Source organism: Salvelinus fontinalis, chromosome 3 (assembly GCF_029448725.1).
Source record: "Salvelinus fontinalis isolate EN_2023a chromosome 3, ASM2944872v1, whole genome shotgun sequence".
In the NCBI taxonomy this organism is placed as follows: domain Eukaryota; kingdom Metazoa; phylum Chordata; class Actinopteri; order Salmoniformes; family Salmonidae; genus Salvelinus; species Salvelinus fontinalis.
The window spans coordinates 50,672,582-50,744,670 of NC_074667.1; the positions used below are offsets into that span (position 1 = coordinate 50,672,582).

Below are 72,089 nucleotides of genomic sequence, written 5' to 3' on the forward strand. Positions count from 1 at the left end.
CCCTCACTAGCTTTAAGCACCAGCTGTCAGAGCAGCTCATAGATTACTGCACCTGTACATAGCCCATCTATAATTTAGCCCAAACAACTACCTCTTTACCTACTGTATTTATTTATTTTGCTCCTTTGCACCCCATTATTTCTATCTCTACTTTGCACCTTCTTCCACTGCAAACCAACCATTCCAGTGTTATTTTTTTTACTTGCTATATTGTATTTACTTCGCCACCATGGCCTTTTTATATATATTTTTTTATTTTATTTATATATATTTATTTTGTTTGCCTTCACCTCCCTTATCTCACCTCACTTGCTCATATTGTATATAGACTTATTTTCACTGTATTATTGACTGTATGTTTGTTTTACTCCATGTGTAACTATGTGTTGTTGTATGTGTCGAACTGCTTTGCTTTATCTTGGCCAGGTCGCAATTGTAAATGAGAACGTGTTCTCAATTTGCCTACCTGGTTAAATAAAGGTGAAAAAAAATAAAAAAAAATAAAATAAAAATATGGAATTTCTCGTGGAAGAATGGTATCACATCCCTCCAACAGAGTTCCAGATGTGTACAATCTTTGGCAAGGTGCATTAAAAAAAGAAAAAAAGAACAATTGTGCTTATGCTTAATAGCCTACTGAGGTATAGAATGCAATAGTTCGAACCTATCGTCCATGTCCTTTGTGCATAGCATGAAGTTTGTAGGCTACACCTGACAAAGACGTTCATCGGCGAAGCAGCAGCAGCACCTGCATGCGCACATGAGCAGAAATCTATCTTTAGCCACGGCAAGTAGGTTTCCAGAAAGTCCGGAACCGCAGCCACTCCAAACAAAAAAATAGGGATAGAGAGAAGAGCCGCTGGAGAGAAAGTCCTCAGGAAGAGGGAAATTAGCTGTCCACCTCGGAAGGAAGAGAGGAAGACAAGCCTCTCTCGTTTCCTTTGTGACCTCTAGCCCATCAAGACATTATCCTCATCTGACTAATGATAACCATGGTCTTACTTACACAAGGAACTGGACCCTGAGGGCCACAGAGACAAGGCCCTGCCTCAGTCAGTGACCCCTGTATGGGGGTCATGTACACATCATACACTGTAGTCAGATAAGTGGAGGCGATACATAAGCTAGCCCCTAGTCTCTGTACCTACAGAAAGGGACAGCCTGAAATAGAGACGACTTGAACCTAATTCTAACACCCAGAAAGAATATCTTGAGTTCCACCAGCAGACCTAGTCATAGATCAGCGGTTCCCAACCTAAATGTAGTCAATTTTATCAGTGACTATAACAGATTAAAGGTGTTTTATTATTATTAATTTTAATAATAAACTATAGTATTTGCATTGTGAAAAGGAAGGTAAAATTGCTTACACCGTTAATACACTGCTCAAAAAAATAAAGGGAACACTTAAACAACACAATGTAACTCCAAGTCAATCACACTTCTGTGAAATCAAACTGTCCACTTAGGAAGCAACACTGATTGACAATAAATTTCACATGCTGTTGTGCAAATGGAATAGACAAAAGGTGGAAATTATAGGCAATTAGCAAGACACCCCCAAAAAAGGAGTGATTCTGCAGGTGGTGACCACAGACCACTTCTCAGTTCCTATGCGTCCTGGCTGATGTTTTGGTCACTTTTGAATGCTGGCGGTGCTCTCACTTTAGTGGTAGCATGAGACGGAGTCTACAACCCACACAAGTGGCTCAGGTAGTGCAGTTCATCCAGGATGGCACATCAATGCGAGCTGTGGCAAAAAGGTTTGCTGTGTCTGTCAGCGTAGTGTCCAGAGCATGGAGGCGCTACCAGGAGACAGGCCAGTACATCAGGAGACGTGGAGGAGGCCGTAGGAGGGCAACAACCCAGCAGCAGGACCACTACCTCCGCCTTTGTGCAAGGAGGTGCACAGCCAGAGCCCTGCAAAATGACCTCCAGCAGGCCACAAATGTGCATGTGTCTGCTCAAACGGTCAGAAACAGACTCCATGAGGGTGGTATGAGGGCCCGACGTCCACAGGTGGGGGTTGTGCTTACAGCCCAACACCGTGCAGGACGTTTGGCATTTGCCAGAGAACACCAAGATTGGCAAATTCGCCACTGGCGCCCTGTGCTCTTCACAGATGAAAGCAGGTTCACACTGAGTACATGAGCACATGTGACAGACGTGACAGAGTCTGGAGACGCTGTGGAGAACGTTCTGCTGCCTGCAACATCCTCCAGCATGACCGGTTTGGCGATGGGTCAGTCATGGTGTGGGGTGGCATTTCTTTGTGGGGCCGCACAGCCGTCCATGTGCTCGCCAGAGGTAGCCTGACTGCCAATAGGTACCGAGATGAGATCCTCAGACCCCTTGTGAGACCATATGCTGACACATGCACATTTGTGGCCTGCTGGAGGTCATTTTGCAGGGCTCTGGCAGTGCACCTCCTTGCACAAAGGCGGAGGTAGCGGTCCTGCTGCTGGGTTGTTGCCCTCCTACGGCCTCCTCCACGTCTCCTGATGTACTGGCCTGTCTCCTGGTAGCGCCTCCATGCTCTGGACACTACGCTGACAGACACAGCAAACCTTTTAGCCACAGCTCGCATTGATGTGCCATTCTGGATGAACTGCACTACCTGAGCCACTTGTGTGGGTTGTAGACTCCGTCTCATGCTACCACTAGAGTGAGAGCACCGCCAGCATTCAAAAGTGACTAAAACATCAGCCAGGAAGCATAGGAACTGAGAAGTGGTCTGTGGTCACCACCTGCAGAATCACTCCTTTTTTGGGGGTGTCTTGCTAATTGCCTATAATTTCCACCTTTTGTCCATTCCATTTGCACAACAGCATGTGAAATTTATTGTCAATCAGTGTCACGTTCCTGACCTATTTATGTTAGTTTTTGTGTGTTAGTTGGTCAGGACGTGAGGTTGGGTGGGCATTCTATGTTATCTGTTTCTATGTTGGTTTTGGTTTGCCTGGTATGGCTCTTGATTAGAGGCAGGTGGTTTGCGTTTGCCTCTAATTAAGAGTCATATTTAGGTAGGGCATTCTCACTGTTTGTTTGTGGGTGATTGTCTCCTGTGATGTCTTCGTTGTGTTCGATGTTATTCACTTCGGGGCTGTTTGGCTGTTCGTACGTTTCGATGTAACGTTCCTGTTCGTGAGTTTACGTTTGTCGATGTAAGTTTATGTTCAGGTTCCGTTCGTTACGTTTTGTTATTTTGTGTAAGTTTTGAAAGTGTTTTGTTTTGTTTAGTGGCCGTCGTATTTGTAATAAAGATGGCTTATTTCCCTGACTCCGCATTTTGGTCTGAAGATCCTTCTCTCCTCACCTCTTCCGAGGATGAGGAGAGCACAAGCCGTAACAGAATCACCCACCACGCTAAGACCAAGCGGCAAGGGAAAACGAAACGGAGTAAGGGACAGGAGAGAAAGGAGCAATGGACATGGGACGATGTTTTGGACGGAAAGGGTTGCTACACTTGGGAGGAGATCCTGGCTGGGAGGGATCGCCTCCCATGGGAACAGGTGGAGGCATTGAGGAGAGCAGAGGCTACATGGGAGAGGAACCGGAGCTATGAGGGAACGCGTCTGGCACGGAAGCCGAAAAAGCCCGTAAGTAATTCCCAAAAATTTCTTGGGGGGGGGCTAGGAGGTAGTGGGCCAAGGGCAGGTAGGAGACCTGCGCCCACTTCCCAGGCTTACCGTGGAGAGCGGGAGTACGGGCAGGCGCCGTGTTACGCAGTAGAGCGCACGGTGTCTCCTGTACGAGTGCATAGCCCAGTGCGGGTTATTCCACCTCCCCGCACTGGTAGGGCTAGATTGGGTATTGAGCCAGGTGTCATGAGGCCGGCTCAACGCGTCTGGTCTCCAGTGCGTCTCCTCGGGCCGGCATACATGGCACCTGCCTTACGCATGGTTTCCCCGGTTCGCCTACATAGCCCGGTGCGGGTTATTCCACCTCCCCGCACTGGTCGGGCAACCGGGAGTATTCAACCAGGTAAGGTTGGGCAAGCTCAATGCTCAAGAGTGCCAGTACGCCTCCACGGTCCGGTATTTCCGGCACCACCTCCCCGCCCCAGCCTAGTACCTACAGTGTATACACTACGCACTAGGCTACCAGTGCGTATCCTGAGCCCTGTTCCTCCTCCACGCACTCTCCCTGTAGTGCGTGTATCTAGCCCGGTGCCTCCAGTTCCGGCACCACGCACTAAGCTACCAGTGCGTCTCCAGAGCCCTGTACAAACTGTATCTTCTCCCCCTACTAATCCTGATGTGCTTGTCCTCAGCCCGGCGTCACCAGTGCCGGTACCACGCATCAGGGATAGAGTAGGCTTTGAGAATACAGTGTGCCCTGTTCCTGCTCCCCGCACTAGTAGGAAGGTGCTTGTCATTAGCACGGTGCCTCCAGTTCCGGCACCACGCACCAGGTCTACAGTGTGCCGTATCCGGCCAGAGCCATCCGTCTCACCAGCGCCATCTGAGCCATCCGTCTCACCAGCGCCATCTGAGCCATCCGTCTCCCCAGCGCCATCTGAGCCATCCGTCTCCCCAGCGCCATCTGAGCCATCCGTCTCCCCAGCGCCATCTGAGTCATCCGTCTGCCAGGAGCCTGCAAAGCCGCCCGTCTGCCATGAGCCTGCAAAGCCGCCCGTCTGCCATGAGCCTACAGAGCCGTCAGCCAGACAGGAGCCGCTAGAGCCGTCAGCCAGACAGGAGCCGCTAGAGTCGCCAACCAGACAGGATCTGCCAGAGTCGCCAACCAGACAGGATCTGCCAGAGCCGCCAACCAGACAGGATCTGCCAGAGCCGCCAACCAGACAGGATCTGCCAGAGCCGCCAACCAGACAGGATCTGCCAGAGCCGCAAACCAGACAGGATCTGCCAGAGCCGCCAGCGAGCCATGAGCAGCCAGAGCCGTCAGAGCGCCATGAGCAGCCAGAGCCGTCAGAGCGCCATGAGCAGCCAGAGCCGTCAGAGCGCCATGAGCAGCCAGAACCGTCAGAGCGCCATGAGCGTCGAGAGCCGTCAGAGCGCCATGAGCGTCGAGAGCCGTCAGCCTGCCATGAGCGTCGAGAGCCGTCAGCCTGCCATGAGCGTCGAGAGCCGTCAGCCTGCCATGAGCGTCGAGAGCCGTCAGCCTGCCATGAGCGTCGAGAGCCGTCAGCCTGCCATGAGCGTCGAGAGTCGTCAGTCAGCCATGAGCTGCCCTTCAGCCTGAAAAGGCTAGATACCCAGAACTGCCCATCAGTCCAGAGCTGTCTCTCTGTCCGGAGCTGCCTTTCAGTCCGGAGTTGCCCCTCTATCCTGATCTCCCTCTCTATCTTTATCTACCTCTATATTCTTATCTATCCCTCTGTCTTGGGTTATCTCTCTGTCCCGGTGTTGTCATTATTAGAGATGTTATTAAGAGGATTTTGTGGGGGAAGTAAGAGGGTGGACATTCTTGGAGGGAGGAGGCTAGGATGGATTATGGTGGGGTGGGAACCGCGCCCGGAGCCTGAGCCACCACCGTGGTTAGATGCCCACCCAGACCCTCCCCTAGACTTTGTGCTGGTGCGTCCGGAGTTCGCACCTTGTGGGGGGGGTACTGTCACGTTCCTGACCTATTTATGTTAGTTTTTGTGTGTTAGTTGGTCAGGACGTGAGGTTGGGTGGGCATTCTATGTTATCTGTTTCTATGTTGGTTTTGGTTTGCCTGGTATGGCTCTTGATTAGAGGCAGGTGGTTTGCGTTTGCCTCTAATTAAGAGTCATATTTAGGTAGGGCATTCTCACTGTTTGTTTGTGGGTGATTGTCTCCTGTGATGTCTTCGTTGTGTTCGATGTTATTCACTTCGGGGCTGTTTGGCTGTTCGTACGTTTCGATGTAACGTTCCTGTTCGTGAGTTTACGTTTGTCGATGTAAGTTTATGTTCAGGTTCCGTTCGTTACGTTTTGTTATTTTGTGTAAGTTTTGAAAGTGTTTTGTTTTGTTTAGTGGCCGTCGTATTTGTAATAAAGATGGCTTATTTCCCTGACTCCGCATTTTGGTCTGAAGATCCTTCTCTCCTCACCTCATCTGAGGATGAGGAAAGCGACAGCCTTAACAATCAGTGTTGCTTCCTAAGTGGACAGTTTGATTTCACAGAAGTGTGATTGACTTGGAGTTACATTGTGTTGTTTAAGTGTTCCCTTTATTTTTTTGAGCAGTGTATATTGAATTTGCAAAGCACCCCCACAACATGATTCTGCCCACCCCCGTGCATCACGGTTAGGATGGTGTTCTTCAGCTTGCAAGCCACCCCCTTTTTCCTCCAAACATAACGACGGTCATTATGGCCAAACGGTAAAATTTTTGTTTCATCAGACCAGAGGACTGTGGATATAGATACTTTTGTACCTGTTTCCTCCAGCATCTTCACAAGGTCCTTTTCTGTTGTTCTGGGATTGATTTGCACTTTTCGCACCAAAATACGTTAATCTCTAAGAGACAGAACGCGTCTCCTTCCTGAGCGGTATGACGGCTGCGTGGTCCCATGGTGTTTATATTTGCATACTATTGTTTGTACAGATGAACGTGGTACCTTCAGGCATTTGGAAATTGCTCCCAAGGATGAACCAGACTTGTGGACGTCTACAATTTTTTTTCTGAGGTCTTGGCTGATCTCTTTTGATTTTCCCATGATGTCAAGCAAAGAGGTACTGAGTTTGAAGGTAGGCCTTGAAATACATCCACAGGCACACCTCCAATTTACTCAAATTATGTCAATTAGTCAATCAGAAGCTTCTAAAGCCATGACATAATTTTCTGGAATTTTCCAAGCTGATTAAAAGCACAGTCAACTTAGTGTATGTAAACTTCTGACCCGCTGGAATTGTAATACAGTGAATTATAAGTGAAATAATGTGTCTGTAAACAATTGTTGGAAAAAATACTTGTGTCGTGCACAAAGTAGAAGTGCTAACCGAGATGCCAAAACTATAGTTTGTTCACAAGACATTTGTGGAGTGGTTGAAAAACAAGTTTTAATGACTCCAACCTAACTGTATGTAAACTGCCAACAAGTTTGGACACACCTACTCATTCAAAGGTTTTTCTTTATTTGTATTATTTTCTACATTATAGAATAATACTGAAGACATCAAAACTATGAAATAACACATATGGAATCATGTTGTAACCAAAAAAATGTTTTTAGATTCTTCAAAGTAGCCACCCTTTGCCTTGATGACAGCTTTGCACACTCTTGGCATTCTCTCACCCAGCTTTATGAGGTAGTCACCTGCAATGCATTTCAATTAACAGGTGTGCCTTGTTAAAAGTTCATTTGTGGAATTTATTTTCTTCTTAATGTTTGAGCCAATCGATCAATGGACATTGGTGGAAATCTGTCCTTCGGACTGATGAGTTCAAATTTGAGATTTTTGGTTCCAACCGCTCTGTCTTTGTGAGACGCAGAGTAGGTGAACAGATTAACTCTGCATGTGTGGTTTACACGGTGAAGCATGGAGGAGGAGGCATGATGGTGTGGGCGTGCTTTGCTGGTGACACCGTCTGTGATGTATTTAGAATTCAAGGCACACTTAACCAGCATTTCTACCGCAGCAATATGCCATCCCATCTGGTTTGCGCTTAGGGGGACTATCATTTGTTTTTCAACAAGACAATGACCAAAAACACACCTCCAGGCGGTGTAAGGGCTATTTGACCAAAGACAGTGATGGAGTGCTGCATGAGATGACCTGGCCTCCACAATCACCCAACCTCAACCTAATTGAGATGGTTTGGGATGAGTTGGACCGCAGAGTGAAGGAAAATCAGCCAACAAGTGCTCAGCATATGTGGGAACTCCTTCAAGTCTGTTGGAAAAATAATTCTTCGTGAAGCTGGTTGAGAGAATGCCAAGAGTATGCAAAGCTGTCATCAAGGCAAATGGTGGCTACTTTGAAGAATCTAAAATATATTTTGATATGTTTAACACTTCTTTGGTTACTACATTATTCCATATGTGTTATTTCATAGTTTTGATGTCTTCACTATTATTCTACAATGTAGAAAATAGTAAAAATATAGAAAAACCTTGGAATGTGTAGGTGTGTCCAAACTTTTGACCGGCACTGAATATATATGTATAATTTTTCATATTTTTTAATATCTATCTCTCGCTTCTCCATTTTTTTGCCTCTAGACCAACTGTAAGTGCTGTTATTTTTAAGTGGAAACGTCTAGGTGCAACAACTGCTCAGCAGCGAAGTTGTAGGCCACACAAGTTCAATGAACTGGACCACCGAGTGCTGAAGCGCATACCACGTGAAAATCGTCTGTCCTATGTTGCAACACTCACTACCGAGTTCCAAACTGCCTCTGGAAGCAACATCAGGACAAGAACTGTGAGCAGCCAGACAGAGGCCTAAGATCACCATGCACAATGCCAAGCGTTGGCTGGAATGGTCTAAATCTCGCCTCCATGTTACTCTAGAGCAGTAAGAACATGTTCTCTGGAGTGATGAATCAGGCTTCACCATCTTGCAGTCCGACGGACAAATCTGGGTTTAGCGGATGCCAGGAGAATGTTACTTGTCCTAATTCATAGTGCGAACTGTAAAGTTTGGTGGAGAAGGAGTAATGGTCTGGGGCTGTTTTTCATGGTTCGGGCTAGGCCCCTTAGTTCCAGTGAATGGGAAATCTTAATGCTACAGCATACAATGACATTCTAGACGATTCTGTGCCAACACCTTTGGGATGAATTGGAACGTCAACTGCGAGCCAGGCCTAATCACCCAACATCAGTGCCCGATCTCACTAATGTTCTTGTGGCTGAATGGAAGCAAGTCCCTGCAGGACTTGGCTGTTATAGCAGCAAAGAGAGGGACCAACTCCATATGCCCATGATTTTGGAATGAGATGTTCAATGAGCAGGTCCACATATTCATTTTGTAAAATGTTGTAATATAATAAAAACTGAAATCACATTTACATAAGTATTCAGACCCTTTACTCAGTACTTTGTTGAAGCACCTTTGGCAGCGATTACAGCCTTGATTCTTCTTGGGTATAACGCTACAAGCTTGGCACACCTGTATTTGGGGAGTTTCTCCCATTCTTTTCTGCAGATCTTCTCAAGCTCTGGCAGTTTGGATGGGGAGCGTCGCTGCACAGCTATTTTCAGGTCTCTCCAGAGATGTTAGATCGGGTTCAAGTCCAGGCTCTGGCTGGGGCACTCGGACATTCAGAGACTTGTCCCGAAGCCACTCCTGCGGTGCCAGGTTTCCTCCAGATGTCACTCTTGGCATTCGGGCCAAAGAGTTCAATCTTGGTTTCATCAGACCAGAGGAGCTTGTTTCTCATGATCTGAGAGCCCTTTAGGTGCCTTTTGGCAATCTCCAAACGGGCTGTCATGTGCCTTTTACTGAGGAGTGGCTTCCGTCTGGCCACTCTACCATAAAGGCCTGATTGGTGGAGTGCTGCAGAGGTGGTTGTCCTTCTGGTAGATTCTCCCATCTCCGCAGAGGAACTCTGGAGCTCCAGAGTGACCATCAGGTTCTTGGTCAATTTAATACATTCTAGAATAAGGCTGTAACGTAACAAAATGTGAAAAAGGCAAAGGGTATGAATACTTTCCTAAGGCACTGTATGGAGGTAGTTTTGCACGTACCGACAAAAAAGAGGTTAAATGTGTGTAAATATATAAACTCAGCAAAAAAACCATCCCTTTATTAGGACCCGGTCTTTCAAAGATAATTTGTAAAAATCCAAATAACTTCACAGATCTTCATTGTAAAGGGTTTAAACACTGTTCCCCATGCTTGTCCAATGAACCATAAACAATTAATGAACATGCACCTGTGGAACGGTCGTTAAGACACTAACAGCTACAGACGGTAGACAATTATGGTCACAGTTATGAAAACTTAGGACACTAAAGAGGCCTTTCTACTGACTCTGAAAAACACCAAAAGAAAGATGCTCAGGGTCCCTGCTCATCTGTGTGAACGTGCCTTAGGCATGCTGCAAGGAGGCATGAGGACTGCAGATGTGGCCAAGGCAATAAATTGCAATGTCCGTACTGTGAGACAGAGCTACAGGGAGACAGGATGGACAGCTGATCGTCCTCACCGTGGCAGACCACGTGTAACACCTGCACAGGATCGGTACATCCAAACATCATACCTGCGGGACAGATACAGGATGGCAAATATAACTGCCCGGGTTACACCAGGAACGCACAATCCCTCCATCAGTGCTCAGACTGTCCGCAAAAGGCTGAGAGAGGCTGGACTGAGGGCTTGTAAGCCTGTTGTAAGGCAGGCTTACAAGACATCACCGGCAACGACGTCGCCAATGGGCACAAACCTACCGTCGCTGGACCAGACAGGACTGGCAAAAAGTGCTCTTCACTGACGAGTTGTGGTTTTGTCCCACCAGGGATGATAGTCGGATTTGCGTTTATCGTCGAAGGAATGAGAGTTACGCCGAGGTCTGTACTCTAGAGGGGGATCGATTTGGAAGTGGAGGGTCCGTCATGGTCGGGGGCAGTGTGTCACAGCATCATCGGACTGAGCTTGTTGTCATTACAGGCAATCTCCTCCATCATTACAGGCAATCTCAACGCTGTGTGTTACAGGGAAGACATCCTCCTCCCTCATGTGGTACCCTTCCTGCAGGCTCATCCTGACATGACCCTTCAGCATGACAATGCCACCAGCCATACTGCTCGTTCTATGTGTGATTTCCTGCAAGACAGGAATGTCAGTGTTCTGCCATGGCCAGCAAAGAACTCGGATCTCAATCGCATTGAGCACGTCTTGGACCTGTTGGATCAGAGGGTCAGGGCTAAGACCATTCCCCCCAGAAATGTCTGGGAACTTGCAGGTGCCTTGATAGAAGAGTGGGGTAACATCTCACAGCAAGAACTGGCAAATCAGGTGCAGTCCATGAGGAGATGCACAGCAGTACTTAATGCAGCTGGTGGCCACACCAGATAGATAGTTTTGATTTTGATCCCTCCCCCTTTGTTCAGGGACACATTCCAATTATTTTAGTCACATGTCTGTGGAACTTGTTAAGTTTGTCTCTCAGTTGTTGAATCTTTTGTTCATACAAATATGTACATGTTAAGTTTGCTGAAAATAAACACAGTTGAGGATTTTTTTTTTGCTGAGTTTATATTTCCTGAGCTTTCAGTCACTTAATCAAAAAATAAATAGTATTTTCTTTGCAATTCATAAATGTTATTCAATGCGTTTGTGGGATTTGGTACAAAAGGCCAATTTCAATATTGTATCAAATGTTTATCTTTTTTACACCAAAAGGGGCCCTAAAATTGAAAATCAAATAGCTAAATGATGCATGGTTTGACAATCTGAAAGCAATACTGTCAGCTTATAACCCCTTCCCCCCAATTTTAAATGTAATGTTCCAAAGTGGGGCATTGGTGGCTTGGAGGCCTGGAGGATAAGGATAGATCATAACATATTAAGTCTTACTAATCTAATTCTGTGTGTGGGACAATGACTCAAAAACAAAGTGTTTTACAATGTTTTATTTTAATTTGTCGGAATGAGAGCTTCTGTTATGTACAATAGGACAGAAACAAAATACTACATCAATTCATAAATACTTTTGCTCTACATTAACTGGTTGTACAGTGCCCTGATTTTGCTGTATATGTATTTATCACTGAATGTCTTCAGGTGTTCCCCTCTCTTCCCCAGAACAGTACCAGGTGCATGAAAAGGCTCAGTTACATTAACAAAAATCTTCAGTATTACAATCTTTCTCAAGAGGTAATTATTGATAATTACAGGGAAACAGAACACTCAGAACTTATTCACCCCCTCAACAGTGGTTCTCTCCCTCATAACCAACTAAAACTAACATAGCAGGAATAGAGCGAGAGATGGAGGAGAGGGACCTTTGATGGAGCCGATGCAGATCTGTGCTGATGAGCTGAGGCAGTCCTCAGAGTGAAAGGAACACGCAGAGAGCAACACTATTGGGTTCTTAGAAGCGGAGCCAGTACATGGCACTGCGCATTCTGTTGTAGTCAGGCAGCTGCTCAACGGGGCCTGTGGAACAGAGAGAAAGACAGTAAGACGAGATGAGAGAAGAATTGAGGAATCAGAACATTACCAAGCTAGGTAGCCACTAGCTGGACTTTTAGACTATGTGCTATCTTTATCCTGGACAAGAGGACTAAGGTGCAAAGGCTGCTTGGAAGGAATACTGATGTGTGGTAACTTACCAACAGCAGACACAGCGGGACACTTGTCATAGATATATTTGGAGCAGACGTCACGCACCATCCTGGGCGTCACAGCCTGAGGTGAGAAATGTGGAGTGAATGCAGTAAGGGGTGGGGGGGGGGAAACTCAGAGTGAGATCAGAGAGATACAGAAAGAGCACCCTCTAGATCAGTGGTATTCAAAGTCGGGTCTGGGGGAACTGTCTGTAATAAAGCCCTTTTATTGGGGGAAAACGTATTCTTATTGGCTGTGCCTGGCTCCCCAGTGGCTGCGCCCCTGTCCAGTCATGTGAAATCCATAGATTAGGGCCTCATTTTTTTTCTTCAATTGATTGATTTCCTTCTATGAACTCTAACTCAGTAAAATCTTTGAAATGGTTGCATGTTGCATATATATTTTTGTTCAGAATATATGTTTTAATATAAAAATTAACAGTACAGATTATTGTATGGGACAATATACAAATGTTGAGAAAGATGATTAGAAAAATTGCATTTTACTGAATATAAGTATTTATTGGTAAAAAAAAAATGTAAGAGATGAAAATGTAATGAATTAAAGGTTGACTGTTGTTAATTGGGAGGGTTGAATACCTCTGCTCTAGGTGGTAGAGGAGGGTGTAACAGCTGTATGTGTGGTGCATGGAAGGCGGTTGTACTCACATCGATGCGGGCGTCCCACTCAGCCAGGGGGATACGGCGGCCATAGTTCAGGACGTGCCTGCCGATGTCATCACATATCGGTGTCGTTCCTACACAAGAGCAGTACGGCAGTGTTAGTGTTGAACAGGGAGAGGTATTTGTGTGTGTGTGTTTAAGTGTCTGACAGGCTACATGAGGAGATAGAGATCTTACCGTCGAGCTGTCCCACCAGGCTGGCCTTGAGGGCGTTTTTGGCTCTGGCAACATCACTCTCTGTCACTGTGGTACACAAGTTCATCCTTCAGGGAAAGAGAAAGAAAACGAGGGAGGTCAATACTACCAAATGAAATATGTAAAATTACACAGGCTGAGGATAAGTGTTGGACTAGGAGTGTGTCCATGTTTTGTGTTTGTGAGTGTATATATTGGAAATCACAACTAACCATGCGTTCTGTGACCAGTGCATCATGTCATCGATGTGGTGTTTGTCAGTGACAAAGTAGATGCCCAGCAGACCAGTGTCGCTGTAGGATGAGTGGAAGGCCTGAAAGCTGTGGCACAGACTCTCCTCTGAGGCTAGACGAGCCAGGCGGCTGCTCAGGTGCTTTCCACCACCAAAAGTGATGTCATAGCTGCCAATGATGGAGTTGGCCACCATTAGAGGCACAATGTCTGGGCTGGCGGCACTGGCCCCCTCCACAGCGATAGCAATATGTGCAAGGGGCATATCATCATCACGCATGCGGATCTACAGCGGGCGAGAGGAGGAGACAACACAGGGTTAACCATATTAACATTCCAAATAAAAAGAAGAAAAGCTCTGATGGGATACCTGTGCCCTTGTTCAAACATCTGTCAATTCGGACACACACAAACAGGGGCGCTCTCACCTCGCTGCCAGAGAAGCGGCAGGGGGACAGAACAGGCACGGCATCATCCTCGTACTCAAAGGAAATCCCGCTAAAGTGCTGTTTGGCCAACCCAACCAGTTCCTCATGAGTCACACCTACACAGGAAACAGGCAGTGAGCCATTACAAACAGAAAACCATTACACTCAAATAAAATAAAAAAACAATCAGGGCCAGTTGGTATTGGCATGTAATACCTCTATATACAGCCTAAACATGCCAGTGTTAATGTATGGGAGACATACCTCCAGCAGCTGCCAGCACCATGCGGGGGGCCTTGTAGTGGCTCCTGATGAAATCTACCAGATCCTGTCGACTCAAAGTCCTGAAGGGAAGAGACAGACCTTTACTGCTCAACTAACTGGGAGTGCTGTGAAATGTAACAGGATTCTATAACATGTGCGAGTTTCCCTGGTGTTTTGGTTTGGCCTAGCATGCTCTGACCCAATAGGATTCCCTGGTAGGCTCTGTGTGTGTGTGTGTACCTGGCGTTTTGGGACGGTCCCAGCACACTGTGTCCCAGGGGGGTACCCTGAAAAGCTGTGGCATGCAGCAGGTCCAAACAGACGTCCTGTAGACTGCCCTCCACCTCCTCCAGCTCTCTCAGCACCACACTCCTCTGCTGCTCTATGTCAGCCTCGTTCAGGGCATTGCTCTGCACTACCTCTGACAACAGCTCCACCGCTGGAGAGCGTGAGAGGGGCACTTCAGTATACATAGCAATTGACAAGGACTACTGGAGACCATGGGAATGGAAGTTCAACACAGGCATGAGAAACTAATTCACCAAAAGGAAACAGGAGCTTTACAACTATATACATGAACACTCACTCAACCTCTGTGGAACTAGAAGGGCTTATAAGAACCCAACCCATTGTACACACTATTGAATTGTCATATCACCTTATAAACAGTCTCCATGCCTTATTCCTGCCTCATTGAAGTGTCTGCTATGCTGGGTAGGTGGTCTGGTTGGCTCACCTTTTGGCAGGTCTTTGGCCAGGGTCTTCATGTAGTAGGCAGTGTGCTCCCGGGAAGTGTAGGCACTCAGGTGAGCACCCATGGACTCCACCTGCTGCTCCAGGGCCATCTGGGTGTGCTTCTTTGTCCCCTGGGGAAAAGAAACATGGGAAAAAAGGGGGGGGGAAGAGAAACCATCTTGGGCCAGTCTGGTGCAGTAGTAAAGTAAGTGTGAAGTCCCTTATGAGACGGAAGGTAGGTTGCATTGATGTCGGGGCTGTTGTGTACCTTGAAAGCCATGTGCTCCAGGAAGAACCCAGCTCCATTGTTCTTCTCAGTCTCATAGCGACTTCCACAGCCGATCCACAGCCCAACCTGAGAGACAGAGGTGGAACGTAGCTAGATACCATGACGCGCCAACAAATAGTCAGGATCATCATAAAATGTGACTAAGTGATTGTCTGCACTAGGCAATGTTTCCCAAATCCATCAAGATGACTGCTTGGATTGTATGATCAATGACAGCAGGTACTTACAGTGCATGTGCTGTGTCCGGTCTCCTCCGATGCGATCCTCAGGCCATTGTCCAGGGCAGTGAGACGGGTCTCAGGAGCTCCCAGAAGGCTCTGGGCGTAGGTCACCGTAGCCTGACCACGCCGCAGAGACAGCAGGATGGGCTGGAGAGAGAGGGAAAGGATAGTTAGCCTACAACACTGACTGTGACAAGAGATTTTATTATTTGACCATGCTGGTCATTTATGAACATTTGAACATCTTAGCCATGTTCTGTTATGATCTCCACCCGGCACAGCCAGAAGAGGACTGGCCACCCCTCATAGCCTGGTTCCTCTCTAGGTTTCTTCCTAGGTTTTGGCCTTTCTAGGGAGTTTTTCCTAGCCACCGTGCTTCTACACCTGCATTGCTTGCTGTTTGGGGTTTTAGGCTGGGTTTCTGTACAGCACTTTGAGATATCAGCTGATGTACGAAGGGCTATATAAATACATTTGATTTGATTTGATATTCTTCAGCAAATAAACTCAGCAAAAAAAGAAACGTCCCTTTTTCAGGAGCCTGTCTTTTAAAGATAATTCGTAAAAATCCAAATAACTTCACAGATCTTCATTGTAAAGGGCTTAAACACTGTTTCCCATGCTTGGTCAATGAACCATAAACAATTCATGAACATGCACTTGTGGAACAGCGTTAAAGACAGTAACAGCTTACAGACGGTAGGCAATTAAGGTCACAGTTATGAAAACTTAGGACACTAAAGAGGCCTTTCTACTGACTCTGAAAAATACCAAAAGAAAGATGCCCAGGGTCCCTGCTCATCTGCGTGAACGTGCCTTAGGCATGCTGCAAGGAGGCATGAGGACTGCAGATGTGGCCAGGGCAATAAATTGCAATGTCCGTACTGTGAGACAGAGCTACAGGGAGACAGGACGGACAGCTGATCGTCCTCGCTGTGGCAGACCTCGCTGTGGCAACAACACCGGCACAGGATCGGTACATCCAAACATCCCACCTGCGGGACAGATACAGGATGGTAACTACAACTGCCCGAGTTACACTAGAAACGCACAATCCCTCCATCAGTGTTCAGACTGTCCGCAATAGGCTGAGAGAGGCTGGACTGAGGGCTTGTAAGCCTGTTGTAAGGCAGGTCATCACCAGACAACACCGGCAACAACGTCGCCAATGGGCACAAACCCACCATCGCTGGACCAGACAGGACTGGCAAAAAGTGCTCTTCACTGACGAGTAGCGGTTTTGTCTCACCAGGGGTGATAGTCGGATTTGCGTTTATCGTCGAAGGAGACAACACAGGGTGTTGAGCGTTACACCGAGGCCTGTACTCTGGAGGGGGATCGATTTGGAGGTGGAGAGTCCGTCATGGTCTGGGGCGGTGTGTCACAGCATCATCGGACTGAGCTTGTTGTCATTACAGGCAATCTCAACGCTGTGCTTTACAGGGAAGACATCCTCCTCCCTCATGTGGTACCCTTCCTGCAGGTTCATCCTGACATGACCCTCCAGCATGACAATGCCACCAGCCATACTGCTCGTTCTGTGTGTGTTTTCCTGCAAGACAGGAATGTCAGTGTTTTGCCATGGCCAGCGAAGAGCCCGGATCTCAATCCCATTGAGCACGTCTGGGACCTGTTGGATCAGAGGGTGAGGGCAAGGGCCATTCCCCCCAGAAATGTCCGGGAACTTGCAGGTGCCTTGGTGGAAGAGTAGGGTAACATCTCACAGCAAGAACTGGCAAATCTGGTGCAGTCCATGAGGAGGAGATGACTGCAGTATTTAATGCAGCTTGTGGCCACACCAGATACTGACTGTTACTTTAGATTTTGACCCCCCCTTTGTTCAGGGACTCATTATTCCATTTCTGTTAGTCACATGTCTGTGGAACTTGTTCAGTTTATGTCTGTTGTTGAATCTTATGTTCATACAAATATTTACACATGTTAAGTTTGCTGAAAATAAACGTAGTTGACAGTGAGAGGACGTTTCTTTTTCCCCCCGAGTTTAGTTGATTTTGTTGTGTTGATAGTACTGGTGTAAGGATATGTATGAAATTGCTAAAATAATCTGTAGTAATGGAATGAAGAGACAATTAGCAAAATATTATGCATTTTAGAAATGTATGATCGCCTCAATGTCATTGTTAGGAGCTAGTAACATAAGCATTTCACTGCATCCACTATATCATCTGTTAAACTGTGTATGTGGAAGCGAAAGAAAAGCACACCCGTTTAGACGAGGTGCTGGCTAGCAGAGTAAAATACTTCAAAAAGAAAAAGGAGAGCCGCACACTAGGAGCTCAGATACATTAATTTAATAACCTCATAACCAACGTTTTGACAGACAAGCTGTCTTCATCAGGGTATAATGACAAACACTGCGGGTCACTAGTTTATATACTGTCAAAGGACACACACAGGTGTCTATAATCATGGCCAGGTGTGGCCTGATATCATTGGTTTTAATTATCAGATATAAACACAACACACAAAAAAACATGAATGGATAGCATATCATCATACAGTCGTATGAAAAAGTTTGGGCACCCCTGACAATTTCCATGATTTCCATTTATAAATAATTGGGTGTTTGGATCAGCAATTTCATTTTGATCTATCAAATAACTGATGGACACAGTACTATTTCAGTAGTGAAATGAGGTTTATTGGATTAACAGAAAATGTGCAATATGCATCAAAACACAATTAGACAGGTGCATAAATTTGGGCACCCCAATAGAAAAATCACATCAATATTTAGTAGAGCCTCCCTTTGCTAAAATAACAGCCTCTAGACGCTTCCCATAGCCTCTAATGAGTGTCTGGATTCTGGATGAAGGTATTTTGGACCATTCCTCCTTACAAAACATCTCCAGTTCAGTTAGGTTTGATGGTTGCCGAGCATGGACAGCCCGCTTCAAATCATCCCACAGATTCTCAATGATATTCAGGTCTGGGGACTGGGATGGCCATTCCAGAACATTGTACTTGTTCCTCTGCATAAATGCCCGGGTAGATTTTGAGCAGTGTTTTGGGTCGTTGTCTTGTTGAAATATCCAGCGCCGGCATAACTTCAACTTTGTGACTGATTCTTCAACAATATTCCCAAGAATCTGCTGATATTGAGTGGAATCCATGCGACCCTCAACTTTAACAATATTCCCAGTACTGGCACTGGCCACACAGCCCTACAGCATGACGGAACCGCCACCAAATTTTACTGTGGGCAGCAAGTGTTTTTCTTGGAACGCTGTGTTCTTTGCCGCCATGCATAACGTCCCTTGTTATGACCAAATAACTCAATATTTCATCAGTCCACAGCACCTTATTCCAAAATGAAGCTGGATTGTCCAAATGTGCGTTTGCATACCTCAAGCAACTCTGTTGGTGGCATGTGTGCAGAAAAGGCTTCTTCCGCATCACTCTCCCATACAGCTTCTCCTTGTGCAAAGTGCCCTGAATTGTTGAACGATGCACAGTGACACCATCTGCAGCAAGAGGATGTTGTAGGTCTTTGGAGGTGGTCTGTGGGCTGTTTTTGACCGTTCTCACCATCCTTCGCCTTTGCCTCTCCGATATTTTACTTGGCCTGCCACTTCTGGCCTGAACAAGAACTGTGCCTGTGGTCTTCCATTTCCTCACTATGTTCCTCACAGTGGACACTGACAGCTTAAATCTCTGCGATAGCTTTTTGTAGCCTTCCTCTAAACCATAATGTTGAACAATCTTTGTTTTCAGGTCATTTGAGAGTTGTTTTGAGGCCCCCATGTTGCCACTCTTCAGAGGAGAGTCAAAGAGAACAACAACTTGCAATTGGCCACCTTAATTAAATAACTTTTCTCATGATTGGATGCACTTGTCTATGAAGTTCAAAGCTTAATGAGCTCACCAAACCAATTGTGTGTTCCAGTTATTCAGTGCTAAGTAGTTACAGGTATTCAAATCAACAGAATGACAAGGGTGCCCACATTTTTGCATAGCCTATTTTTCACTTCTGATTTAATTTCATACAACTTAATATTGCTAAACTAAAAATCTTTGTCTGGACAATACCCCAGTACTCAGCTTTTATTAGAAAATGAATGGCATGCCACTGTGATCATTTTCTGTGACGACAGAGTAAATTATAATGCAGCCCCAGAGGGGTGCCCAAACTTTTTCATACGACTGTAGATACAATTTGGCTACATAGGTCTACAAACATCATGAGTGTTGCAAGCCGTCCAAGGCAGAGCTAGTGTCGTCACTACAGACCCGGGTTCGAACCCGGGCTGTATCACAACCGGCCATGATCGGGAGTCCCATAGGGCAGTGCACAATTGGGCCAGCATCGTCCGGGTTAGGCCGTCATTGTAAATAAGAATTTGTTCTTAACTTCTTGCGAATATAGGGGGTGCTGTTTCGACTTAGCATAAATCGGTCTCCAGATTAAACTGCCTAGTACTCAATTCTTGCTCGTACAATATGCATATTATTATTGGATAGAAAACACTCTCTAGTTTCTATAGCCGTTGGAATTATGTCTCTGAGTGAAACAGAACTCCTTCTACAGCACTTTTCATGACAGAAAGTGAGATTTCAGAAATCTTGGCCCCTGTTCCCAGGTCAGTTTTAATGTCCCTGTAAATGCTATGGAGAAACAAACACTGCCTACGTCTTCCTCTAGATGTCAGTAAGTGGTGACGCTTTGAATGGAGTCGATTGCGCAATCAGGGCCTGTATAAAACACCAATGACCGGAAGTACATTTCTTTTCGTCTCTGCGCCTGACGCACGATGGACATCGGACTTGCCTCCTTCCAAGCTGTTGTTTAGCCAGTAATATTTCTCCGGTCATGTTTTTACTCGTTATAGGTGTTAAAAACATCATAAGGTAGTTAATTTGAACCGTTTTATAGCAATTTATATCCCTTTAGGGCGATTTTATGGCATTTCTGTGTGACGCACTTCGAGGAGCTGGGCACTTTTCGAGTGCATGGTGAACGTTAGTGGCCATTTCGACGGGACAAGAGGACATCTTTCGACCAAAAGACGATTAGACCGGAGAAAGGATTCATTGCCCAAGATTCTGATGGAAGAACAGCTCATAGTAAGAACTATTTATGATGATAAATCGTGTTTCTGTCGAAAAATGTTAAACGCTTATGCCGCCATTTTCTTTGGTGTAGCTTCGCTTTGGCGCAACCTGTATTGAAAAGTAAGGATAGATTAAAAAATGTAATTCAGCGATTGCATTAAGAACTAAATTGTCTATCAATCGCTGGCCACCCTGTATTTTTTAGTCAAGTTGATGAGTATTTATGTATAAGACTAGATCACTGTCCAATATGGCGCCCGACATTTTCTGACCAGCTTGGCTACTTTTCTCATTGTCTAACCACGATTTTGGTGGCTAAATATCCACATTTTCGAACAAACTCTATATGTATGTTGTAATATGATGTTACAGGAGTGTCATCTGAAGAATTCTGAGAAGGTTAGTGAAAAAATTAATACATTTTGGTGGTGATAATGCTATCGCTCTTTTTGCCGTGAATCAATGCTGGGGTAATGTTTGCACATGTGCTATGCTAATATAACGATTTATTGTGTTTTCGCTGTAAGATACTTAGAAAATCTGAAATATTGTCTGGATTCACAGGATCTGTGTCTTTCAATTAGTGTACGCTGTGTATTTTTAAGTAAATAAGTAAAACACGTTGCTCTCTGTATTTATTCTAGTCGAGTTGTGATGGTGGGTGCAATTGTAAACTATGATTTATACCTGAAATATGCACATTTTTCTAACAAAACCTATCCTATACAATAAATATGTTATCAGACTGTCATCTGATGAGGTTTTTTCTTTCTTAGTGGCTATCAATATCTTTATTTGGCCGAATTGGTGATAGCTACTGGTGTTGAGAAAAAATGGTGGACAAAGAAAAATTGTGATTTTTGCTAACGTGGTTAGCTAATAGATTTACATATTGTGTCTTCCCTGTAAAACATTTTACAAATCAGAGATGATGGCTTGAATCACAAGATCTGTATCTTTCATTTGGTGTCTTGGACTTGTGATTGAATGATATTTAGATGCTACTATTTAATTGTGACGCTATGCTAGCTATGCTATTCAGCTTTTTTACTGGTGGGGGAGGTGGGGGTGCTCCCGGATCCGGGTTTCTGAGTCGGTAGAAGTTAACTGACTTGCCTTGTTAAATAAAAACATTTACAATTAATGGCAAATCACAATAATGGTTTCAGATCAGTCTACGTTGAGACCGAAGGGAGCAAGGGTCTTTAAATTAAAGATCCAGGCAGCCTCTCGTTTTAACAATAAATTGTCGAGGTCACCTCTTCTCCTAGGGAGGGTGACGTGTTTGATGCCGACGAAATCAAGTGGATCGCAACTGGGTAAGTTGAGTTTTTGCACCGAATGGTGCTAAGAGGTTCGTACTTTTAGTTTGCGCATTGTTTTACCCACAATTTCTACCACAAGGACAAGTTATAAGATAAATAACTGCCTTAGTGGAGCATGTGATAACACCTTTGAATGGGAACTGTTTCCCTGTTTGGGGTGTTTGAAGGATCTACATTTGTAAGTGGCATTGCATTGATTGTAGCCATACGAGAGGATTGAACATTGACTGTCCATGTAACCCACATACAAATTAGCATAGTTTGGAGCCAAAGGGGATCCCATAGCAGTACCCTTCGTCTGAATAAAGAAATAATTTCAAAAACATGAAGTAGTTGTGTGTGAGTACTATTTTAGCCAAGGTTATAATGCATGAACTGGAAGGTAGTTCATTGGGGTCACGATGCAGAAGAAAATGTTCCATGGCTTCAATTCCGCACTTGTGAGGAATATTTGTGTACAACAACTCAACATCAAAAGTAACTAACAAAGTATTATCAAATCAAATCTTATTAGTCAAATGCTCCGAATACAACAGGTGTAGTAGACCTTACAGTGAAATGCTTACTTACAAGCCCCTAACCAACAATGCAGTTAAAAAAAATCAGAAAAAGAATAAGAAATAAAAGGAACAAGTAATTAAAGAGCAGCTGGAAAATAACAATAGCGAGATTATATACAGAGGGTACAGGTACAGAGTCAATGTGCGGGGGCACCGGTTAGTCGAGATAATATGTACATGTAGGTAGAGTTATTAAAGTGACTATACATAGATAATAACAGAGAGTAGCAGAAGCGTAGAAGAGGGTGGGTGGGGGAGGGCAATGCAAATAGTCTGGGTAGCCATTTGATTAGAAGTTCAGCAGTCTTATGGCTTGGTGGTAGAAGCTGTTTAGAAGCCTCTTGGACCTAGACTTGGCGCTCCAGTACCGCTTGCCGTGCGGTAGCAGAGAGAACAGTCTATGACTAGGGTGGCTGGAGTCTTTGACCATTTTTAGGGCCTTCCTCTGACACCGCCTGGTATAGAGGTCCTGGACGGGAGGAAGTTTGGCCCCAGTGATGTACTTGGACACTGTGCCAACAAACCTCCAAACGAGCTTCAATGCCATTCAACACTCATTCCAAGGCCTCCAACTGCTTTTAAATGCAAGTAAAACTAATTGCATGCTCTTCAACTGATTGCTGCCCGCACCCTCCCGCCCGACTAGCATCACTACTCTGGACGGCTCTGACTTAAAATATGTGGACAACTACAAATACCTAGGTGTCTGGTTAGACTGTAAACTCTCCATCCAGACTCACATTACGCATCTCCAATCCAAATTTAAATCTAGAATCGGGTTCCAAATTTCACAACAAAGTCTCCTTCACTCATGCTGCCAAACATACCCTCGTAAAACTGACCATCCTACCGATCCTCGACTTCGGTGAGTCATCTATAAAATAGCCTCCAACACTCTACTCAGCAAACTGGATGCAGTCTATCACAGTGCCATCCGTTTTGTCACCAAAGCCCCATACACTACCCACCATTGCGTCCTGTACACTCTCGTTGGTTGGCCCTCGCTTCATACTCGTCGCCAAACCCACTGGCTACAGGTTATCTACAAGTCTCTGCTAGGTAAAGCCCCGCCTTATCTCAGCTCACTGGTCACCATAGCAGCACCCACTCATAGCACGCGCTTCAGCAGGTATATCTCACTGGTCACCCACAAAGCCAATTCCTCCTTTGGTCGTCTTTCCTTACAGTTCTCTGCTGCCAAAGACTGGAACGAACTGCAAAAGTCTCTGAAGCTGGAAACACGTATCTCCCTCACTAGCTTTAAGCACCAGCTGTCAGAGCAGCTCACAGATCACTGCACCTGTACATAGCCCATCTATAATTTAGCCCAAACAACTACCTTTTCCCCTACTGTATTTATTTATTTTGCTCCTTTGCACCTCATTATTTCTATTTTGCACATTCTTCCACTGCAAATCTACAATTAAAGTGTTTTACTTGCTTTATTGTATTTACCTCGCCACCATGGCCTTTTTTTGCCTTTACCTCCCATCTCACCTCATTTGCTCACATTGTATATAGACTTATTTTTCTACTGTATTATTTATGTTTTGTTTATTCCATGTGTTACTCTGTGTTGTTGTATGTGTCGAATTGCTATGCTTTATCTTGGCCAGGTTGCAGTTGCAAATGAGAACTTGTTCTCAACTAGCCTACCTGGTTAAATAAAGGTGAAATAAATAAAATAAATGATATCCAGCTTAAGCCAGGCCCATCTCCAGCTACACTTGATCCCTGAATCCACTTGTTTAACAAACAACGCCTCATTTTAATTTAATTATCTCATTCTGAAAACGAACCACATACTGTAGAGAGAAAACATTAGTTAACATTTAGTGGTTAGTTCGTTAGCTAGTTAACATTTCACACAGATTGCAGTAAGCAACTAACGCGTTATAATTTGCGGAACGGTGCTGTGTCGAAAAACTCCCCCCTGCCAGAATTCTCCCACCGTTCTAATTTCCTTAATTTTGTGGCTAGAGTCAAATAATTTCTATAGAACAAACTTCACGTCAGGATAGGAAACCGAAATTAATAATTAATGTATGCGTGTAGATTTATGTATAGACTAATACAAATCAGTATCATGGTTTAGGTACGGGCGACATGGGCAGCATCTTTCCCGGGGCGGGCGTTGCAGGGGGGGGGGTGGGGGGGGGTGTTTGAATGTTAAATTAACCCATAACAGGGGGGTTCGCACAGGGCGCCACATTGAAATAAATAGCCAAAACGAAAACTGCAGACAAAAATGCTTTCTGCTACTGAGATCAGTGAAATGTAGGCTAAACTTACAACCGGAGTGAAGAGCAGAAATCTCAACCTCCAAGCAAGTCGCAGCAATGAAGAACGCGAATATGGGGAGAATTCTGACAGGGGGGACATTTGGAGTCGTATAATAGCGAATTGGTTAGGTTACTAATGTTTGTTCATCTGGTGTTGTAACGTTAGCTAGCTAATGTTAGCTGTCTGACTATTAGCAAGCTAATCTTCACACCATAAACTAAATTATTTGATCAGATAAGTTGGCTAATGTTGCTCAGCATTTCTCTGGCTAGCTACGGAGAATTCGATCCAGCTAGCAAGACAGTTAATGCTAATAACGTTACTTGTTCAACCACACTTTCTCCCTCACCTCAAACTTTCCGAATGCCACTCGTTTTTCGTTTACAGCTCATGAAGTACGCTTCATTCACCTTCTCACCCCCGTCTCCGTGGTCAGGATTCTCACCTAACGTTACCTCCTCGTTATCATTCTGGGACGCGCTGCTGTAACTGGCAAGTTGCCTTTCCAGAGCGCGCACTGAGGCTGTAACTAGTAAATTGGTTGTCTCTTCTCTCTTCAGTCGCGTGCTGCACTGCATTCTGTTTTGTAAACGATTGGCGGAGCCTTGGATACAGCAGCCAGCATTGCTCCAAACGCGTATCACTCGTTTGTTTACAGCCAGTAGTGATCCAACCCCCCCGCCTCTCTCCCAAACTTTTTTCATCGGATCTACACGAATCACGTAGGATTCAAAAACGGCGAATTTCGCCGAAAGGTGACTAGTTTGCATCCCTGCACTGGGAGAGGTTCAGGGAGAGGATCAAGAGATTCAATAATAGAGATCATACTGCTGATGTCCTTTACAAAACGGTGTATGTGACCAATAAACTTTGATTTGATGTCATCATGGCCAAGAAAAGGAGAGAAAGTGGTAGTGGGGTGATCTGCTGACTGTTGATCCCACACAACAAGTGGCAGCCACCAATTCACTCATACCACCAGTCGACCTTAGCTAGCTAATAAGTTGGAGGTAAGGAGGCGCTATTTTTATCTTTACTGAGGGTCCATCAACAACACTTCACCAGCTAGTCAAGCAGCCTAACAACTCAAAGGAAACACACTTTCAAGTTAACTGAGGTCACACAATTAATGACTAACTATGTAGCGAGTTCAATTTAACATAGCTTCGCATCCAGTTGGACAAGACAGAGGTAGGTAGTTCTAGCTAGGTAACTGGTTAACGTTAGGGTAAATAGGACAACGCGGAAGTATGGTCAAAATTACCTTGTCAGTTTTTAAAAAGCGAATAAGGCAACGCAGATATAGGTTGACTAAAGTGTTAAACATGGATGTCAAAATGCCCACTCATGTCACCGTTTTTACAATGAGACATTGAACCTTTGCTGAGAGTGAGTTGACCTTGCGCTAACTCCAAGCTAATGCTAACCGCCTAGCCATCCCTGTGCTCTGGTTACATAACGTTACCAATGTTAGCTACATACCAATAAGATAGCTAGCACTACTAGCTAACGAGCTACAGTGGCCTACTTTTCGGTAAAAGTTGCCGACGTGAAGGAAATGGAGATCCCAACCAACAACGAAATTATTCTTACATCCTTACAGACCCCTTAAATACCAATATATTCCTGAATACTTACGCTACGGGATTTGGCGAGGGCTTGACCCACAACGCTCCCGACTCGGCACAGGGACGCTGCCATCTTTTCCTGTCGAATACAGAAAACTCAGCTGCGCGCACGTTCCCCAACGTGGACGCCCAAGACGTGCATAAAAATGTGACGTCAGCGCATGCCGCCCTTCACTCATGCAGCAGTACCAACAAGTTCAGCCTGGTCTCAGTTACTTAATTAAGGCAAGTATGAAAGTAGGGTGTTTGGTCGGGGTACAAAAACGAACGTCTAGCAAGCCAAAGGTTGCCAGTCATCAAGGACAACTTTAGCATTTTAGCATTAGCTAACCCTTTACCTAACCCTAACCCTTTAACCTAACCTGAAAAGAGGAGAGACCCAGGGATGTTTGTGCTTTGGGGACCTTTAACAGAATGTGACTGGCAGAACGGGTGTTGTATATGGAGAATGAGGGCTGCAGTAGATATCTCAGATAGGGGGGAGTGAGGCCAAAGAGAGTTTTATAAATAAGCATCAACCAGTGGGTCTTGCAACGGGTATACAGAGATGACCAATTTACAGAGGAGTATAGAGTGCAGTGATGTGTCCTATAAGGAGCATTGGTGGCAAATCTGATGGCCGAATGGTAAAGAACATCTAGCCGCTTGAGAGCACCCTTACCTGCCGAGCTATAAATTATGTCTCCGTAATCTAGCATGGGTAGGATCGTTATCTGAATCAGGGTTAGTTTGGCAGCTGGGGTGAAAGAGGAGCGATTACGATAGAGGAAACCAAGTCTAGATTTAACTTTATCCTACAGCTTTCATATGTGCTAAGAGAAGGACAGTGCACCGTCTAGCCATACTCACAAGTACTTGTATGAGATGACTACCTCAAGCTCTAAACCCTCAGAGGTAGTAATCACACCTGTGGGGAGAGGGGCATTCTTCTTACCAAACCACATGCCCTTAATTTGTAGGTGTTCAGAACAAGGTTAAGGGTAGAGAAAGCTTGTTGGACACTAAGAAAGCTTTGTTGTAGAGCATTAACACAACCTCCAGGGAGGGGCCAGCTGAGTATAAAAGACTATCATCTGCATATAAATGGTTGAGAGAGCTTCCTCTCTGTAAATTGAGAAGAGCGTGGGGCTTAGGATCGAGCATTGAGGTACTCCTTTGGTGACAGGCAGTGGCTAAGACAGCAGATTTTCTGACTTTATACACTGCACTCTTTGAGAGAGGTAGTTAGCAAACCAGGCCAAAGACCCCTCAGAGACACTAATACTCCTTAGCCGGCTCACAATAATGGAATGGTCTACATATCAATAGCTTTGGCAAAGTCAATAAAAATAGCATCACCACATTGCTTAGAATCAAGGGCAATGGTGACATCATTGAGGACCTTTAAGGTTTCAGTGACATCCATAATCTGAGCGGAAACCAGATTGCATAATAGAGACATCAAGAAAGCCAGTCAGTCGACTATTGACACATTTTTCCAACATATGCCTATAACAGTCAGGCTCAGCTCAATCTCCCCCTTTAAATAAAGGATGAATTGTGGCTGCCTTCCAAGCAATGGGAACCTCCCCAGAGAGGAGAGACAGGCTTGGCGATGATAGGGGCAGCAACCTTAAAGAAGAAAGGGTCTAAACCATCTGTCCCAGATGGTTTTTTGGGGTCAAGTTTAAGGAGCTCCTTTAGCACCTCGGACTCAGTGACTGCCTGCAGGGAGAAACTTTGTAGCGGGGCAGGGGAAAAAGAGGGAGAAGCATCGGGGATAGTCGCATGAGAAGGGGTGGGAGATGAGGAAATGTTGGACGGGTAAGGAGGCATGGATAGGTCAAATAGGAATCCTGACTTAATGAAGTGGTGATTAAAGAGCTCAGCCATGTGCTTCTTGTCAGTAACAACCACATCATCAACATTAAGGGACATGGGCAGCTGTGAGGAGGAGGGTTTATTCTCTGGGTCTTTAACCATTTTCCAGAACTTCTTGGGGTTAGACCCACAGAGAGAGAACTGCTCCTTAAAGTAACTAACTCTGGCCTTCCGGATAGCCTGAGTGCACTTATTTCTCATTTGCCTGAACGAGAGCCAGTCAACCTGAGTATGCGTGTGCCGAGCCTTTCGTCAAATGCAATTCTTGAGGTGGAGTAACTCTACAAGATCACGGTCGAACCAGGGGCTGAACCTGTTTTTAATTCTCATTTTCTTTATGGGTGCGTGTTTGTTAACAATATCACTGAAAATATAAAAAAATAGACGGGCCAAGCATCTTCAACAGAGGGGATCAAGCTGATTCTATAACATTTTACAGAGGCCAGTTCATGAAGGAAGGCTTGCTCATTAAAGTTTTTTTTAAAGCGTCTATGACAAATCAGGACAGGTCGTTTAAATGAGCAGCCATTACGAACACAGGCTGTAAAACAGTGATCACTAAGGTATCAGTCTGGTGTTTTCTGTAATGACCTATCAGGATTATTTGTGAGGATAACATCGAGGAGTAGCCTTTTCTGGGTGTTTGGAGTCATACCTTGTGGAATTGGTAATAATCTGAGAAATATTATGCATACAATATGATAACATCTCAGATTTCCGTACAGAATAATACAAAATGCTCTGGGACCAGGTTGCCAAGTTGAACAAAAAGACTACAGTACACAGTTATCTAAATAAATCAGTATAAAGGGAAAAACATACAAAGACTGAAAATCTAAGTGGATACAATACTGACTTTATTATGATGAGGTAGGCCTACAATGGCTGAGTGCAAAAAGACAGTTTTCAAAATCAGGCAGCAGTCAGTGAATGGTTCAATAACCGATCCATGTCACAAGCTCTTGTGAGTTCCTCTCCCTACACATGTAGTCCTGATCACCCTACGGTGGAGGTTCTGTTGCCTGAAAAACTTCTGGAATCTGAACTCAGCGTGGGGGACCAGAGTGGGCACAAGCAGGGCACTGGGCTCCCTGTCTGGGTCTTGAAGGCTGATGACCTCCAGGGGAAGGACAGGGCCTTTGTAAATATCAGGGGTAGCAAAGGGGCGTGCTCGCCCTGACCAGGGCACAATAACCTGGGGTCTCCGCCAGCAGTCCATGGAGCGGGACTGGGCCCTGGGGGGCAGCTGGAGGGAGTCAACCAGGCCCAGACGCTGCAGCCTCCAGGACTCCCCGGCCAGGGGCCTCTCAGTAGAAAGTGGGGTCTGGACTCTGAAGCCAGAGAAGGTAAGGTGTCGTACCTCAGACTTCAGACCCTTCTTAGAGGGGGCAGGCTTGGGTTTCTCTGCCACAGCCTCGTACTCCTTGCTTTGAGGAGGGTGTCTGGGCGCTGGTTGGTTGGTGCGACACTTAGAGGGTTTGGAGACTTTTTGAGGAGGAGGGCGGGGCCGTCTGATCTGGGAGCCCTCAACAAGCAGGTTGACCCCTACATACTGAGGCACCTCCACTGCTACCTATAGACAGACAGAGAGAAAGAGAGATGACATCTGTACAACCTCTTATTCAGGGGTACATTAAACTTCCCTTTCCTAACTAAAACGCATACACAAACACACCTCACCTGTTTGTATATAAGCTGAAAGCCCCCAGTGTGCGCCCCTCGGTCCAACCGACGGTCCAGGACCACCCGTAGAGTGTCCTCCTGCACGGCTGCACACAGGCGTGTTGTCACTGCTGTAGAGGGGGCCATGGTAGGGCTGGCATTGATCTCTATCAGCCATGGCCTCAGGTCACGACCTTTGGAACAGAATATGTCCCACCATATTAGTATCTACCTATTTATCCTGCTACTGGTCACTATTACTCCTGTTTACATGTACAGTGCCTTGTATTGCTTCACATTTTATTGTTACAAAGCAAGATTAAAATTGATTTGTCATTTTTTTTGTCAACAACAAAATACTTAAATGTCAAAGTGGAAGAAAAATCAGTTTTTGTAAAAATATATATTTTTAATTAATAACTAAATATTTTCAAGCAGATTAACTCAGCCACACAAGAACATTCACTGTCTTCTTTGTAAGCAACTCCTGTGTAGATTTGTGCTTTAAGTTATTGTCCTGCTGAAAGATGAATTCATCTCCCAGTGTCTGGTGGAAAGCAGACTGAATCAGGTTTTCCTCTAGTATTTTGCCAGTGCTCATCCCCATCCCATTCATTTTTTATTCTGAAAAATTCCCCAATCCTTAACGATTACAAGCATAACCATAACATGATGCAGCCACCACTATGCTTGAAAATATGGAGACTGGTACTCAGTAATGTGTTGTATTGGACTTAAGATAACACTTTGCATTGCCACATTTGTTGCAGTATTACTTTAGTGCCTTGTTGCAATGTTTTAGAATATTTGTTATTCTGTACAGGCTTCCTTCTTTTCACTCTGTCAATTAGTTTAGTAATGTGGAGTAACTACAATGTTGTTGATCCATTCTCAGTTTTCTCCCATCACAGTCATTAAACTCTGTAACTGTTTTAAAGTCACCATTGGCCTCATGGTGAAATCCCTGAGCGGTCCTTCCTCTCCGGCAACTGAGTTAGGAAAGACGCTTGTATCTTTGTAGTGACTGGGTGTACTGATACACCATCCAAAGTGGAATTAAAAACTTCTCTATGCTCAAAAGGGATATTTTCTTTACCCATCTACCAATAGGTGTTCTTCTTTGCGAGGCATTGGAAAACCTCTCTGGTCTTTGTGGTTGAATCTGTGTTTGAAATTCACTGCTTGACTGAGGGACCTTACAGATAATTGTAGGTGTGGGGTACAGAGATGAGGTAGTCATTCAAAAATCAATGTTAAACACCATTATTGCACACAGAGTGAGTACATGCAACTTATGTGACTTGTTAAGCAAATTTGTACTGAACTTATTTAGGCTTGCCATAACAAAGAGGCTGAATATTTATCACTCAAGACATTGCAGCTTTTCATTTTTAATTAATACATACATATCTACCTCAAATACTCCAGTATCCCTGTAAATTGTAAATGTGGTATTGGCACTGACCCTGTATATAGCTTCCTCTCTTATTTATGTTTTCTTTACCTTTAGAAACTATTCGCACCCATTGACATTTTCCACATTTTATTGTGTTACAGCCTGAATTTAAAATGGATTAAATAGTGATTTGTTTGTCACTGGCCTACACAATACCCCATAATGCCAAATTGGAATGATTTTTTTCATTTTTTTTTTTTTTTACAAATTCATTAAAATTGAAAAGCTGAAATAACTTCAGCCAATAAGTATTCAACCCCTTTGTTTGCGTTTTAGTTTGTTTTTCCAATGCCTCGCAAAGAAGGGCACCTATTGTTAGATGGGTAAAAAAACAAAAACAACAACCAGACGTTGAATATCCCTTTGAACATGGTGAAGTTATTAATTACACACTTTGGATGGTGTATCAACACAACCCAGTCACTACAAAGATACAGGCGTCCTTCCTAACTCAGTTGCCGGAGAGGAAGGAAACCGTTCAGGGATTTCACCATGAGGCCAATGGTCACTTTAAAACAGTTACAGAGTTTAATGACTGTGATAGGAGAAAACTGAGAATGGATCAACAACATTGTCAATTAGGTTACTATTGTGGAGTAACTACAGAGTGAAGAGAAACATGCATCCTGTTTGCAACAAGACACTAAAGTAACACTGCATAAAAAATTGGCAAAGCAATTCACGTTTTGTCCTGAATTCAAAGTGGTACAGTGCATTCAGAAAGTATTCAGACTCCTTGTCTTTTTCCACATTTTGTTACGTTACGGCATTATTCAAAAATTGTTAAACATTTTTTTTTTACTCATCGATCTACACACAATACCCCATAATGACAAAGGGAACAGTTTTTTTTGACATTTTTGCTGTTTCCATTGATCATCCTTGAGATGTTTCTACAAATTGATTGGAGTCCATCTGTGGTAAATTCAATTGAATGGACATTATTTGGAAAGGCACACACCTGTCTATATAAGGTCCGACAGTTGGCAGTGCATGTCAGAGCAAAATCAAGTCATGAGGTTGAAGGAATTGTCTGTAGAGCTTTGAGACAGGATTGTGTCGATGCACATATCTGGGGAAGCACTCCACCAGTCAGGCCTTTATGGTGGTGTTGCCAGACGGAAGCCACTCTTCAGTAAAAAGCAAATGACAGCCTGCTTGGAGCTGGCCAGCAGGCACCTAAAGGACTCTGACCATGAGAAACAAGATTCTCTGGTCTGATGAAACCAAGATTAAACTCTTTGGCATGAATGTCAAGTGTCACGTCTGGAGTAAACCTGGCACCATCCCATCGGTGAAGCATGGTGGTGGCAGCATTATGCTGTGGGGATGTTTTTCAGCGGCAGCGACTGGGAGACAAGTCACAATTGAGAGAAAGATGAACGGAGCAAAGTACAGAGAGATCCTTGATGAAAACCTGTACCAGAGCGCTCAGGACCTCAGACTGGGAACAACGCAGGAGTGGCTTCGGGAAAAGTCTCTGAATGTCCTTGAGTGGCCCAGCCAGAGCCCGGACTTGAACCCAATCGAAAATCTCCGGAGAGATCTGAAAATAGCTGTGCAGCAACACTCCCCATCCAACCTGACAGAGCTTGAGAGGATCTGCCAAGAAGAATGGAATAAACTCCCCAAATACAGGTTTGTCAAGCTTGTAGTGTCATACCCAAGAAAATTTTAGGCTGTATTCGCTGACAAAGGTGCTTCAACTAAGTACTGAGTAAAAGGTCTGAATACTTACAGTTGAAGTCTGAAGTTTACAAACACTTAGGTTGGAGTCATTAAAACTCATTTTTGACCACTCCACAAATGTCCTGTTAACAAACTATAGTTTTGGCAATTCGGTTAGGACATCTACTTTGTGCATGACACAAGTAAAATTTCCATTTTTTTTTTACGATTATTTCACTTATAATCCACTGTATCACAATTCCAGTGGGTCAGAAGTGTACATACACTTAGCTGACTGTGCCTTTAAACAGCTTGGAAAATTCCAGAAAATTATGTCATGACTTTAAAAGCTTCTGATAGACTAATTGACATCATTTGAGTTGTTTTGGAGGTGTACCTGTGGATGTATTTCAAGGTCTACCTTCAAACTCTGTGCCTCTTTGCTTGAAGGTACCATGTTCATCTGTACAAACAATAGTACGCAAGTATAAACACCATGGGACCATGCAGCCGTCATACCGCTCAGGAAGGAGACGTGTTCTGTCTCCTAGAGATGAACGTACTTTGGTGCGAAAAGTGCAAATCAATCCCAGAACAACAGCAAAGGACCCTGTGAAGATGCTGGAGGAAACCGGTACAAAAGTATCTATATCCACAGTAAAACGAGTCCTATATCGACATAACCTGAAAGGCCGCTCAGGAAGGAAGAAGTCACTGCTCCAACACCGCCATAAAAAAGCCAGACTACGGTTTGAAACTGCACATGGGGACAAAGATCGTACTTTTTGGGGAAATGTCCTCTGGTCTGATGAGATATCAGTCAGGAAGTTAAAGCTTGGTCGCAAATGGGTCTTCCAAATGGACAATGACCCCAAGCATACTTCCAAAGTTGTGGGAAAATGGCTTAAGGACAACAATGTCAAGGTATTGGAGTGGCCAACACAAAGCCCTGACCTCAATCCTATAGAAAATGTCTGGGCAGAACTGAAAAATTGTGTGCGAGCAAGTAGGCCTACAAACCTGACTCAGTTACACCAGCTCTGTCACAAGGAATGGGCCAAAATTCACCCAACTTATTGTGGGAAGCTTGTGGAAGGCTACCCGAAACGTTTGACCCAAGTTCAACAATTTAAAGGCAATGCTACCAAATATTAATTGAGTGTATGTATACTTCTAACCCACTGGGAATGTGATGAAAGAAATAAAAGCTGAAATAAATCACTCTCTACTATTATTCTGACATTTCACATTCATAAAAGAAAGTGGTGATCCTAACTGACCTAAAACAGGGAATTTTGAATAGGATTAAATGTCAGGAATTGTGAAAAACTGAGTTTAAATGTATTTGGCTCAGGTGTATGTAAACTTCCAACTTCAACTCTATGTAAATGTGATATTTCAGTTTTTATTTTAAATAAATTAGCAAACATTTCTAAAAACCCGTTTTTGCTTTGTCATTATGGGGTATTGTGTGAAGTTTGACGAGGGGGAAAAAAGTATTTCATCCATTTTAGAGGCTGTAATGTAACAAAATGTGGAAAAAGTAAAGGGGTCTGAATACTTTCAGAATGCACCGTATGTTTGAGGCAAATCCAATACAACACATTACTGAGTACCACTCTCCATATTTTCAAGCATAGTGGTGGCTGCATCATGTTATGGGTATGCTTGTAATCGTTAAGGACTGAGGTATTTTTCATGATAAAAAAGAAACAGAATGGAGATAAAGCACAGGCAAAATCCTAGTGGAAAACCAGGTTCAGTCTGCTTTCCACCAGACTCTGGGAAATTAATTCACCTTTCAGCAGGACAATTATCTAAAACACAAGGTCAAATCTACACTGGAGTTGCTTACCTAGAAGACAGTGAATGTTCCTGAGTGACCAAGTTACAGTTTTGACTTAAATCTACGACAAGACCTGGAAATGGTTGTTTAATAATGATCAACAACCAATTTGCCAGAAGAGCTTGAAGAATTCTTAAAAGAATAATGGGGAAATATTGCACAATGTGTGGAGACTTACCCAGAGAGACTCACAGCTGTAATCACAGTCCAAAAAATAAAGTATTCGACTCAGGGGTGTGAATACTTATGTAAATTAGATATTTTTGTATTTCATTTTCAATAAATTTGCTAACATTTTTTCACTGCCATTATGGGGTATTATGAGTAGATGGGTGAGATTTAAAAAAAATATTTAATCCATTTTGAATTCAGGCTGTAACACAACAAAATGTGGAATAAGTCAATGGGTATGAATACTTTCTGAAGGCACCGTATATATGTATATTTTTGTATTTGTATTTTGTATTTTTTTTTAATTAGTTATACTATTTTGATATTCATTGATTACTGCACTGTTGGGTAGAGCTTGCAAGTTAAGCATTTCACTGTACTTGTGCATGTGACAATAAAACTTGAACTTCACTGCCAATAACAACAAATATTGATGCCACTGACATCATTCACACCTAGCATGAAGTCGGCTCCGTAGAGTTCAAAGCTCCCTCTGCGTGACTCCACCAGGTCTTGGGCAGTCTGCAGGGCGTGGACCACAGCCTTCTTCATCCCTGGGACCACCACAGACCCCCACTCTGCTGCTCGGCCCTGTCCAGACAGGAAGGCCCGGAACTGGTCACATGACCACATGTTGTCCTCAGGCACCTCTGGGTGACGCTGCTGGGAGGGCTGAAAGTGCTTCTGTATGGAGTTGTTACACAGGTGGACAGAACTGGAAGAAGGGGGATATAGAGGGGAACAGGAGAGATGAGACCATAGGAAATTAGCAACAAGGTGAAATGTGGAATCAACATGGTAAAATGCCAATAACAACAGGGTAAAAATGTCCCCCTTACCTGTCCAGTGTCTCAACTGAGTAGGGCTGGGTGGAGAAGCGTAGGTAGCACTTCTTATAAAACCAGACAGTGAGAGGGTTCCAGTCAGTCACCAGGAACCACTGGCGGAGGTCAAACTTGGTGCCGTGGACCAGCAGGGGGCGCTCCAGGTACTTCTGCACCACCCACTTACTATCCTTGATCAGGGCTGGGTCACTGTCCACCAGCCTCAGGATGTCATCCAGCCGCTTGGCACACATGATGCCTGCACAGGTGGAGGGACATGGAAGGGACACAAAAACAAAGTTACTGTAGGCCTACACTATAAGCAGCATTAAATAAATATCATTAGGTAAATACAGCATGAGGATACAGTTAAATAAAGTACTACTACACTTGTCTCTTCTTCCCCACTTGGAACTCACCTCTGCCCCGGGACTTGGCCCCAGGTTTGACTATCCAGATGTTGTGGATGCCGTCTGTGTCTAGCTGTGGATTGACATCACGAAGCTTCCGCAACATAGCCTGACAGCTGTTCACATAGTGAAAACTCTCCTCTATCTCTACACCATCACTGAGAGGGAGAGAGAGAGTAAGAAGTGCCACTGAGATACACTGACAAAGAGATGTGTGTACTGACATGACAGAGACACATAATGATCCTACTATATGGAGTACTCACTGGACAACCAGGTAGTAATTGTGGATGAACTCCAGCCACTCTTGTTCTGTTAGGGATGGTGGTGTTTCCAAGGCAATGTCTATGTCATTGTGTTCCAAGCTGTCCAGGAAGTCCTGGCAAACTTTTAGTGCACTGTCAATCATTCTGGAGGCCACCAATGACATGGCTCGACGCTTGCATGCTTTTTTCTGACCTAAGGGATTGGACAAGACAATGAAGCCTGTAGCTCCGTTTGACCTAAATTGGGGGGATTGAGGGGGTATGCCTCTTTTTGTGAGGAATACCTTACTTTGACATGATTGGTCAGTTGATCCAGCTGTACCACCTCCCTCTCCTCGCTCACCCCGAATCCTCTCCACAACACACTGTATAAGGCTGGTGCATGCTGTCCTCCTGTAGTCCTCTATAGAGAGAGACAGAGAGGGAGAAATAGAGCAAGTCAGATAGAGGTTGCCACAGGAAAGTTGCCCCCCCACGCCTAAAAGTATGGAAAATGAAAGGGAAGGAGAGGCAGTACTGTAAATCCCCCTAAGACTATAGAAGTGAGGCATTTCGATAGAGAGGGGGGGAAATAGGCAGATCAGAACTCGGGGTGTGGAAAGAGACCGGTGAGGATTCTGACCGATAAAGGCATGTTTCTCATCTTCTGCCCCCAGCCTATAGCAGCGTGGGAAGAAGGAGTCAAGGTCTGCAGCATCAAACCAACGCAGGTTCCTCAGGTTCACACACAACCCAACCTGAGACAGAGAGAGAAATGGAGAGAGAGAGAGCGAGATTGAGAGAAGACAGGCATAGCCTACATAGGTGTGGTGAGTATAAAAATTATCAAAGACTGAAAAGGTAAAGAGTTTGTTCATTTCAGGGTCTCCCATGTGAAAGCCATCAAACCTTGGTGGTGAAGGTGCCTGCTTTGGCATAGTGATTGGTCATCTGTTCCTTTCGCAATGAGCGGTTGTCCACTGTCTCTCTACGCGTCGTCCAATAGAAATATGACGTTTCGTTCCTCACCATGCGAGACTGTAAGATAGATGGGCAGGGGAAAGACATAAAAAATGTGCCCCCCCCCCCCCCACACACACACACACTCACTTTTGTTCTATTACCATTAGGTCACACATGTCATCTGGGTCTTCCTCTCTGTCGTCTGGGCTGTCTAAGCAGGGCATAGAGGGAGATTACAATCTAGGATGTAGGCTAATGGTCAATGATAGTTAGAATCAATTACTACAAGATTTGCAGTGGCCTTCCTGTCTCACCATCGTCATCATCAATGTCATCAGCATCATTCCCATCATCTCCACGGCACCGGCTCCAGTGCTGGTTTGGACGCGGCAGGCGGCGCTCTACCCAACCCCTCGCCTTCAGGGCAGCCCGAACCACAGGGTATGGACCCTGTATGGAGAACACCATACGCATCTGAGAGAAAAAGACACACAGAGAGAGATATATAAATAGTATCTACATGACCTTAAGTATCACATATATAGCGGGTTGTCCTATTTTAGATTCTTACCTTTACAGCTTTGTCGACCAGTACTTTTGCTGTCCGCAGTCTCTCTGGGTTGATGATGGGCAGGTTGAGCAAGCTGCGCCTCACTCTTCCCTCACCTGGTGGCGCTGATATACACACATACAACTCAGATACAGCAGCGGTAATAACCACTTTATAAGCTACGCATTCAAATCAAACTGTATTCTCATCTACTGTTAGTTGATGGTACTGTTATAAGTGGTACCTAAGACAAGTCCATGTTTAGTATGACTGGTTAGTCAGTGTTAAGTGTCTGAAGGTTTTGTGTGTAGGCTTACATGGTATTTGCTGTAGGCCCTTCTCTGTGGTGAGGTTCAGGAACATTTGAGTGTGTTGCTGGCACAGGGCTTTGCTCTGCTGGTCTTTACTGGGGTCTCTCTCTTCTAGAGGTTCTGAATATGAGGAGCGAAAACACAACTCCATCCATCTACATGGGGTTTGGTTGGTGTTCTAGCAAAGGTGAGCAATGTTCTGTATTCAGTCATACCAATACACGTTGCTGTGACAATGACGTTGAACAGTTAGCAGAATCTACTAACAAGTAAGTAACATGACATGCTAGACGCTCTTTAAGGGAAAAACATAAGAACATCATTACATCCCCATGTAGGCCTAATGTGTGCACAGCAGATAAATATGCCATGAAGTTCACAAACCCTTGGGGGTGTAATTGAAGCCTATACCTTGACCTCTTCAGCCCAGCATCGAAAGAGCAAACACACTGCATTTTAATACCTGGCCTCTGTATTCAAACATTTGACAATCTGACATTTTAGAGTGGGACCTTATGACTTATTCAACACTCTTCATACATACACTACCGTTCAAAAATTTGGGGTCACTTAAAAATGTTATTGTTTTTGAAAGAAAAGCCCTTTTTTTGTCTATTAAAATAACATAAAATTTATCAGAAATACAGTGTGGACATTGCTAATGTTGTAAATGACTATTGTAGCTGGTAACTGCTTGTTTTTTCTGGAATATCTACATAGGCGTACAGAGGCCGATTATCAGCAACCATCACTCCTGTGTTCCAATGGCATGTTGTGTAGCTAATCCAAGTTTATAATTTTAAAAGGCTAAATGATCATTAGAAAACCCTTTTGCAATTATGTTAGCACAGCTGAAAACTGTTGTTCTGGTTAAATAAGCAATAAAACTGGCCTATTCCATGGCTATGAAGGCTATTCCATGCTAGAAATTGCCAAGAAACTGAAGAGCTCGTACAACGCTGTGTACTACTCGCTTCACAGAACAGTGCAAACTGACTCTAACCAGAATAGAAAGAGGAGTGGGAGGCCCCGGTGCACAACTGAGCAAGAGGACAAGTACATTAGAGTGTCTAGTTTGAGAAACAGACGCCTCACAAGTCCTCAACTGGCAGCTTCATTAAATAGTACCCGCAAAACACCAGTCTCAACATCAACAGTAAAGAGGTGATTCCAGGATGCAAGGCAGAGTTGCAAAGAATAAGCCATTTTGAGCCTGTAATCGAACCTACAAATGCTGATGCTCCAGACACGCAACCAGTCTAAAGAAGGCCAGTTGTATTGCTTCTTTAATCAGAAAAAAAGTTTTCAGCTGTGCTAACATAATTGCAAAAGGGTTTTCTAATGATCAATTAGCCTTTTAAAATGATAAACTTGGATTAGCTAACATAACGTGCCATTGGAACACATGAGTGATGGTTGCTGATAATGGGTTTCTGTAAGCCCATTATCATTATATATAGATATATATTTTTTTTTTTATCTGCTGTTTCCAGCTACAATGGTCATTTACAACATTACAACGTCTACACTGTATTTCTGATCAATGTTATGTTAATACTTTAAAAAACAAGGATATTTCTAAGTGACCCCAAACTTTTGAACGGTAGTGTACATACATACTGTATATACATTTGTTCCTCGTCTTTGGCAGACAGATGATTACAGCTGGCTTCCCTCACCACTGTCAATGCACGGTGTTGGGCTTCCATCAGCTCCCCGATCTCCCTCCTCCCTCTGCCCCAACTGGACACACTTTGGGGGCTTGGGGGCCTCCATAGAGACACTGGCCTTCACTGGCCAAGGGACCCCTGATCTCTACTCCCTATATCATGTCTCTAGCTGTGCTCGTCTTTAAGTTGTTGCTGTTTGGCTTGATCAGTTTGCCATAGTAACTGTAAAAATAATTCACAAGTTATTGTGAGGTTTCAATTAAGGATAACTATAATATCCAATGCATGAATACAAGCACATGTCATATCTGTGCAAAGGTTTACATTCACTGTTTATCTAATGCTAGACAGTTTATTGTAGCATGCACTGTGTGTGTCCTGTAGGTGCTGTGGGTTGTTATTAGATGCAGTGAACCATAAAGTGGTTCAAATTGCTGAGCAGAGATAGCTTGGCTACACCTGTCACGTTTCTTACACCCTGGACAGGGCAGTGTTACACCTAACCTGCTACCTTCTTCAGACAGTAGAGCACTGGCCCCGTTCTAAATAGCTTAGCTATAGGATATCTGTGACATTCACAGAACAACACAGCAGGAGGATACTTTAGCTAAGGGACTGACCAAAAATCCTCAATGACAAAAATTAACATTGTCATTGACCAGGCAAACACAAAATAGACTACCTCTTTCTCATACCAACACTTCCGTATTCGTTATTTTGCTGCTCGTTTACAAGACACCCACGCTTCTAGAGACACCTGTATCGACTGCTCTGACTGTGACGCCACAATGATCAAAGTGATTGCACGACTGCGTGTAACATTTTCCCAGGAAAACATTTCGCAATTCCTCGCACGATATGACATGCTTATGGGGTTGGGGGACTATTTGTCATACAGCGATTTTTAGGGTATAGGTCTACTTCACTCACCTCATCGGATGTGGTGCGTTCTCCAGTTTGCAGGGTCGCACCTGCGCAATCTTCACATTGCCATTTCTCTCTGCTGCCTGTTTAGTGTCTCCATACCAACGGTGAATAAGACCAAGACATGTGAAGAGTTTTGACTAGAAGGGATACATTTTATGTCAGAATTGACCAGAATTGACTTTTAGTTGCAGGTTAGGAGAATTTACGCAGCAGGCTAGGAGAATTAAGTTTAGGAAAATGATTAGGGTTAGCTAAAACGAACAAAAATGCAACTATAGACGTCAATTTGACATAAACTGTATCCCTTCTAGCCATGGCCCACGCGAAGGCAGTGAGAGGGCTAGGTTACATAGGCAAACGTTTTGTTCAAAGCAAAATAAATGCAATGTATTTTGGATATTTCATTAATTCAGATGTAATTACCTCAATACATCATTCAATTTAATTTACTGCACGACCCTGCTTGTCTCATCATGAGTGGTTAATTAATCTATGGAAATCTAGAAAGTAAGAACTGATATTGTGATGCGTAGCATTCTGCTCTTGAAAGGTTGTTGGATTCGCTGTTTTGTAACAAAATCGCTGTCTTGTTACAATGTTGCAATATTTTAAGCTGTAGAAAAACGTGCCAGACTTTGATGTATGCTTATGACCACTAGGTGGCGGTCAATACCCGTATATGAAAAAAAGCGCAACGGAATAGAATCTGGTTCAAAGAAACAAGAACTACAAACATGTTTTATTTCTGTTTTTTTTGTACGACCATGCATTGATATCTATCCATATCTCAACCATGTTTAACGGATATTTAAATAGAAAATCAGGAGAATCCCACTCCCACGGCAAATTGCTCCATGTGGGATATGTCATATGACTGTGCAAGGTCATGGTTCTCATCCTATGGATCCAGGGATATGTCAGGGCCTAACTCCCATAATGCAGCTGGTGAAGTAGTGAAAATCTCTTACTTTTTTATTTAGATTTTTACCATAACATGAGATACTGCATAATACAAGCTATTTAAAATACAGCATTGGCAGTAGACCTACTGTATCTACTGGTATAAGAGGCAACTCTCATGGTAGCCTATCTGGAGACCAGGAGGGTAGAGAAACTCAAATCTAGCCTTATGGTCTCTATTACCTAACCACCATCATGTAAAGCTTGTAAAGCTGCTATCTGGGTAGTCCCGTGTTCTGTAAGAAAATGCAAAATGCTAACGACCATCATGTAAGCTTTAAAAACAGATGGAGTCATTGAATCCTATTCATCGAATCAGATGGCTTTTTCATCACAAAACCATTTGATGTTGTAGGTGAATGAGAGGCTGAATAGATATTGGAGGCCCTAAGCACAGAGTTTCTAAACCTAGAGGGGCAAACCCAGAGCCACGACACTTCCGGGAATGCTTGCGAAACAGACCAAACAGACCAGGCCTGGGTTTGTGGTTTGAGAAGTCATTGAGAGAAGTTAAAAATTCTTTATTAGTTCTCTAAATCTAAAGGCACAACTTGGATTCAAGCAATTTCCTGAAGTAGTTGAACCTGTTATTACTTCAACCTTGTGAAAGTGCCAAACTGACATGTTTTGAATTTCCTCAAAAACAACTTTATATCGAAGGAGTGCCTTTGATTTGACGGACTGCACATGTGCAGTTCAGCACGAGAGGCGACCGTTAGACCCGATAATGTGTTTCTACGCATGAACTTAGCTAGCCAACGTCACCATGACAACGCCTACGGGGATTTCTATTGGAGAAGCAGTTTAACCTATGTTCATACTGTAGTCTTTGCCCTAAGCCTGGGTGGATTGTACCATAGAAATAGAATGAATAGGAAGGGGATCTCCATTCAATTCAATGATGGCATAATGGATAGACTGGCAGCCATTTTGAGTGTAAAAACTGGTTGATATGGTTCCATGTCATTTCAACAACAAAAAAATCAATGTTGAATCAATGTGGAAAACTGATTGGATTTAAAAAAATGTCTCAACGTAAGGGAATTTTGTCTTTTTTTCACCCAACTTTTAACCTAAATCCAATGACGTGGTGACATTTTTTGTTGATTTCACCATTAGTTGACAACTCAAACAAATGTAAATCAAAACTAGACGTTGTACTGATATCTGTGCCCAGTGGGTTTCAATCTGTGCTGTGATTTGTTGAGTCAACCAAAATACACACTTTGAAAAAAGGGTTCCAAAAGGGTTCTTCGGCTGTCCCCATAGGATAACCCTTTTTGGTTCCAGGTAGAACCCTTTTTGGTTCCAAGTCAAACCCTTTTGGGTTCCATGTAGAACCTTCTGTGGAAAGGGTTTTACATGGAACCCAAAAGGGTTCTATCTGTAACCAAAAAGGGTTCTTCAAAGGGTTCTCCTATGGGAAAGCCGAAGAACCCGTTTAGGTTCTAGTTAGTACCTTTGTGTGTACCATGGAAATTATTGCACCACAATACCAGGCAGCCATTGTGAGTGTACCCATGAGTTTATCAGTCAGGGTTAGAGCTTCCAAGCCCGTTCTATTCATTCTATTTCTATGGATTGTACTGTGTGCTTTTGTCCTGTATTTTCTCATTAAACATGAACAGAAGGGCAGGTGGGCTTTGTGTTGATTCAGATCTCAACTCATACACATTTAATGATGCACATGCACTGTTTGCACAATCACTTATTGAGTTGCTTTAAATGCCGGTCAAACTCATTTTACTACACAGGTGGTTGTACCATGTCATGAATCTTCATGGCCATAAGTTCACCGTCCCTCACACCAGAACAGATATCCCTTATTCTTCTCAATGTGTTTGTGAAATTCAGATTAGTAGTGAGTGTATCCTCTCCTCTCTGTTATGGCCAGTAAACCTTTATGGGTGTTTGAAGAGGATGGCACTCCATTTGGAGCGTAGAGTAAACACAGATCAGCTCCAGAGGTTTATATGGCAAGGAAGGGAAGAAAGCAAACAGTGGGTACAGTGTGTGAGAGTAGTGGGGGTGTTGAAAAAAGGATGAATATATTATGTACTGTGTGTGTGTGTGTGTGTGTGTGTGTGTGTGTGTGTGTGTGTGTGTGTGTGTGTGTGTGTGTGTGTGTGTGTGTGTGTGTGTGTGTGTGTGTGTGTGTGTGTGTGTGTGTGTGTGTGTGTGTGTGTCAACATGTGTATGCTTGCATGTGTGTGCGTGCCTGCATGTGTCTCTATAGAGAGAGGGGCTCTCTGTCCATTGGGCCATTGTCTTTCAGTCTGTGCAAGCCATCTCTTTCTCTCGGTCTCTCCTACTCCACCTTCATCTCTGCATTCCAGAATTTGTGGCAAACAGAGAGAGGGAGTGGGGCGAAGGCAGTGAGACACACAGCGGTTCAGACAGCTGCTGTGGTCCTTCCAGTGTGAGGAGCCTCTGTCCAGCTAGGCCACGCCCCCGCTTCTCTGCCTCACAGAGCTCCATTGTCCCCACCATGACTGCCTCTACTATTGTGATGTCATAGTTTATCATTCCTATAGCTGTTCGGCTGCTGCTAGGGTAAACTGCAATTCACATTCTATTCGGGAGAGAATAATCACTATTACACATGTTGACACGACAAGCGGCGCGCGCACACACACACACACACACACACACACACACACACACACACACACACACACACACACACACACACACACACACACACACACACACACACACACACACACACACACACACACACACACACACTTGTTTTCTTGTCTTTCTTTCTAACCAAGAGGAGATCCAGGTTCTCATATCAACTAGTACTCTCTGGTTCAGAATATTTTCATGTGGATGAATCTGTGACTCATATGTCATGGCAGACATAAACATACTTTCTGTAACCTCACCCTTTGACCCACACTTTATCATCCCTCATTTGAATCCATTTGCATGGCAGTTGGAGCTCCCTATGTACCCCTGCTGAGTTTGACAGCACATGCAAATCAAACATTTTCTTTCTCATCCAGCCCAGGTGACTCTGGCTCATTTTAAACCAGGGGTGTTAAAAAAATATGTGGGGCAGTAGGGCGGGGGTCTCCCACACATCCCCTCATTGGGGGACTAAAGCCATTAAGGGGGTCCGGGGGCAAAAAGATGGAATTTCAACAGCTAAATGCATTAACATTGAGAGATTAGGACATTGAGAGATATTTTTTCAGGTAACTTCCCACCTGCCACAGCAGACACTGCCAGTACTCAATTACAGTTGCCACTGTGGGTCTCTCTACTCTGGAACACTCTCTACTCTGGAACACTCTCTACTCTGGAACACATCTACAAAGCATTGCCAAAAAAAAACACTCAACAACTTCAAACATAGACTCTGACCTGTCCAATGAGCCAAACTGATTAAAGAATGCCACAGTACCCATACACCCCCCCCCCTCTCTCTCTCTCTCTCTCTTGCCCTCTCTCTGTCTCTGTCTGTCTGTCTGTCTGTCTGTCTCTCTCACATACACACACGCACAAACACACACACATACACACTCAATTTCTGTGCAACTTCTGGCACGCATTTACCGTGAACAATGGGTCTGTACTCACTTTAAGTTACACTTTTAACAGTGGTCAAGTAGGCTACTGTGGCTAATTGTTCATAATGTAGGCTACCAGATTGGCCTACCATCAAAACTGTTCCATAACTTATTTAAAAAATATATTTTTTTAATTTAAAACAGGTAGGCCAGTTGAGAACAAGTTCTCATTTACAACTGCGACCTGGCCAAGATAAAGAAAAGCAGTGCAATACAAACAACACAGAGTTATACATGGGATAAACAAACACACAGTCAATAACACAATAGAAAAAATCTATATACAGTGTGCGCAAATGTAGTAAGATTAGGGAGGAAGGCAATAAATAGGCCATAGTGGCGAAATAATTACAATTTAGCAATTAAACACTGGAGTGATAGATGAGCAGAAGATGAATGTGCAAGTAGAGATACTGGGGTGCAAAGGAGCAAAAATATAAATAACAATATGGGAATGAGGTAGTTGGCTAGTGTCACGCCCTGACCTTAGAGATCCTTATTTATTCTCTATGTTTGGTTAGGTCAGGGTGTTACTCGGGTGGGAAAATCTATGTTTTCTATTTCTTTGTTGTTTTGCCGAGTGTGGTTCCCAATCAGAGGCAGCTGTCTATCGTTGTCTCTGATTGGGGATCATATATAAGTTGTCATTTTCCGTTTGAGTTTTGTGTGGTGTTGTTTTCTGTTTAGGTTGTTTCCCTGACAGAACTGTGTGCTTTCGTTTTCTCCTTTTGACATTTTGTTTGAGTGTTTTTGTGAACATTAAATCATGAACACTTTCCACGCTGCGCTTTGGTCTCATTCCGACGACAAACGTTACAGGTGGGCTATTTACAGATGGGCTGTGTACAGGTGCAATGATCGGTAAGCTGCTCTGACAGCTGATGCTTAAAGTTAATGAGGGAGATATAAGACTCCAGCCTCAGCGATTTTTGCGATGCGTTCCAGTCATTGGCAGCAAAGAACTGGAAGGAAAGGTAGCCAAAAGAGGAGTTGGCTTTGGGGATGATCAGTGAAATATACCTGCTGGAGCGCGTGCTGTGGGTGGGTGCTGCTATGGCAGGGCTTAACCTAGCGAAGACTTATAGATGACCTGGAGCCAGTGGGTTTGGCAACGAATATGAAGCAAGGGCCAGCCAATGAGAGCATACAGCTCACAGTGGTGGGTAGTATATGGGGCTTTGGTGACAAATGGCACTGTGATAGACTACATCCAATTTGCTGAGTAGAGTGTTGAAGGCTATTTTGTAAATTACATCGAAGTCAAGGATCGGTAGGATAGTCAGTTCTACGAGGGTATGTTTGGCAGCATGAGCGAAGGATGCTTTGTTGCAAAATAGGAAGCCGATTGTAGATTTAATTTTGGATTGGAGATGCTTAATGTGAGTCTTGTAGGAGAGTTTACAGTCTAACCAGACACCTAGGTATTTGTAGTTGTCCACATATTCTAAGTCAGAACCGTCGAGAGTGGTGATGCTAGTCGGGCGGGCGGGTGTGGGCAGCGATCGATTGAGGAGCATGCATTTAGCTTTACTTGCATTTAAGAGCAGTTGGAGGCCACGGAAGGAGTGTTGTATGGTATTGAAGCTCTTCTGGACGTTTGTTAACACAGTGTCCAAAGAAGGGCCAGAAGTATACAGAATGGTGTTGTCTGCGTAGAGGTGGATCAGAGAATCACCCGCAGCAAGAGCGACATCATTGATGTTTACAGAGAAAAGAGTCGGCCCGAGAATTGAACCCTGTGGCACCCCCCAGCCAGAGGTCCGGACAACAGGCCCTCCGATTTGTGATTGACAGAGTCGAAAGCCTTGGCCAGGTCGATGAAGACGGCTGCACAGTATTGTATTTTTATCAATGGCGGTTATGATATTGTTTAGGATCTTGAGTGTGGCTGAGGTGCACCCATGACCAGCTCGGAAACCAGATTGCATAGCGGAGAAGGTACGGTGGGATTCGAAATGGTCGGTGATCTGTTTGTTAACTTGGCTTTCGAAGACTTTAGAAAGGCAGGGTAGGATAGATATAGGTCTAGAGTGTCTCCCCCTTTGAAGAGGGTGATGACCACGAAAGCTTTCCAATCTTTAGGGATCTCAGACGATGCGAAAGAGAGGTTGAACAGGCTAGTAATAGGGGTTGCAACAATTGTGGCGGATAATTTTATAAAGAGAGTGTCCAGATTGTCTAGCCCAGCTGATTTGTAGGGGTCCAGATTTTGCAGCTCTTTCAGAACATCAGCTATTCGGATTTGGGTGAAGGAGAAATGGGGGAGGCTTTGGCAAGTTGCTGTGGGGGTTTGCAGAGCTGTTGACCGTAGTAGCAGCCTACAGTAGCAGCCAATGTGTGGTGTTCAATGTAGGCCTACATTCCATGAGTCTTTTGAAATAAATATGCAGGATTTGACATTAACCTGTCTATACACTTGTCCGTCAGACAAGGAGGTGACTGAAAATGTTGTTGTTTGATGCAAGAAACCACTTTACAAAAAATTATGCTAACATCTGTCTATTGACTACTTAGCTTATTCACGACTGTCTCAAAATACAACACTGCGCCTCCCGGGTGGCGCAATGGTCTAGGGCACTGCATCGCAGTGCTAGCTGCGCCACCAGAGTCTCTGGGTTCGCGCCCAGGCTCTGTCGCAGCCGGCCGCGACCGGGAGGTCCGTGGGACGACGCACAATTGGGCTAGCGTCGTCCGGGTTAGGGAAGGTTTGGCCGGTAGGGATATCCTTGTCTCATCGCGCTCCAGCGACTCCTGTGGCGGGCCGGGCGCAGTGCGCGCTAACCAAGGGGGCCAGGTGCACGTGTTTCCTCCGACACATTGGTGCGGCTGGCTTCCGGGTTGGAGGCGCGCTGTGTTAAGAAGCAGTGCGGCTTGGTTGGGTTGTGCTTAGGAGGACGCATGGCTTTCGACCTTCGTCTCTCCCGAGCCCGTACGGGAGTTGTAGCGATGAGACAAGATAGTAATTACTAGCGATTGGATACCACGAAAATTGGGGAGAAAAGGGGATAAAATTAAATAAAAAGAAAGAAAAAAAGAAATACAACACTGCCACTTCAAGAAATAAAAAAAGCTCTTTACCTGACTCGCTTTTCAAAGATGGCTAGAAATGCACACATGTTTTGCTCTTGTAGGAAGCAATCACTCCTCCGTTGTTGACTAGAAATTAGTTATAACTGGGCTAATAACTCACTAACTAGCAAAGAATATGAACAAATGTGCACAGGTGGCATCATGCAGCTCTCGCTTTGATCTCAAAACAAGCCAACAACCCTTCATCCTGTAAACAAAGTCCAGTTCAAAGTTAATGCCACAGATCCAAATTTGGCAATGGCTATTTGCATATAGGTCTACTGCAGCTCTGATTGGTAATAGTGCACCGGTCTGTGTAGAGCAGGTATTCCCAAGCTGGGGTACGCGCAATGCCGTCAGGTGTATGCCAAATAATAAAGTGATTCACATTTAAAGAATATATGTAAAAAAAATTATATATATATATATATAAAACAATTATAATAATCGTCACGTTTTCAAACAGTCAACGGGGCTATACATTTGGGTGAGATTTTTCTCTCACCTGAATAGCCTCGTTTCACTGCCAAAAATAAAAATAAACCATTTAGTGTTCAGCAAAATAACAACACAATGTCAAATACAGGTAGCCTTGTCAAATAATTAACATCCAATCACATTAACCGTTACTCTCTTGCGGGAATTCCACTAATGGACCATGTGTAGCTAAACGTAGCTGCTGCTCATTCCGTTTGCTCGAAAATGGATAAATGGTTAAAAAAAGTAAGGCTTGCGTCCATAGAGACACATACCAGCTCTACTGGTAATACTGCTAATACCAGCAGTACTACACCTGCATCTGTCGACGACCCAAGTTGTTCTGCTCCCACGAGCACATCCAATGCTAGCATCAGTAATTCTACATTTGTTGTTAGCCCAGCTAGCATGGACACTGACAGTTGTAAATCTGATGCAGCCAAAGAGCTACTGCCCCCTTACCCGGGAAAGCACCGAACAACAGAAAGGGACGTTGTACCATCGAAGAGGCGCAAATATGATGAGAACTACATTGATTTGGGGTTCACTTATATTGGGAGTAGTGCTTTTCCTCAGCCACAGTACTATCTCACAACTCGATGAAACCTTCACTCTTGCACAGATATTTAGAAACAAAACATGCCAATTTGAAAAATAAGCCACAGGAGTTTTTTGAGTGAGAATTAAGATGACTTTCGAGGAGTAAGACATGTATAAAAGCAACAGATACCATTAATAAGAAGGGGCTAGAAGTGTCTTATATGGTGAGCTACCGAGTGGCTAGGACAGGCAAGCCCCATACTTTTGTGGAGGACTTAATTCTTCCTGCTGCTGAGGGTATGGCTGGGACAATTCTGGGGGAAAAGGCCCCAAAAAATATACAGACAATGTCTTCATCAAACAACACTATTTCACGACGCATTGGTGACATGGCAGGAGATGTTTTGAAACAATTACTGCTTCGCATACAAGCCAGTGAATTCTATGCGTTACAGCTGGATGAGTCAACAGACGTGGAGGGCCTGGCACAGCTCCTGGTATATGTCCGTTACGTTTATGGTGGGTCAATTAAGGAAGACATCCTCTTCTGCAAAGCACTGGAAACCAGGACAACAGGAGAGGATATTTTTAAAGTACTGGACAGCTTTGTGACATCAAATGGACTTTGGTGGTCAAGATGTGTTGGTATCTGTACTGATAGCGCAAAAGCCATGACATGGATACATAGTGGAGTGGCAACGCGCGTGCAAGCAGTTGCTCCCGACGCTACTTGGGTACACTGCAGCATCCACCAACAGGCTCTTGCTGCCAAGGGAATGCCTGACAGCTTGAATGATGTTTTCGACACTACAGTGAAAATGGTTAACTTTGTTAAAGCAAGGCCCTTGAACTCTCGTGTATTTTCTGCACTATGCAATGATATGGGCAGCGACCATGTAACACTTTTACAATATACAGAAGGGCGCTGGTTATCAAGGGGCAAAGTATTGACACATTGTTTTTAATTGAGAGACAAGCTTAAAGTTTTCTTTACTGACCATAATATTCACTTGTCTGACCGCTTGCATGGTAACGAGTTTCTCACACGACTGGCCTATCTGGGTGATGTTTTTTCTCGCCTGAATGATCTGAATCTTGGATTACAGGGACTCTCCGCAGCTATATTCAATGTGTGGGACAAAATTGAGGCTATGATTAAGAAGTTGGCGCTCTTCTCTGCCTGCATTAACAAGGACAACACACAGGTCTTTCCATCATCATAGCATGATTTGAACTCAATCTTACGGACAATGTCAAATGTGATATAGTGAAGCGCCTGAGTGAGTTGGGTGCGCAATTACACAGGTACTTTCCCGAAACGGATGACATAAACAATTGGATTAGTTAACCCTTTCATGCCCTGCCTCCAATTCACTTACCGATATCTGAACAAGAGAGCCTCATCGAAATTGCAACAAGCGTTTCTGTGAAAATTGAATTTGAATCGCGCTGTTAAGACACTGATGCCCTTTGCAACCACTTACCTATGTGACAGTGGATTCTTGGCCCTCACTAGCATGAAAACTAAATACAGGCACAGACTGTGTGTGGAAAATGATTTAAGACTGAGACTCTCTCCAATACAACCCAACATTGCAGGGTTATGAGCATCCTTTCAAGCACACCCTTCTCATTAACCTGTGGTGAGTTATTCACAATTTTCTATGAACAAATAAGGTTTTATATGTAAGATGGTTAAATAAAGAGCAAAATTATTGATTATTATTATATTATTATTTGTGCCCTGGTCCTATAAGAACTCTTTGTCACTTCCCATGAGCCGGGTTGTGACAAAAACTCACACTCATTCTTATGTTTATAAATGTATTGTATAGTGTGTGTGTGGCATGCTTACAATAATGGCGAAAACATTTGAGAGTACGCTGACCCATGTGCTAGAGGAGGTATGCAGCTGTTGTTTGAAGGGGTACAGGACTATAAAAGGTTTTTGAACCACTAGTGTAGAGTATGGGCCTGAGTTGTGCCTGTCAATGCAATAGAATCCAACTCCAATGTGCTCTGCCTACAAGAAAATCTCTTGCACAGTTAGTTTCGTTTCGGTATTTTACATTGAAAGTGACTAATATTACGTTGATTCGATCACAATTCCCACAGAGCAAAATGTTGATAGTGTTAACTAAAGGGGAAAACTCTAGAAAGTTGATTGATCATTTTTCTTCTGTGCGGCTGTCCAAGGGGGGCTGAGCACCCGCATGCCTGCAGCTTAGAGGGAACATTGCTCACCCATCCTCTGCCTCTCTCCATCTCTTTCTCTGTGTCATCTGTTGCTGACTTAGTATTCTATGTTGCTGTCAATTGTTTTAATAGTAATTTTACAGGATTTTTCACCTCAAATGCATATTCTTTGTAAAACATGTTTTACTTTATTACTGTCTGTATTTCATCTCTTATAATTTGTGCAAATAAATAAAACAAATTAGAATCTATAGAGCAGCTTGAAGTGATACAGTCTACTGTGTGTTCAACCCACCTCTGTTCTTCTCCATCTGCCCTCTTCTACATTACTTTCTCTGTGTCTTGTCTGTTGCTGTCTGTGTCTTGTCTGTTACTGTCTCAGGTTCTTGTTTGTTACTGTCTCCTTTGTCTATCCTCTTCTGTTATGGCCTGTCCTGTTCTTCCAGTGTCTCTCTCCATCATATCCTATTCTTCTGTTGCTGTCTCTGTGTTGTGTCTGGTGTGTCTCTCTCCATCATATCCTATTCTTCTGTTGCTGTCTCTGTGTTGTGTCTGGTGTGTCTCTCTCCATCATATCCTATTCTTCTGTTGCTGCCTATGTCTTGTGTCTCTCTCTCTCTCCATCATATCCTAAATAATAGGTTACACTTGATTTAGGCTACATTATTGCATGCTAAATGTTTCTGATTAGTGAACGAATAAATGAGCTAGCACTTCCACTTGTCCAACCAGAGATCAATTAACCAAATACACAGACAGAAATTCAGTGAACCAAAATCAAATTGATTAATGATCAGACAAATCACAGGATTTTGGTCAGGAGTAGGCCAGGCTACTATGTGAGTGAAGAGCAAAATCCACTTGTATAACTAGCATGCCTGGATCATCTAAATCATCCTCTTCCCTACTATTTGCCCTTTGGCTGCTGCGGTTCTAAGGTCTCCACTGGCCTGCTGTTCTCATCTGTCCTCCTCTTTGGCTCATCTGAAAGGTAGCAAGGTAGAGGTGCAACATGTTATTAGTTCAACGTTTCCCAAACTAAGGGTCGTGACCACATGTAGGGTCTCTTGAATTGAAAATAGGGTCGTGAGAGAAAAAAAAAAAGTGTAATAATAATCGCGCTTGGTTCATAGAACCGGGGTTATGTCAGTTGTAATAAACAGAGCGGTTTCTCTTTTCTTCCTACAAATGTGTCTCTTTCTTTCGAACCGTTTAAGCGAAAAAATATTATGACACCATCACTGAAAGATAAGACTCTAGGGAACACGTACGCTAGAGGTGTTACTTCAAATGGTGGGGCTTTACTTTACTTTACGTGGGGCTTTACTTGATTCATTGCGCTCTAGCGACACCCTGTGGTGGGCTGGGTGCCTGCAGGCTGACCCAGGTTACAATTTGAACGGTGTTACTTCCGACACATTGGTGCGGCTGGCTTCCGGATTAAGCTGGCGCGGTTAGGCGCGTCATGTTTCGGAGGACGCATAACTCCACCTTCGCCTCTCCCGAGCCCATTAGGGAGTTGTAGCAATGAGACAAGATCGAGAAAAGGGGGTCAAATACAAAAAAAAGTACATAAAAAAATAAAACAGAGTGGACAAGACCAGGCACTAAATCAGACTGGGGGAAAAATAACATAAATTAGCTTCAGACGACTGGTGGGCGATCTGACTTAGACTTTGGATATAAGAAAAATTCAAGTGTCCGCATAACATCGCAACACAACTCCAAACATGACAGATAAGAAGCTACATAGCCCCTAGGCTATATGAATATAAAGAGACATGAGCCCATAAAATGTACAGTGGGGAGAACAAGTATTTGATACACTGCCGATTTTGCAGGTTTTCCTACTTACAAAGCATGTAGAGGTCTGTAATTTTTTATCATAGGTACACTTCAACTGTGAGAGACGGAATCTAAAACAAAAATCCTGAAAATCACATTGTATGATTTTTAAGTAATTAATTAGCATTTTATTGCATGACATAAGTATTTGATCACCTACCAACCAGTAAGAATTCCAGCTCTCACAGACCTGTTAGTTTTTCTTTAAGAAGCCCTCCTGTTCTCCACTCATTACCTGTATTAACTGCACCTGTTTGAACTTGTTACCTGTATAAAAGACACCTGTCCACACACTCAATCAAACAGACTCCAACCTCTCCACAATGGCCAAGACCAGAGAGCTGTGTAAGGACATCAGGGCTAAAATTGTAGACCTGCACAAGGCTTGGATGGGCTACAGGACAATAGGCAACAGCTTGGTGAGAAGGCAACAACTGTTGGCGCAATTATTCGAAAATGGAAGAAGTTCAAGATGACGGTCAATCACCCTCGGTCTGGGGCTCCATGCAAGATCTCAACCCGTGGGGCATCAATGATCATGAGGAAGGTGAGGGATCAGCCCAGAACTACACGGCAGGACCTGGTCAATGACCTGAAGAGAGCTGGGACCACAGTCTCAAAGAAAACCATTAGTAACACACTACGCCGTCATAGATTAAAATCCTGCAGCGCACACAAGGTCCCCCTGCTCAAGCCAGCGCATGTCCAGGCCCGTCTGAAGTTTGCCAATGACCATCTGGATGATCCAGAGGAGGAATGGGAGAAGGTCATGTGGTCTGATGAGACAAAAATAGAGCTTTTTGGTCTAAACTCCACTCGCCGTGTTTGGAGGAAGAAGAAGATGATGAGAAGAAGAGGATGAGTACAACCCCAAGAACACCATCCCAACCGTGAATCATGGAGGTGGAAACATCATTCTTTGGGGATGCTTTTCTGCAAAGGGGACAGGACGACTGCACCGTATTGAGGGGAGGATGGATGGGGCCATGTATCGTGAGATCTTGGCCAACAACCTCCTTCCCTCAGTAAGAGCATTGAAGATGGGTCGTGGCTGGGTCTTCCAGCATGACAACGACCCGAAACACACAGCCAGGGCAACTAAGGAGTGGCTCCGTAAGAAGCATCTCAAGGTCCTGGAGTGGCCTAGCCAGTCTCCAGACCTGAACCCAATAGAACATTTTTGGAGGGAGCTGAAAGTCCGTATTGCCCAGCGACAGCCCCGAAACCTGAAGGATCTGGAGAAGGTCTGTATGGAGGAGTGGGACAAAATCCCTGCTGCAGTGTGTGCAAACCTGGTCAAGAACTACAGGAAATGTATGATCTCTGTAATTGCAAACAAAAGTTTCTGTACTAAATATTAAGTTCTGCTTTTCTGATGTATTAAATACTTATGTCATGCAATAAAATGCAAATTAATTACTTAAAAATCATACAATGTGATTTTCAGGATTTTTGTTTTAGATTCCGTCACTCACAGTTAAAGTGTACCTATGATAAAAATTACAGACCTCTACATGCTTTGTAAGTAGGAAAACCTGCAAAATCGGCAGTGTATCAAATACTTGTTCTCCCCACTGTACATGTATAATGGAATAAGTTAGAAGAGCTTTATGATTAATTTAATTTCGTCAGTTCTACCAGCTAATGTGAGATGTTTAGATACATAACATTTGAGGACACATAATTTAAGGGCTTATGCATTTTCTATGTTTTGTTCACCCACAATCTAACCACAAAGCTGGCCATATTTTCCCCTCTGTTTCTGGCTGCCCTCCCCCTTCCCTTCTAAGTTCAAGTTTGTTAATTTGCGATATGCACATGATATACAGTGCTGTGAAAAAGTATTTGCCCCTTTCTGACTTTCTCTATTTTTAAATAATTTTGATACTCAATGTTATCAGATCTTCAACCAAAACAGAATATTAGATAAAGAGAACCTGAGTTTACAAATAGCAAAACAAATATGGACATTTATTTTATTTAATTAACAAAGTTATGCAACACACCATTCCCCTGTGTGAAAAAGTAATTGCCCTCTTACACTCAATAACTGTTTGTGCCACCTTTCATTTCCAATGACTGCAACCAAATGATTCCTGTAGTTGTTAATCAGTCTCTCACATCGCTGTGGAGGAATTTTGGCCCACTCTTGCATGCAGAAATGCTTTAACTCATCAACATTTGTGGGTTTTCAAGCATGAACTACTTGTTTCAAGTCCTGCCACAACATCTCAATAGGGTTTAGGTTTGGACTTTGACTAGGCCATTCCAAAACTTTAAATTTGTTGCTTTGTAACCATTTTCATGTAGACTTGATTGTGTGTTTTGGATCATTGTCTTGCTGTATGACCCAGCTGAGCTTCAGCTTCAGCTCAGACAGATGGCTTGACATTCTCCTGTAAAATTCTCTGTCACAGAGCAGAATTCATGGTTCATTCTATTAAAATTAAATCAAATTGTATTGGTCACATACACATATTTAGTAGATGTTATTGTGGGTGTAGCCGAAATGCTTGTGTTCCTAGCTCCCACAGTGCAGTAGTATCTAACAATTCACAAGAAGAGAGAATGATGGTCAACAAAAAATAAAGGAAAAACAAAAGTCAAAATAAAACATAATAAAAAGCACATTTGAATGACATTAAGTGGCAGTGTTTTTACAACTAATGCCGGTTTGCCTGAGGCTGATGCCGTGTAGGTGTTTCTACACATGCATATACACACACTCTCATTCAAATAAACACAGACAAGAACACACACATTCATGTAATAGTGCCAGACATGCACACAAACATATAAAGTAGGCATTGCTGTTATGATTTCAGTTGTCCTTGATGTCCTTTGTTTTAAATGTATTATTATTATTATTTCTTTAAATCATTGTTGTTTGCTGTTTTCTTCTCTTTTTCTTTTTTCTCTTTAGTTCACTCTTGGTTGTTGGTGCATTGGGGGGTTCTTGGGGGTGGGGAATCGAACTAATAGTTTTTTTCGGGGGGGGGGGGGGGGGGGGGTTCCGGGGGGGTGACTGTGGGAGGGGTCTCGAATGGTTGAGGGACAGCTATTGGGGATCTGTGGGGGAATCTTGGAGTGTTCGGGTTTCACAAGATTGTGATCATGAAAAGGAAACTATGACATATATTTTATATCACTATCAGGCACACGCACCCTCACGCATAAGGATGGCTCTGTTGCAGAAAGACATGTTTGATAGTGTCTTGATGCTTTATTGTTTGTCCTTCATGTTCTAATACTTTAATGTTACCCCTTCCTTGTGTTTTTTGTAATAAATATTTATATAAATAAATAAATAAATAAATAAATAAATAAAAAACAATTCACAACAATACACAAATCTAAAAAGTAAAATAATGGAATAAGAAATATATAAATATTAGGACAGGCAATGTCGAAGTAGCATTGACTAAAGTACAGTAGAATAGAATACAGTATATACATATGAGATGAGCTTAACTATCTTCTCCTGGTATGAGGCAGTCAAGACAGGGGAAAGGGGGATACCTAGTCAGTTGTACAACTGAATGCATTCAATTGAAATGTGTCTTCCTCATTTAACACAACCCCTCTGAATCAGAGAGGTGCGTCATCGGCGCCCAGGGAACAGTGGGTTAAATGCCTTGCTCAGGGGCAGAACAACAGATGTTTACCTTGTCAGCTCAGGGATTCGATCCAGAAACCTTTTGGTTACAGGCCCAACGCTCCTACCCGCCAGGCTACCTGCCGCCCCAGGTACTACATAATCATGTTTGATGATGAATAACCTACACCACATGTCCAAAAGTATGTGGACACTTGCTCGTTGAACATCTCATTCCAAAATCACGGGCATTAATACGGAGTTGGTCCTCCCATTGCTGCTATAACAGCCTCCACTCTTCTGGGAAGGCTTTCCACTAGATGTTGGAACATTGCTGCGGGGACTTGGTTCCATTCAGCCACAAGAGCATTAGTGAGGTCAGACACTAATGTTGGGCGATTAGGCCTGGCTCACAGTCTGCGTTGCAATTCATCCGAAAGGTGTTTGATGGGGTTGGGGTCAGGGTTCTGCGCAGGCCAGTCAAGTTCTTCCACACCGATCTCGACAAACAATTTCTGTATGGACCTCGCTTTGTGCACGGGGTCATCGTCATGCTGAAACAGGAAAGGGCCTTCCCGAAACTGTTGCCACAAAGTTGGAAGCACAGAATCATCTATAATGTCATTGTATGCTGTAGCATTAAGATTTCTCTTCACTGGAACTAAGGGGCCTAGCCGAAACCATGAAAAATAGCCGCAGACCATTATTCCTCCTCCATCAAACTTTACAGTTGGCACTATGCATTGGGTCAGGTAGCGTTCTCCTGGTATCCGCCAATCCAGATTAGTCCGTCGGACCGCCAGATGGTAAAGCGTGATTCATCACTCCAGAGAACGTGTTTACACTGCTTCATAGTCCAATGGCGGCAAACTTTACACCAGCCGACACTTGGCATTGCACATGGTGATCTTAGGCTTGTGTGTAGCTGCTTGACCATGGAAACTCATTTCATGAAGCTCCAGACGAACAGTTCTTGTGCTGACGTTACCTCCAGAGGCAGTTTGGAACTCAATAGTGAGTGTTGCGGATGATTTTTACGCATTACGCACTTCAGCACATGGCAGTCCCACATTGAAAGTCACTGAGCTCTTCAGTATGGGCCATTCTACTGACAATGTTTGTCTATGGCGATTGCATGGCTGTGTGTGCTTGATTTTATACACCTGTCAGCAACGGGTGTGGCTGAAATAACCAAATTCACTAATTTGAAGGGGTGTCCACAAACTTTTGTAAATAGAGTGTAGCTATGGCAGCTACTAGTCTACTGTAGCGTGAGTCAGCTTGGTTGGTTGCTGTCTCTCATCTCTCCCTCCCTCCTCCTTGCTTTCGTGTCACTTGCTCACAATACGGCCCTTCCCCCAGCCTGCTAGGATGACACCTCTCTCTCCCTTCTCTCACACTTTATCAGCTCCATTTAAAACCTCTCTGGGATAGGGGGCGGTATTTTCACATCCGGATGAAAAGCGAGCCCAAAGTAAACTACCTGCTACTCAGGCCCAGAAGCTAGGATATGCATATTGGTAGTAGATTTGGATAGAAAACACTCGGAAGTTTCTAAAACTGTTTGAATAATGTCTGTGACTATAACAGAACTGGTTTGGCAGGCAAAACCCCGAGCACAATCCATCCAGGGAAATTTGTTTTTGAGGTCAATCTGTTTTCCATTTGTTTCCTATGGCAAGCCCGTTTTATCCTCTATTGAACACAGTTTATCCCGTCTTAAATTTGATCGATTATTTACGTTTTAAAATACTTAAAGTTGGATTAGGAAAGTTGTTTGAAATGTTTGGACAAAGTTTACAGGTAACTTAGTATTAGATATTTTGTAGTCATGCTGGGCGAGTTGGAGCCAATGTTTTTCCTGAATCAAACGCGCCAAATAAATGGACATTTTGGGGATATAACGACGGAATTAATCGAACAAAAGGACCATTTGTGATGTTTATGGGACATATTGGAGTGCCAACAGAAGAAGCTCTTCAAAGGTAAGGCATGAATTATATTGTTATTTCTGAGTTTTGTGTCGCGCCTGGTGGGTTGAAATATGATTGTCATGTGTTTGTTTGATGGGGTGCTGTCCTCAGATAATCGCATGGTTTGCTTTCGCCGTAAAGCCTTTTTGAAATCTGACACGGTGGCTAGATTAACAAGAAGTTAAGCTTTAATTTGGTGTATTGCACTTGTGAATGTATGAAAGTTATATATTTTTTTTAAATTTCGCGCTCTGCCATTTCACCGGATGTTGTCAAATCGATCCCGCTAAAGGGATGTGATCCATAAGAAATTTTAATGAGGTAACTTTAAAAAAAAAGTGCTACTTCCCTCACTTGGATCGGACCAGTTCTGGATCTGACCAGGTCTATACAGAACTGGTCTAGTTGTCCTCTGGTCAACTCTGATGCTGTTGCACTTTGGCTTTCTGGCTGTTCTGCCCTCTCCACCTCATTCACTGATGCCTCAAACTGCTCAACATTCTCGCTTTTTTTCATACTCTTTCAGAAGAAGTTCCAATCATTCATATTTGCTCTGTGCTATGCTGCTACTCTGACTGAGTGATAGGCATTTTGCTGAATGATTATATTGACATCTAACTGGTGTTGTTGGGGTGGTGTCAAGGGACATGAGTGGTTCACTGGGTTGTGAAATCTCGACCAAACACAGTAGGAACCACTTTACTCCAGGGACTTTTGCAGTGCCTGCTACTGCCTAGCACAGTATATTGTCTTTAACATTTTATTTGTCATAAAATGTGTCAGTAAACTTATTTCTTTTTTTAAATACTGCATAGTGCAAGTGATGTGTGATTATTGAAACCCATATCAGACTGACCATTAAAAGGTTCGGGCTGGATCAAAAACACCCCGGCCTAATGACAACATGACATCCTCCTCATTTCCTCTCAGGACCAGGTAACACCAGAGGCTATTCACTCTTACAGGATCAGGAGAGGAAACAAGAGTTGACATGCGAACAAGACAAAACACTCCTGTTTACTTTGTAGGCTGTTGTTGGTGCTTTTATCAACAGCAACTAAGACTGTTTATTGAACTGTCTGCTGTAGATATGGATAGAATAAACAGTGTCTGTAACTTTTTATGCACTATGCTTTACATCATTCCACACTTCATGGTGACACATTTGATGTTGGACACACCTTGAGAATACATGGAGGTTGCTCTGGCAAAGGATACAAGAGATAGAATCATTATTTTTTAAATTTTGTATTTTTTTATTTCACCTTTATTTAACCAGGTAGGCCAGTTGAGAACAAGTTCTCATTTACAACTGCCACCTGGCCAAGATAAAGCAAAGCAGTGCGACACAAACAACACAGAGATACACATGGCATGGGATAAAGAAACGTACAGTCAATAACACAATAGACAAATCTATATACAGTGTGTGCAAATGTAGTAAGATTAGGGAGGAAGGCAATAAATAGGCCATAGTGGCGAAATAATAACAATTTAGCAATTAAACACTGGAGTGATAGATGTGCAGAAGATGAATGTGCAAGTAGAGATACTAGTGTGCAAAGGAGCAATAAATAAATAACAATATGGGGATGAGGTAGTTGGGTGGGCTATTTACAGATGGGCTGTGTACAGGTGCAATGATTGGTAAGCTGCTCTGACAGCTGATGCTTAAAGTTAGTGAGGGAGATATAAGACTCCAGCTTCAGTGATTTTTGCAATTCGTTCCAGTCATTGGCAGCAAAGAATTGGAAGGAAAAGAGGAGTTGGCTTTGGCCATGACCAGTGAAATATACTTCCTGGAGCACGTGCTATGAGTGGGTGCTGCTATGGTGAAAAGTGAGCTGAGATAAGGCGGGGCTTTACCAGAGTTTACTGTCTAACCAGACACTTAGGTATTTGTAGTTGTCCACATATTCTAAGTCAGAAGCGTCCAGAGTAGTGATGCTAGACGGGCGGGCAGGTGTGGGCAGCGATCGGTTGACGAGCATGCATTTAGTTTTACTTGCATTTAAGAGCAGTTGGAGGCCACGGAAGGAGTGTTGTATGGCATTGAAGCTCGTCTGGAGGTTTGTTAACACAATGTCCAAAGAAGGGCCAGAAGTATACAGAATAGTGTCGCCTGCATAGAGGTGGATCAGAGAATCACCAGCAATAAGAGCGACATCATTGATGTATACAGAGAAAAGAGTCGGCCCGAGAATTGAACCCTGTGGCATCCCCATAGAGACTGCCAGAGGTCTGGACAACAGGCCCTCCAATTTGACACACTGAACTCTATCTGAGAAGTAGTTGGTGAACCAGGCAAGGTATTCATTTGAGAAACCAAGGCTGTTGAGTCTGCCAAAAAGAATGTGGTGATTGACAGAGTCGAAAGACTTGGCCAGGTCGATGAAGCCACTAGCACAGTCAGTGTAGTCAGTTCCGCTATCCCCATTGAGACCGTGTCTGTGCCTCAATCTAGGTTGGGCAAAACTAAACATGGTGGTGTTCGCCTTAGCAATCTCACTGGAAAAAAGATCTCCTCCATTCCTGTCATTATTAAAAGAGATTGTGATATCTCACATCTCAAAATAGGGCTACTTAATGGTAGATCCCTCACTTCCAAGGCAGTTACAGTCAATGAACTAATCACTGATTACAATCTTGACGTGATTGGCCTGACTGAAACATGGCTTAAGCCTGATGAATTTACTGTGTTAAATGAGGCCTCACTTCCATGTTACACTACTGACTATATCCCCCCGTGCATCCTGCGAAGGTGGAGGTGTTGCTAACATTTTGTCACGCCCTGGCCTTAGTATTCTTTGTTTTCTTTATTATTTTAGTTAGGTCAGGGTGTGACATGGGGAATGTTTGTGTGTTTTGTCTAGTTGAGGGTGTGTGTATTGTTTAGGGGGTTTTGTAGTAGGTATGGGGTAGTGTTTAGTGTAGGTGTTTAGGAAAGTCCATGGTTGCCTGATTTGGTTCTCAATCAGAGACAGCTGTTTATTGTTGTCTCTGATTGGGAGACATATTTAAGGCAGCCTTTGGCTTTAGGTGTTTGTGGGTAATTGTCTATGTTCTATGTTGCATGTGTGCACTTAGTTCGGTTGAGCTTCACATTTGTTTTGTTCATTTTGTAAGTGTTTGTTTTTTCCTTCATTAAAAGAAGATGAATTTTTCACGCGCTGCGCCTTGGTCCTCTCTCTCTTATCAAGACGATCGTGACACATTTATGATAGCAAACTTCTGGTCATGAAATCTATGCAGCCTACTCAATCACTTTTCATAGCTACGGTTTACAGGCCTCCTGGGCTATATACAGCGTTCCTCACTGAGTTCCCTGAATTCCTATCGGACCTTGTAGTCATGGCAGATACAGTTGAAGTCAGAAGTTTACATACACTTAGGTTGGAGTCATTAAAACTCGTTTTTCAACCACTCCACAAATTTCTTGTTAACAAACTATAGTTTTGGTGAGTTGGTATACTTTGTGCGTGACACAAGTATTTTTTCCAACAATTGTTTAAAGACAGATGATTTCACTTAAAATTCACTGTATCACAATTCCAGTGGGTCAGAAGTTTACATACACTAAGTTAACTGTGCCTTTTAAACAGCTTGGAAAATTCCAGAAAATTATGTCATAGCTTTAGAAGCTTCTGATAGGCTAATTGACATAATTTGAGTCAATTGGAGGTGTATCTGTGGATGTATTTCAAGGCCTACCTTCAAACTCAGTGCCTCTTTGCTTGACATAATGGGAAAATCAAAAGAAATCAGCCAAGACCTCAGAAAAACAATTGTAGACCTCCACAAGTCTGGTTCATCCTTGGGAGCAATTTCCAAACGCCTGAAGGAACCACGTTCATCTGTACAAACAATGGTACGCAAGTATAAACACCATGGGACCACGTAGCCATCATACCGCTCAGGAAGGAGGCGCGTTCTGTCTCCTAGAGATGAACGTACTTTGGTGCGAAATTTGCAAATCAATCCCAGAACAACAGCAAAGGACCTTGTGAAGATGCTGGAGGAAACAGGTACAAAAGTATCTATATCCACAGTAAACGAGTCCTATATCAACACAACCTGAAAGGCCGCTTAGCAAGGAAGAAGTCACTGCTCCAAAACCACCATAAAAAAGCCAGACTACGGTTTGCAACTGCACATGGGGACAAAGATCGAACTTTTTGGAGAAATGTCCTCTGGTCTGATGAAACAACAATAGAACTGCTTGACCATAATGACCATTGTTATGTATGGAGGAAAAAGAGGGAGGCTTGCAAGCCAAAGAACACCATCCCAACCGTGAAGCACGGGGGTATCAGCATCATGTTGTGGGGTGCTTTGCTGCAGGAGGGACTGACGCACTTCACAAAATAGATGTCAGGAAAATTATGTGGATATATTGAAGCAACATCTCAAGACATCAGTCAGGAAGTTAAAGCTTGTTTGCAAATGGGTCTTCCAAATGGACAATGACCCCAAGCATACTTCCAAAGTTGTGGCAAAATGGCTTAAGGACACCAAAGTCAAGGTATTAGAGTGGCCATCACAAAGCCTTGACCTCAATCCCATAGAAAATTTGTGGGCAGAACTGAAAAAGCGTGTGTGAGCAAGGAGGCCTACAAACCTGACTCAGTTAAACCAGCTCTGTCGGGAGGAATGGGCCAAAATTCACCCAAGTTATTGTGGGAAGCTTGTGGATGGCTACCAGAAACATTTGACCCAAGTTAAACTATTTAAAGGCAATGCTACTAAATACTAATTGAGTTTATGTAAACTTCTAACCCACTGGGAATGTGATGAAAGAAATAAAAGCTGAAAAAAATGATTCTCTCTACTATTATTCTGACATTTCACATTCTTAAAATAAAGTGGTGATCCTAACTGACCTAAGACAGGGGATTTTTACAAGGATTAAATATCAGGAATTGTGAAAAACTGAGTTTAAATGCATTTGGCTAAGGTGTATGTAAACTTCCAACTTCAACTGTAATATTCACATTTTTGGTGACTTTTTAATATTCACAGGGAAAGGCCACAGACGCACTCCAAAAAGCTTTTGGAGCCATCGTCGACTCAGTGGGTTTTGTCCAACATTTCTCTGGACCTACAGTCATACTCTGGACCTAGTTTTGTCCCGTGGAATAAATGTTGTAGATCTTAATGTTTTTCCTCAAAATCCTGGAATATCGGACCACCATTTTATTACGTTTGCAATTGCAACAAATAATCTGCTCAGACCCCAACCAAGGATCATCAAAAGCTTTGCTATAAATTCTCGGACAACGCAGAGATTCCTAGAAGCCCTTCCAGACTCCCTCCACCTACCCAAGGAGTACAAAAATCAGTTAACCACCTAACTCAGGAACTCAATTTAACCTTACAGTCGCACCCCTAAAAACAAAAAACATTTGTCATAAAAACTAGCTCCCAGGTATACAGAAAATACCTGAGCTCTGAAGCAAGCTTCCAGAAAATTGGAACAGAAATAGCGGTACACCAAACTGGAAGTCTTGCAACTAGCTTGGAAAGACAGTCCCGTGCAGTATCGAAGAGCCCTCACTGCTGCTCGATCATCCTATTTTTCCAACGTATTTGAGGAAAATAAGAACAATCCAAAATGTATTTTTGATGCTGTCGCAAAGCTAACTAAAAAGCAGCCTTCGCCAAGAGAGGATGGCTTTCACTTCAGCAGTGATAAAATCATGAACTTCTTTGAGGAAAAGATCATGATCATTAGAAAGCAGATTACGGACACCTCCTTAAATCTGCGTATTCCTCCTAAACTCAGTTGTCCTGAGTCTGCACAACTCTGCCAGGACCTAGGATCAAGGGAGACACTCATGTTTTTAATACTATATCTCTTGACACATTGATGAAAATAATCATGGCCTCTTAACCTTCAAGCTGCATATTGGACCCTATTCCAACTAAACTACTGAAAGAGATACTTCCTGTGCTTGGCCCTCCTATGTTGAACATAATAAACGTCTCTCTATCCACCGGATGTGTAGCAAACTCACTAAAAGTGGCAGTAATAAAGCTTCTCTTGAAAAAGCCAAACCTTGACCCAGAAAATATTAAAAACTATCGGCCTATATCGAATCTCCCGTTCCTCTTGATTTCTTTTGAAAAGCTGTTACATAGCAACTCACTTCCTTTCCTGAAGACAAACAATGTATACGAAACGCTTCAGTCTGGTTTTAGTCTCCATCATAGCACTGAGACTGCGCTTGTGAAGGTGGTAAATGACCTTTAATGGCGTCAGACCAAGGCTCTGCATCTGTCCTCTTTCTTTTACACCTTAGTGCTGCTTTTGATACCATTGATCACCACATTCTTTTGGAGAGATTGGAAACCCAAATTGGTCGACACTGACAAGTTCTGGCCTAGTTTAGATATTATCTGTTGGAAAGATATCAGTTTGTCTTTGTGGATGATTTGTCCTCTGACAAATCAACTGTAAATTTCGGTGTTCCTCAAGGCTCCGTTTTAGGACAACTACTGTTTTCACTATATATTTTACCTCTTGGTGATGTCATTCGGAAACATAATGTTAACTTTCACTGCTATGCTGACGACACACAGCTGTACATTTTGATGAAACATGGTGAAGCCCCAAAATTGCCCTCCCTGGAAGCTTGTGTTTCAGACATCAGGAAGTGGATGGCGGCAAATATTCTACTTTTAAACTCGGACAAAACAGAGATGCTAGTTCTAGGTCCCAAGAAACAAAGAGATCTTCTGTTAGATCTGACCATTAATCTTGATGGTTTTACAGTCGCCTCAAATAAAACTATGAAGGACCTTGGCGTTACTCTGGACCCTGATCTCTCTTTTGACGAACATATCAAGACTGTTTCAAGGACAGCTTTTTCTCCATCTGCGTAACATTGCAAAAATCTGAAACTTTCTGTCCAAAAATGATGCAGAAAAATTAATCCATGCTTTTGTCACTTCTAGGTTAGACTACTGCAATGCTCTACTCTCCAGCTACCCGGATAAAGCAATACATAAACTTCAGTTAGTGCTAAACACGGCTGCTAGAATCTTGACTAGAACCCAAAAATGTTATCATATTACTCCAGTGCTAGCCTCTCTACACTGGCTTCCTGTTAAGGCAAGGGCTTATTTCAAGGTTTTACTGCTAACCTACAAAGCATTACATGGGCTTGCTCCTACCTATCTTTCCGATTTGGACCTGCCGTACATACCTACACGTACACTACGGTCACAAGACGCAGGCCTCCTTATTGTCCCTAGAATTTCTAAGCAAACAGCTGGAGGCAGGGCTTTCTCTTATAGAGCTCCATTTTCATGGAATGGTCTGCCTATCCATGTGAGAGACGCAGACTCGGTCTCAACCTTTAAGTCTTTATTGAAAACTCATCTCTTCGGTAGGTCCTATGATTGAGTGTAGTCTGTCCCAGGAGTGTGAAGATGAACGGAAAGGCACTGGAGCAACGAACCGCCCTTGATGTCTCTGCCTGGCCGGTTCCCCTCTCTCCACTGGGATTATCTGACACAAACCCTATTACAGGGGCTGAGTCACTGGCTTACTGGTGCTCTTCCATGCCATCCCTAGGAGGGGTACGTCACTTGAGTGGGTTGAGTCACTGACGTGATCTTCCTGTCCGGGTTAGCGCCCCCCCTTGGGTTGTGCCGTGGGGGAGATCATCGTGGGCTATACTCGGCCTTGTCTCAGGATGATAAGTTTGTGGTTTAAGATATCCCTCTAGTGGTGTGGGGGCTGTGCTTTGGCAAACTGGGTGGGGTTATATCCTGCCTGTTTGGCCTTGTCCGGGGGTATCGTCGGACGGGGCCACAGTGTGTCCTGACCGCTCCTGTCTCAGCCTCCAGTATTTTTGCTGCAATAGTTTATGTGTCGGGGGGCTAGGGTCAGTCTGTTATATCTGGAGTATTTCTCCTGTCTCATCCGGTGTCCTGTGTGAATTTAAGTATGCTCTCTCTAATTCTGTTTCTATTTTTCTCTCTTTTCTCTCTTTTTCTCTCTCTCTCTTCTCTCTCTCTCATATGACCTGAGCCCTAGGACTATGCCTCAGGGGTGTCTGGCCTGATGACTCCGTGCTATCCCCAGTCCCCCTGGTCGTGCTGCTGCTCCAGTTTAAACTATTCTGCCTGCGGCTATGAAACCCTGACCTGTTCACCGGACGTGCTACCTGTCCCAGACCTGCTGTTTTCAACTCTCTAGAGACAGCAGGAACGGTAGAGATACTCTGAATGATCGGCTATGAAAATCAAACTGACATTTACTCCTGAGGTGCGGACCTGTTGCACCCTCTACAACCACTGTGATTATTATTATTTGACCCTGCTGGTCATCTATGAACATTTTAACATCTTGGCCATGTTCTGTTATAATCTCCACCCGGCACAGCCAGAAGAGGACTGGCCACCCCTCATAGCCTGGTTCCTCTTTAAGTTTCTTCCTAGGTTCTGGCCTTTTTAGGGAGTTTTTAGCCACCGTGCTTCTACACCTGCATTGCTTGCTGTTTGGGGTTTTAGGCTGGGTTTCTGTACAGCACTTTGTGACATCAGCTGATGTAAGAAGGGCTTTCTAAATTCATTTGATTGATTGATTGAAGACGGCTGCACAGTATTGTCTTTTATCGATGGCGGTTATGATATTGTTTAGAACCTTGAGCGTGGCTGAGGTGCACCCATGACCAGCTCGGAAGCCAGATTGCATAGATGAGAAGGTACGGTGGGATTCGAAATGGTTGGTGATCTGTTTGTTAACTTGGCTTTCGAAGACTTTAGAAAGGCAGGGTAGAATAGATATAGGTCTGTAACAGTTTGGGTCTAGAGTGTCTCCCCTTTTGAAGAGGGTGATGACCGCGAAAGCTTTCCAATCTTTAGGGATCTCAGACGATACGAAAGAGAGGTTAAACAGGCTAGTAATAGGGGTTGCAAACAATTGCGGTGGATAATTTTATAAAGAGAGGGTCCAGATTGTCTAGCCCAGCTGATTTGTAGGGGTCCAGATTTTGCAGCTCTTTCAGAACATCATCTATCTGGATTTGGGTGGAGGAGAAATGGGGGAGGCTTGGGCAAGTTGCTGTGGGGGGTGCAGAGCTGTTGACCGGGGTAGGGGTTGCCAGTTGGAAAGCATGACCAGCCGTAGAAAAATGCTTATTGAAATTCTCAATTATCATAGATTTATCGGTGGTGACAGTGTTTCCTAGCCTCAGTGCAGTGTATATTGGTTCCTAACTTCCCTGTAAAGTTGCATATCACGGGGGCTATTCGATGCTAATGCAGTATGCCACAGGATGTTTTTGTGCTGGTCAAGGGCAGTCAAGTCTGGAGTGAACCAAGGGCTATATCTGTTCTTCGTTCAACATTTTTTTAATAGGGCAGGCTTATTTAAGATGGTGAGGAAAGCACTTTTAAAGAATCACCAGGCATCCTCTACTGACGGAATGAGGTCAATATCCTTCCAGGATACCTGGGCCAGGTCGATTAGAAAGGCCTGCTAGCTGAAGTGTTTAAGGGAGCGTTTGACAGTGATTTAGGGTTGTTCCTGGTAAATTCCTTGATCATTTGTGTGAGATTGAGGGCATCTAGTTTAGATGATCCAGAAATAATGACCAAATGCTGAATTATCAGTTCATATTTACTGTCTATCTTTTCATTGTTGTTCTTCCTAAGTCTCACCCACTGTTAAAATTCTCCTAGTCCACTATATTTCCTTATCAGCACATGATAATCATTAAATCCCTTCCCCCTTCTGCTCTGGACCTATGAGAGAGCCCCTTGAACTGACAGGGTGTCCCTCGTTGGTCGGATACTGTTTCCACTACACAAGAGTAGCTGTTTGTTAGAATCACTATGGGAGGTAAGAGCGATAGATATCCTGAGGGTGCCACATTAGAGCGCTGTTTGTCTTTCACTGTATTTGGACAGCAGAGGTCAAAGCTCCTGAGAGACGTCTTGAGTGACGATGGAGATAAGACCTGATACGAGACGTACATGGAGAGCAACTTTAAGTTTAGTGAACTCAGATAAGCAGGCTATAAAATTCCCACACGCACACACACACAGATGTGCGCACACACATACAAACACACACACACACACAAGCTAATTTTTGCAAATAACTGAAACAATTATAGTCACCATAGGGGGCCTAAACAATCCAGGAGGTGGAACAGAGTGGAGATGCCTGTCAAGGAGGCAGTAGAAGCACCCATGAGAGGCTGATAATACGTGCCCTCTACTGACTTTCTCCATCCCATCAGGCCACTGGGAGACACAGCACACTGATGGGGATATTGATGACAGCCATTGAAGAGCTCCCAATATCCCAGCTAACAAAAAATATTCCCAAAACGTTAGTGAACGTTCCCTTAAGCGTCTCGTTAGGTCATTAACTAACATTTTCATAGGAATGTTCTTGTGACCATTCCCTTAATGGCAAATATAACTTACTCAGAACATGGTTACCATGTTCTCAGAACATCAGATATCAATGTTCTAGACACGTTTCACGGGAACATTGCAAGAGCATACATGTGTTCACTTTTCTGTGTGGGTTAGGAGAATATTCCATCAACCTTCCACCAAACATACACAGAACATGAATAAGTCAAGGGGTATAAATACTTTCTGAAGGCACTGTACATATTTACCTCAATTACCTCGTACCACTGCACATCAACTTGCAGTTGTCGTTACTCATTGTGTATTTATTCCTTGTGTTATTATTTGTTTTTTTATTTTTCTATCTGCATTTTTGGGAAGGGCCTGTAAGTAAGCATTTCACTGTCAGTCTATACCTGTTGTTTACGAAGCATGTGACAAATACAATTTGATTTGATTCACCCTATTGCTTACACCTATCAATGTGTTTAATCTACATACACTGAGTGTACAAAACAATAAGAACACCTGCTCTTTCCATGACATAGACTGACCAGGCAAATCCAGGTGAAAGCTATGATCCCTTATTGATGTCACTTGTTAAATGTTTAAAAAAAATGTTACAAAGTGGAGGAGACAGGTTAAAGAAGGAGTTTTAAGCTTTGAGACAATTGAGACATGGATTGTGTGTGTGCCATTCAGAGGATGAATGGGTAAGACAAAATATTTAAGTGCATTTGAACGGGGTATGGTAGTAAGTACCAGGTGCATCGGTTTGTGTAAAGAACTGCAACACTGCTGGGTTTTTCACACTCAACAGTTTCCTGTGTGTATCAAGAATGGCCCATCACCACCAAAAGGATATCCAGCCAACTTGAAAAAACTTTGGGAAGCATTGGAGTCAACATGGGCCAGCATCCCTGTGGAATGCTTCTAACACCTTGTAGAGTCCATCTCCCCATGAATTGAGGTTGTTCTGAGGGCAAAAGGGGGGGTGCAACTCAATATTAGGAATGTGTTCTTAATGTTTTATACACTCAGTGTAAACAGGGCCAAACTATCCTGGCCCAATAAGTGCAGCCCTAAAAATATATCTTAATGGGACAGTGGTTGGTTGTTAGACATTGGTGCTGGCGGCTTGGGTTCGAGACCCGCTAGGGGAATCACCCTACTCCAACGTTCTTAGCAATATATGTCAATGTCATTATTTGGCAACAGTTACAACTAATTAGATCAGATGGGTGTGTTGTCACTGTTGCCAAATATTGACATGATGTTCTGCTAAGAATGTGAAAGTAGGGTGATTCCACTAGCGGGACTCGAATCCAGGCCATCCATACCAATGTTGAACGCCCTAACCCCTGTCTCAATAAGGGATGTCTCTAGGACATGTACTTATTGGGCTAGTATTGTTAATAATATGCTGTCCAGCAGAAACACTACCCCTTCTTCCATACACACTTGTGCAGATCTGAAACAACTTGATATGCACTTTGAAGTAAATCTAATCTCTGTTAAAAGTACAGTACACTCAAACACTTTATTGATCATAGTGATTCAGGAGTATTATTAAAACAGGTTAACAAGCCCCATCAACATTAGATAACTATTCTGAAAGCCCTTAAATTGCTAAAATAAATAAATAAAATCATTGAGGAGAATTGTCAGAATAACCAACACATGTCTTGGACATGGTGGTGTAGCAGGAAGATTGGCATACCTTGGACCAAGAGGTTGTTAGTTCAAATCCTAGGTGAAAACTGTTGACAAATAATTATTGTATAAATGAACATGCACAATGAGCACAAGTGTGAAATATGTAAGTTGAAAACACTGTATGTTAAAATTGCTGTGTGTGAATATCCCTAACCTTGCAGAAAAAGAGCTATTAATGGACAAATAGTTCAGCAATCAGGGCCTTGATTGGTTTGGCAAAAGTACTAATATGTAATGAAAACATTTTTGGGGGGGATAAGATTTCTTTGATTCCATCAGGCGACGTCCTGACATCTGATACACAGAAATGTTCTTGCAACGTTCTCATGAAACGTGTCTAGAACATTAATATCTTATATTATGGCAACTATGTTCTGTGTATGTTCGGTGGGACGTTGATGGAATATTCTCCTAACCCTCAGAAAACTGGACACTTGAATATTCATGAAACATGAATAGAACATGAATATTGTATATTCTGAGAACATGGTAACCACGTTCTGTGTATGTTCTGTTTGACATTAAAGGAATGTTCTCCTAACTCTAACGTCAACATGCTAAAACAGTTCTCAGAAGGTGTTTGCTAACATAGATAGAATATTCCCCCAACTATCGGAAAACTGGACACTCAAACATTAGTGGAACATTACGGGTAACATTACAAAAACGTTTTCTCTTCCTAGAATTGTAGGCTGGGATGTGAGGCACAGTGACACCCACTGTGACTATCTCTCTCCTTTTCTTTCTCTCTCACACTGTCTGCCCGCTCTGTTATTATCAACAACATTATTATTCTCCCTCTCCCCTCTGTTTTCCGGGAGAGAAAGGCCTGCCTGCCCGCCCACATGGCTTTGGTGGGATTCCTGACAGCAGCAGAGGGGAAAAAAGAGACAAGAGGCTCAATAACGTCTGTCTAAATATAGAGGCTTAGGGCCTTTTTTTCTCTCTCTTCTTATAAAGAGCTGTGGTGAATCTGTGTGGAGTATACTCCTCACTCCTGAGAGAGCAGAGCAGAGCGCTCCACCTCGGACTGGGAACACTGCCACACTGCCGATGCACATGATTTTTTCATGCTTTCTGTCA

The 72,089-nt window shown here is 43.6% G+C and overlaps 1 protein-coding gene across 2 annotated transcripts; it reads right to left on the reverse strand.

Annotated features, from left to right (window-relative positions):
• Positions 1-11,493: 11,493 nt before the first annotated feature.
• Positions 11,494-40,781, reverse strand: LOC129851065 (cytochrome b-c1 complex subunit 1, mitochondrial-like). 2 transcript variants are annotated; one of them, XM_055917249.1, is made up of 24 exons: positions 40,687-40,781; positions 38,093-38,206; positions 37,797-37,900; positions 37,540-37,699; positions 37,387-37,436; positions 37,172-37,300; positions 36,906-37,020; positions 36,573-36,686; positions 36,284-36,476; positions 36,027-36,175; positions 35,623-35,866; positions 35,239-35,498; positions 29,661-29,836; positions 15,258-15,398; positions 15,010-15,096; positions 14,743-14,872; positions 14,247-14,445; positions 14,007-14,086; positions 13,743-13,858; positions 13,296-13,600; positions 13,066-13,151; positions 12,874-12,962; positions 12,211-12,286; positions 11,494-12,034 (listed from the first exon to the last, which is right to left on the reverse strand). In XM_055917249.1, the coding sequence occupies exons 2-24, from the start codon at positions 38,136-38,138 to the stop codon at positions 11,970-11,972; spliced, it is 3,114 nt and encodes a 1,037-aa protein (XP_055773224.1). In that variant the 5' UTR covers positions 38,139-38,206; positions 40,687-40,781; the 3' UTR covers positions 11,494-11,969. The 2 variants fall into 2 exon arrangements, with proteins under 2 accessions (XP_055773224.1, XP_055773223.1); XM_055917248.1 differs by lacking the exons at positions 29,661-29,836; positions 35,239-35,498; positions 35,623-35,866; ... (8 more) ...; positions 38,093-38,206; positions 40,687-40,781 and adding an exon at positions 26,131-26,240.
• Positions 40,782-72,089: the final 31,308 nt, after the last annotated feature.

Excerpts from the sequence above, each read along its gene's own strand:
- LOC129851065 (XM_055917249.1), bottom strand. The coding sequence starts at position 38,138 with ATGTTCCTGAACCTCACCACAGAGAAGGGCCTACAGCAAATACCAT. Across the intron at positions 37,437-37,539 it reads TGACATTGATGATGACGATG|ACAGCCCAGACGACAGAGAG; the intron begins GTGAGACAGGAA and ends TGCCCTGCTTAG. Across the intron at positions 13,859-14,006 it reads GGTGCTGGCAGCTGCTGGAG|GTGTGACTCATGAGGAACTG; the intron begins GTATGTCTCCCA and ends TTTCCTGTGTAG.